This window comes from Nicotiana tomentosiformis, chromosome 5 (genome assembly GCF_000390325.3).
Source record: "Nicotiana tomentosiformis chromosome 5, ASM39032v3, whole genome shotgun sequence".
Lineage (NCBI taxonomy): Eukaryota > Viridiplantae > Streptophyta > Magnoliopsida > Solanales > Solanaceae > Nicotiana > Nicotiana tomentosiformis.
The window spans coordinates 33,364,595-33,436,683 of record NC_090816.1 but is presented as its reverse complement, the minus strand read 5'-3'; the positions used below and the strand labels follow the sequence as shown (position 1 = coordinate 33,436,683).

Here is a 72,089-nt window from a genome sequence, read left to right as displayed (position 1 = left end):
ATGTAAGTACTATACTCTATTTGTTTTCTGTCTATGATACTACTAAACTCTCATGTCTGAAGTTCTTTATGCTAATTCTGGACTATGCTTTGCTTTGAAACTTTACTTGAAGTAGTTTGTTATCCTATGATGGTCAATCCTGTCACCTTAGCTTCTAAAATGCAAGTATGAACCTGCCTTATGTATGCCCTATGAACTTGTCAATATACTTTGGTGAGAATTGTTGTTAGTTATAGCCTTGAAAATTTAGTGTGTAGACTTCAAACGTTGTTTAATTAATCCCATGTATAGTTTGTTACTCGTGTGATTAAGTTTGTAATTACTGGGTAAGTTAGTCCCCCCTCAAGCCCGGTATGGGTCCGTGCCTAAGTTTTAGTCATGCAACTAATACACTCTAATATTTTGGGGTGTGCCTAGATCTGGGTTTGCTATTTGTGTGCATAATGAGCTTATTGAAGGCCTCGATGTTACTGGGTTATTCTCACTTGGGCCTGTACTCGTTGTAGTTTGTAATATTTGAGCATGTATTCTTTGTTTTGGTCCTATAATGATTTGGAAACAAACAATTGTGGAGTTAGTGAAATTGGGGGAAATAGGTGTACTCTATTCTTGGATAAAACGGTAGAAAACATGCCTATATGTCTAAGTGCTTTATTTGCTATCATGTTTGATATGCTCTATTTCTGTACGCTGATATAAAGCATGCCTATAATAATCTAAGTGCTTCACTTGCTCACATGATCCACTTCTATATGCTATTAGATAGCATGCCTATAGGATTCAAAACATCATTGGTTATTTGACCGATTTGCTCTATTACTATGTGTTAGATATCATGCCTATAGGATCGCGTTAAATAATTGAGACTGGTTTCCATTGATACTCATCTAGATACCATGTCTATAGGGTTTCAATTAATAAATTAATCAGCCGCTCCTATTGCTTTTAGCACACTGCTCATCTATATATCATGTCCATAGGATCTTAATCAACTAATCAATTGCTTTGTTGCTTCGTTATATCGTCACACTTAGATAACATGCTTATAGGAATAAAGTATTATAAAAATCAATTTCAATTGTCAACTGTTAGAAATCATGCTTATATAATATTATTACTTGTCTTAGATAGCATGTCTATAAATCAAACATCGTTAATCGTGGGCTTTCGAACGATCTTATTGCCTTACTGCACGAACAATGTAGATGTCATGCCTATAGGTTTGTAATACCTTTAGTCTACAAATCCGTTAGCCTAAAGCTGCAATGCTGCATATATAATGCTGAAACTCAGAATCACCTAGAAACAATGCCTGTAGGACATAACGATTATAAGGCTTCCTAATCCTGAAATTGTCTACTGCCTAATCTACCGCGTGCATCTGCTGTTTATATGTGGGGGTTAACATGAGCCTTTTATTGCATTTATGTAAAGTCCTATATGTTTTGAATGTGCGCTAGTTTTATCATTTTTAAGTATCCTAAGTAGAGTCTCGAACCACCTAATAGTAGGTCCAAAGCCTCCTGGACCATAGGCATAGAGCTGGTAGTGCACGGGTAGGACACGACCTAGAATTGAATCAGAGCACTTTTAAGTAAACAACTTTAATATAGTAATAAGGTAGCAGGAGATGATAGTATGTACCCGCTGAATAATATGAGCAACCCCTACCTTGAGGGAGTTGCAAAGTATTATTTATATTGCACGGGGTGATCCTTTAAACTAAAAAATATAGGACCCCCCTTTCTTTTATATTTTTGTTGGTCACACTTAGTCATAAAATATAGACTAACCAAGTTGTACCTTGTAACCTCTAAAGACTTGTATTAATCACCCATATAATTTGATTTTTGCCTGATTTCCTTTACAGTTGTTCACAATATAACCTTTAAATTCCTTATCTTCCTTCACTTATATGTTCACTTAGGACAATTGTAATCCGATAATACCACATAGTTTAAAGTTCGACCGAGACCCATAACTGTGGACCTCGAAGAGTGCCTAACACCTTCTCTTTGAAGTAATTTGAGCCCTTACCCTATCTTTGGTGACGTAGACTAGTCAAACTGAGTTAGTCACAAATAGGTGCCCTAACGCACCTTAAAATCATTATGTGGCAACTCTTCTCTTTTAATACCCTTTTAAAAGAGTTGTCACGAGTTGAAACCTGCTTTTGCGAGAAAACGGGGCGCAACAGTATGACGACTCTGCTGGGATTTATACTTAGGCTCTTACCATGATGAAGTTGACCTATGTGGATTAATGGATTAATTGATAACATGTACATCTCTTCCCTTATTTTCCTTTATTTGTTTAGATCGCTATGACATGTACATTCTTTCCCTTATTTTTCTTTATTTGTTTAAATTGCGATGACATATCCCTTCCCCTTTATTTCTCTTTATTTGCTATGACATGCACATCCTCTCTCTGTTGCTTTCATCTTGTTTAAGACTGCTATATCATGTGTCTCCCATCCCTACCTTCCTATTTGCTTCATTTAATTACGTTCTCGCACATTTTCAAGAGTAAAACTGACTTCTCTCTTTTGTCTTTCCTTTTTTTTTTCTTTCTCCTGTTTATCTTTATCATATTATTTACTGTTTTTTATGTACTTTCATCAAGCAAATATGTGGAAACGTGTTACTATTTTTGCATAAAGCATGCTTTCAACATCATACTCTACTCGTGCTTATTATCAACATAGCGGTGCTTGATGAGCATCTGCGCTTTCCTAAAAACACTCTTTTAAACCGGAAAGGCTTAATTATGGTAGACTAGTCGATCAGCGGTGCAGTCAATGGTCATGTGCCTTTCCCTCTCAAGTTGTCCACTTGAGAGTACTAGTCTAGACTTTTCTAGAAACCATACTCTGACTTGGAATGTACATGCATCATGCTAAACATAGTACGGATTGAGACGTTGTTCACGTATCAACCCGCTTAGTTGAACCTGGTCCAAAGTCAAATGGGATTTCCATAATCCCAAAGTACACCATCATATTATGTGCATTACTTGGAGAAAATGTGCCAACATGTTGATCATTATTGCGTAAATAGTAGAATCTGGAGGGGGAAGGGCTAACTTTTATTTGTTTGCAAACTATTAAGCACGAAATCCCCAGGTTCGGTATGGTCCAGAATATCCCGCCTCTCCTAATTGACTGGTGGAACGACCTTGCACCCTATGACAGAAATCATGTGAGGAGGGTATTGGTTAACCTGCCATCCTTACTTAACATTCAACCTAACATGGGACTAATCGAGGCTGCTACCATGTTCTGGGATGAGAATAGAGCTGTTTTTCGATTTGGAAATATAGAAATGACCCCTCTCCTGGAGGAAATAGGGGGTTTTACCAAGTTACCATGGGATAATCCAGGGCTATTGGTGCTAGAAAATTGCACTCCACACCATTTTCTGAAAATATTGGGTTTCAAGAAGAACGATGAACTGGTCTGTCTAAATAGATCATACATCCCCATTTAATTCTTATATGAGCATTATGGGCATAGAAAATCATATCGCCTTCATCGTGAGGAGCTAGCCATTACCTCTCTGGGATGGGTGCATTGCCGGGTATATGTCTTCATAGTCTGTTTCTTGGGATTGTCGATATTTTCGATGCAAGGAAGAAGGATTAATACTCGCTTAGGCATGGTCGCCAGGACCTTAATAGAGGGTATTGAGGGGGGAAAGTACACTATTATCCCGATAATCTTAGTTGAGATGTACCGCGCTCTGGATCGGTACAAATATGGGTTTGGACACTTTGAGGGTTGTAATCTTTTGCTACAAGTTTGGCTACTGGAATACTTTCAGAGGGGTGATTATCGCCAAGAGCTTCTACGAAGGCCATTGAATGACTACATAGCCAGTCATCACCCAAAGAAGATGATATTCATTCCAGATAGGTTTGCAAAGCCTGGAAATGTTGTAGGCTGGGTGCGTTACTTCAGCAATCTGACAGACGACCAAGTGCATTAGATGCTTGAATGGTTTTCTAGTAGTGAGTTCATCATCAGGTCCAAAGTAACCACTAATTTAGTACTGATCAGACTGCGAGTCATCTACCCTTACGCTCCTATAAGGGTAATGAGGCAATCTAAAAGGAAACAAGTCATACCTTAGGTTTCTAACATGGTTCAGTGTAAAGAAGATTTCAAAGGAGATGTCATCTCATTCAAGTTCGAAGCCCAACATATGTGAAACCAAAAGATCATTGTAGAAGGAGAGACTATTGAGCCAGACAAGTATCACACCGGCCATATGTACTACTATCTCTCATGGTTGGACGACATAGCCGGGGACGTCAAACCGGGGGTCAATCTGAAAGATATGATCATAGATGAGGTAGCTGGGGCGTAGGTAAAATACAAGAGGCTACGAAAAAGGGTGTTCGAATCTGAAGCTAAACATCTAGAGCAGCATAAGGTGGATATGGAAGCGATCATCAGAAAATGGAAGAAAATTGCAAATAAGTCAACAGAGAGGTTGGAGCATCTAAAGCAAGGACTGATGGAACTAGAGGGCAAGATGAGAAAGAGGTTGTGGGATTGTCAAGGTGTGGACGATGATGAAGGAGGGAAGCTGGGAAAGGCTTACTTGATACTTGACATGCGCGATCTGGAGAATGTGATTGATGGAGTCAAAAGAGCCAAGCATGGAGAAGGTCCTTTGGGGACCAAGTAGACTAGGAGATAATGTTCTTTATTGCTTTCTAGATTAGATTAAATTTTGATGTAATAAGGCTTAATGTCATTAGTGACTTTATAATTAGTGTGGATTTACTGAAAGATTGATTTGGATTATTTTAGCATTAATGGAATGAGGCAAACGTTGGCATTAATCTTCTCCAAGTGTATGTGTCGCTTACGCCTACCTCGGGCACAATGAGGTCCCCAAATTAGGATGCGAATTATTGCATGCCCTTATGTGATGCATGCTTAAATATTGCAAACACTTTTTTACTTCTTCTTACTGACTTGGTTACCTTTTTATTTTTCTTTCTTTTGATTACTCCCATTCCTAAAGGTTGGTTCTTGCATTCTGGCATCATCAGTGTACCACACCATATCCAGAGGTCCTCCACCTCCTCCATCTAGCGACCCGAAAAGTAAAGGCAAAGGGAAGATGGATGATCTAAGTGGTAATCGAAAAGACAATGCAACCATGGAAGAGAATGTTGAAACCTCATATGGAAGGAGTATGCTATGATAGAATAAGTTGGTCCTATATTTGGAACAGAAAAGCTTGGAGCTGCAGGGTGAGCTTGAGCTGGTCCCATATCTCGCAAGCCTCTCCCTTACTCTAAATGTTCCTGACATCAACTAACAAAACACAACTACTCAGAACCAAACAGCACCTCAAAACACCCAAAACCAAAATCCACCACCCATAGCTCCACAAAATCCTCCAACAACGCACTAGTATCACAATCCCACACCTCCTCAAAACCTTAACCCACCACCAGTGCAACCCCCTAAACTATACCACCATCACCTAACCCAGTATCTATAAACCAACACTTATCAGACTCCTTAAAATGCACCACAACTTACCCCTAATCCCACATATACCCAAGTTCCATGAACTCATCAAGGCAACCCGATATACTTGGAAACCTTGACCCATACCCCGCAGCAAACCCTATACATACCTAAGGCAACCGAGAAGGACCTGTTCATTTGAAACATGGTAGAAGAACTCAAGAAACTAACAGGGAGAGTCCAGAGTGTTGAAGGCGAGAAAGGTGTTGAAGGTTTAAACTACGAAGATTTGTGTATCCATCCAGATGTAGAACTGCTGGAGGGTTACAAAACTCCCAAGTTAGAAATATTTGATGACACTGGTGATCCTAAGGTGCATCTGAGAACCTACTGTGATAAGCTTGTGGGAGTGGGTAAGAATGAACAAAGCCGTATGAAACTATTCATGCGAAGTCTTACAGGAGATGCAATATCTTTGTATATCAGCCAGAATCCAAATAAGTGGGCGAAATGGTTGAGCCTGGCATCGGATTTCATGGACAAATTTGGGTTCAATACACAGAACGCGCCAGACATTTTCTATATCCAAAACCTCAATAAGAAGCCGACAGAAACCTTCCACGAGTATGCTACTCGTTGGAGATCAAAGGCCATGAAGGTGAGGCCACCACTTGAAGAAGAACAAATGAACAAGATCTTTGTTAGAGCCCAGGATCCACAGTATTATGAAAGGTTGATGGTTATCGAGAATCACAAGTTCTCAGACATCATCAAGTTAGGAGAAAGGATAAAAGAAGGAATCAAGAGCGAGATGGTGACCAATTTCGAGGCACTGCAAGCCACAAACAAAGCCTTGGAATCAGGAGGTATCTCGAAGAAGAAAGAAGTGGGTGCCGTGATGGTAGCCCAAGGCCCTAAGTTTCCCCTTACATACCAAACCCCTCCACCCACATATCAACCCTCACCTCCAAAATACCAATACCCTACCACCACCTACCATACATATAATACCCAACCTGCTGACGAGCGCCAAACACACACTTAAATATGCTCGCTAGTCGAATATAGTATAATATAATATCATATTCACAGGGATTGGAGTTAAACAATATTATCGTAGTTTGAAGCTAGATTGCTATCCAAGATAATCAACAGTTTAGAATTATGTGATTAAAAACTACAATTAACTAAGAATCTAAAGCTAATTGAATAATGTCAATTGAAACAAAAGTAAGCAAGGAAGATATCAATGGGAGAAAATAGGGATTGATTGGACAGGTGCAAGATAAATGTGTGGTATTTAACTCTAATTAATTCACTTCTAATGTTCAAGTGCGTCTCTCGAATTCACTCAACTATTAATTCAAACATTTAGTAGAAACCCCTCTTTCGATTAAGTCTCAACCTCACAATATGAACCAATTTAAGCTCAAGTGAAGATATGCAAGAATTCGTAGTGGATTAGTCTTTAGGAGAACCTCTCTCGATTATCCTCCTAACTAGGGTTAAACAATAATTCAACTAGCCTTTTTCGATTACTAAGAAGAATTAATGAACTCAACCAATAAGATTATGCAACGATACCACAAGTTATACCTCACTCGATTACATGAAAGTGTGAATATAGATGCAATAATTAAATCATCCAAAACGATTCAATACATAAAAACTAGAGTTATAATCCACAAACATATATCAATACAACTAATCCATCAAACCCTAAAAGATAACTACTCCATAGATATGGAGTAATTCATCATCAATAAGTTTGAGTTAAAGGAAAGCATAAACGATCCAAACCTTTGTCTTGAGTGAGGATTGAATGATGAAATCCTTGTCCTCTTGCTTCTCCCACTTCTCCTTAGCCTCCTTAGGTCTTAGACGTGTCAAAAGTCCAAAAATAATGTTTTTCCATGTATATATACCAAGTAGGGTCGGGCCCAAGAGAAAACACTTTTTCCTAAGAGAAATAGGACACTTTCTGGCGTCGGACATGCACGGCCGCGCACCTGGGAGTGTGCTAGCGCATATGGCCGTGCACTTCGGCCAGTATACTGCCTATTTTGTGCACCCAGTGCGTGTTCGCGTACCTGGGTAGCCTCTAAACTTTGCCAATTTCTGATATAAATTTACACTGCTGCGTTGCACAGTGCCTCGCACTAGTATATGTTTTCAGCAGTTGATTCTTCCTTGAATTTTGACGTCCAGCAGTGATCCTCGACCCCCAAAAATGATCCCGGCTTATTCCTTTGGGCTTTTACTCAGACTTCAAAGCTCCAAATAACTCGAATTAGTCCCACAATATCTACATAACTCGAAATGACTCCCACAAGGCATGAAACACACAATAAGTGCAAAACACTAACAATTAAAGCTCAAACTCAATTAAAGTGCATTAAATTAGAGTGCAACAAGAGACTAAAACCTGAGATTATAGCCTACCATCAACACCCTGCACTTAACGATTGCTCGAGGACGAGCAATCAAACTACCCTTTATATAGACACAGCCTCATTACACAACTCTCATAACTCATCATATCAAGAATATTTAAAATTGACTAAGCACAATAGTGTAACATCTTCACCTAAAGATTTGACTCACAAGTACCACGCATTATTTATAACCTGCTCACTTATCCTAACGTAGAGGTCAACGACATTACCTCATCTTCATGAATCAAGTGAACTCACACAACAATGTAGAGTAGTTCCACACTCAATATACATTAAGAACAACTAGGAACTCAACGTAGAAAGCATTCACTAACTCTCAAAAAAATATTCATATCCCACAAAAGATGAACCATAGTCTTGCCCGTAGTGTATTACTCCACTAATTAAGTTCATTCGGTCAAGGATCAAGTAGGACTTTAATTGGTTGTAATGCAAGCTGCGGCGCAGGTAGGATACATTAGACATAAGAGTGACTACACCTCCCTAAGCACTTTAATACATACATTCCTTTTTTTTTTCGAAACCCCAAACTCATGTCAACCCAAAACTCAACCTTCACATCAATATACATTAACTCCCCACTTTATTAAGCACAATTACATCAAGATTTATGTAACGACCCGACCGATCATTTTGCTTTTTAGAACCCCGATTTATGTTCTTTTACTATTTTATGACTTGCGAGGATGGTTAGTTCGGTATTTGGAAGAGTTCAAGTTAAAATCAGAACACTTGGTTCCATGGTTTGGCTTTAACAAGCTAGGTTTGACTTTGGTCAACATTTTGAGTAAATAACCTCGGAATCGGGATTTGACGGTTCTAATAGGTTCGTATGATGATTTCAGACTTGGGCATATGTTCGGATCGGGTTTTGGATAACCCGGGGGTATTTCAGCACTTAATAGTGAAAGTATAGTCCTATATGGTGATTTAAGACTTGCACGCAAAATTTGGTGTCATTCCGAGTAGTTTAAGTATGTCTCGGCGCGTTTGGAGTACGTTTGAAGAATTTTTGATTTTCTAAGTTGAATCAATTTGGTTTGAGGTATGATTCTTAGTTATGATGTTGTTTCACACATTCTGAGGGTTCGAACGAGTCCGTTTTATGATTTCAAACTTGTTGGTATGTTCGGGCGGGGCCCCGGATGTTAATCGGACGAGGCTCGGACCAAGTTTGGACTTGGAAACAAAAACTGAAGCTTCCATCTTCTGGTGCATTCGCACCTGCGCTTGGACAGCCACAGGTGCGAGCCACTAGCCGCAAAAGCGAACCAAGAAGGTTAGCCCAGTGAGCACAGGCGCAAAGTTTTGGGCACATCTGCGAGTGCGCAGGTGCAGAGGCAGCGACCGCAGGCGCGATGAAGGTCGCAGGTGCGGAGGTCAGTTTGCACCCGCGGACGCACCGAATCGAACCACTGGTCCGCAGGTGCGGAAATTGGGTCAGTTGGGGAGGACCGTACCTGGGAGGAATTTTTTGCAGAATTGGAAGCGCAGGTGCGGCAGCAGTTTCAAGGGCGCAAAAAACCTATTGGGCAGAATGTTTAAAAGAACGGGGGCTCAGCCATTTTAGCACATGTTTCTTCATTCTTGGGCGATTTTGGAGCTTCTTGAGAGGAGTATTCACCTAGCAACTTGGAGGTAAGTTAATTCTACCTATTGTGAGTTAAATACATATATTATGGATAGATTATAACCTGTAAATTGTGAAAATCAAGGGTTTCGATAAAAAACCTAGGTTTTGATAAAAATGAGATTTTAACCACAAAAATTAGTTATGAAATGGGATGAAAATTTTATATTTGAGTTCTTAAGATTATGGGTGATAATTTCCTTCGAAAATTTCTGGAATCCGGACACGTGGGCCCAGGGGTGAATTTTAGGAATTCTTCAATTGGGGTTGGGTAATCATTTTAATAATTAGGACATGAACGTTTGAGCATGTATTGACTATTGTATATAACATTTGACTAGTTTCAAGTCGTTTGACACCAAATTGAGGGTTTAAGCACAATCTTGGACCGGAAAGTAGGCTTTGAGACGAGGTAAATCTCTTTTCTAATCTTGTAAGAGGAAATTAACCCCATAGGTGAATTTAATTAAGATTTTTTTCAAAAAGATTATAGTTAAATTACTTGTTTTGGAAAGAATTTAGGCATATTATGAAAACTTGAAAAATCTATGTTCAACCGCGTCGCAAGTATATTCCCCCCCCCCTCCCCCTCCCCCGTGTAAATTTCCACTACTCTCATGGGAGCGGGCCGTTCGCCTCGGCAGGTTAATAGATGCATCTATGATTCGTGACGTTCGACCCTCGGCAGTGCACACGATATATGTACATATATTTTGGATCGGGTCGTACTTCCTCGGCATAATTCGTGCGTAATAATGCTGGGAGCCCAATTATATTTGATATTATTTCATTGGCTTGAGAGGTTAAATGGTTAAATGAGAGAAATTGATTTGATACTTACTATCGGTGACAGGATTGTTTATTTATTTATTGCTTCTGAGTTCTATTGTCACTTATATATACCATGTTTAATTATATTTCTATATACTTCATTGTTGGCCTATAGTAAGTGTCGAAGTCGAGCCCTCGTTACTACTTCTTCGAGGTTAGACTAGATACTTACTGGTACACGTTGTTTATGTACTCACGCTGCACTTCTGCACTAAATATGCAGGATTTGAGTTAGGTGCATCTGGATATCAGTCTGGCATGCATCCTTGACTACTACGAGACTTTGCGGTGAGCTACCTTCCGAGCCTGTTCTGCAGCAGCCGAAGTCTTTCTTTTGCTTTATTTTCTGTCTATTTCATCTCAGACAATAGTGTAGTACTCTTTTGTATATTCTACCAGTAGCTCATACACTTGTGACACCAGGTCTTGGATATTTATGCTAGTAGACACATGATGATTTTGGGTTATTTTACTAATCTCACTTGCTTTCAAAATTTTGATCTCTTATTTTTATTAAATTCTTACTTCTCGTTTATGCACGAGTTCAAAATCAACTACTTCAATTCTTTATAAAAAGGATCATAGAGTTAGTTCATTGTTAGCTTGCCTAGAGGTAACGTTGGCCGCCATCACGGCCTATAGAAGAAATTGGGTCGTGACAATTTACCACTTATCAATGAATAATTGTCATACTATATTTTTTTCTTTCTCAATTTAAATGGATGTTACTTTTTTCAAAACAGTGCACCTTTCTCTTTATTTTACTAGTTCCACTCAAAAACTAACCCAATCACCCCCCACTTCAACTTTTGCAAAGTTCATAACAATTTCAAGTGCTCATGAGAGGTCAAGATTCAAATAGATAGTCAATTCAAACAAATAGGTAAGCCTCGTAATGTGGTTGCCAAAGAAACATGATTACATGCTCAAAGGGGTTAATTGCGATACATAACAATTAGGTGGGTAAAAGCATATAACTGGCTCAATAACAAAATATCTATATCACTTCCAAGACTGCATAAAACTACTATTTCACTTTGCAAACACACGGGACAAGTTCTAGACATCAAATGCAATGAACAGAATGACATAAACCTCACACACACATTGCACATAAATCACTCCGGATTACACTATCAAGACACTATAGTCAAAGCAGTTAAGAAAAATTATGATCATACAATTTAAGGTACTTACACAAGAGTCAAAACTAACCCTAAGCGTCACAACTAAAACGCTCACTATTCTCAAGGTATAACATAGTCAAGAGATATGGATTCCAATTCAAATCATAGCAGAAGGTTTTCTAATCCTAACAAAAATAAAAACTAACTACACCTGGTTCAATCAAAACCATTGAAAAAGAACCGCGGCACAAAGAAAAACCAAAGAGAAATTTTTACACTACCTAACAAAATAAAATATTTTTGTCTTTTTCTTTCGACTTTTATCCCTCAATTATTTGACTTACTTGCATTGTTATGTTGTTAATGGCTTCATTATCTTGTGTAAATCTATCTTCCTCCTTATTTATGAACTTATACACAAGCTCTTCTAAACTACCATTCTCCCCTTGAGGTGGTTGACTTGCGTCGCTTTCATTCCAATTATAATAAGGGTATTCATCCCAACTAGAGTCAAGATTGTGCCCATATGAATCCTCATACCTGTACGGACTAGAAATAGAGTGAGACTATTCAAAATATGATCCATAGGAAGAATATATACCTGCTTGACAGTCAACCCATAGATGATTTCCACCGCATTTAAAAACACATAGCAGACCGCTGATAATATTCAGCTGCTAACTCTTCAACCGTTTTCCTGGGCTGGTTGTACTCCATCTCCACTGCAATTAGAGTTCAATATCTACAGTATCTACTCCAAATTATTAGGAACTACAAAACAAATCTTGAAAAGAAGTTAACTTATAAAGAAAAAGAAATAAGAAATAAAAAGAAACACAAAAAAACTGTAACTAATAAAAAAAATAAAAAAGAAAAAAAATTCCTAAATTAGCACTACAAACTATTTCAAACAAACAACAAAAATATGTATGTATGTATAGGCTACAGTAACGCTCTGTTTTCTCTCTAGGTATGGCGATTTAGCCTCCCATGGCAGCCACCATCTCTCCCCGGCCTATGAGTGTGGGAGAGCCAATTAAAACCCTTAACGAAGATTCCTCAAATCCTAGTAACAACTTCACATATGCTGATCATACAAGAATCCAACAAATAATTGCACCTCTCACAAAATTCCAACTGAAACCTACGGTTGTTATACATGGAGTTCCAACCCTATAATTTACTATGGAAGAAAGTGAACAATTTGCCAAGGAGGAAGGCTTGCACCAGGAAATAGTAGTCAAGCTATCGTTTGATGCACCAGATCTGCAGGTTTTATGAAGTTTATTGCCGAAGATGCTTGGTATTAAAGGTAATTGTGTTTAGGTTTACTTTCTCCACGACAAATTCTGTTTTGTTGTGATCAATATTAAGACGGCAGTTTGGATTTCACTTCCAAATCTGTCACCTGACTTGTTTGCGAGCAAGTCGTTAATGTCCATCACATCTGCAGTTGGTAGGCCAATCACAATTGACAATTCCACACAAATTAGATCACGTCCTAGCACATCAAGAGTGAAGGTAATTGTTGATTTATTGGACAAACTTCCAGAATTTGTGAGGCTTCAATATGTAGATGTTACAACTGGAAAGGTCATGGAGGAATTCCAAACAATTGTGTATGATAATTTACCTGCATATTGCTGCCACTGTAAGCATCAGGGTCATGAAGAAAGTTAGTATGTGTGTTAAAAGGAAAATCGATAGCAGCAGCTAAAGATGTTGATGATCTAGTGGAAGATAATCAACCTATTGAAAAGTTACAAGTGGGTGCTAGGGATTTTTTGAATACCAAAAAAGTTGGGCAACAACTGATTGAGGAAGCTGAACGTGGTAAAAACACTGGGGAGCATAAATTATTAAAGGGACAGTCACATGGAGGTCAGCAAAGTGTTACTGTGATCGAAGAGATTAAGGGGAATTTGGTTCTGGATAATACTGGGCAAAAGGATGGTAACAAAGATATTACTGAAGGTGATAATGTTCATGTGAAAGCTAAGGAAAATACTAATGTGATCACTAATCGATTGGAGGATGCATCTGGTGTTGTTAGAAATTTGAAGATCACACCATGTGCTACTTTCGATCCTAATACTCCTGTGGTTACTAATATTGTGAAAGCATCAGAGGCGACTCATGATCAACATCAGCTGGTGTTGTTGCAGTCTAAGGAAGTTGCATCAATCACTACTGATGTAGTAGTTGGTGTTTTGAATCCTGCAGCACCTGGGAACAGTAATGCAATAAGTGTTACTACTCTTAAATCTAAAGGGACTAGAGGTGATGAATTAATGCTCGTGAATGGTCAAGATAAACCTACACATGATTTTCCTGCTTCTATAGCCTTAGCAGGAATTTACAATGCAGTAAATCCAGTTGTACAAGCTAGGCATATGCGTGACAGTCAACACAAAGCTGGACAAACTCATACAACAACTTGATATGTTGGTGTTAATGAAGGGATTAAGGATGACCGGAATGAGAGGAAAGCAACAAGACAAATTCCTATGGCTAAAGGTGTTGGACATGTACTTGATACATCAAAGAAAATAACTACAATAGATGTGCAAAAATTACCAAATGAAACTAAGCACATTGTGCAATCTCTTAGGTTTGTGCAAAAAGTAACAGATGTGCACGAGAAGAAAATTGGGGTGCAAGTTCGACCTATTTCAGCACCTGCTGAAACAATTGAAAAATCAGCTGCCCTTCAGGCCAACGTTGGTGTACAAATAGTTCTTCTGAATGTTGTAACTGATAATTTTGAGGGACATGAACATGATTCAACTTCATCTAATGAAGATTGACTTAATAAGATCACAACTGGAAATGACTGGACTATGGTAAGGAAGTCTTCTACTAGGCAGAACACACTTACAGGTGCGAAGATACAGCAGCAAAAGATGAGGGGCTCAGGTGATCGATGATATGCTCTACAAACTGTCGCTAATCCAAATGGATTTGAAATCCTAGCAGATAAGAAGGGTGTTGATATAAACTCATCAAACCTAAATGATCCTAAACTGTTGCAGCAAATAATCCCAGCTACTACCATTGACAACAACAGACGATGCAGTGTGTTTTCTTCTAAGGAATTGAGTGTTCAACGTAATACTTCGGAGAACAATTTAGTTGAGATTTTAAAGGGTGATCAAGTAATGTTTTCTAGCATGCCTAATCTGCATTTTTCCAGTACACAAGTAGAAAATGTTATTAAGGAAACACAGGTTGCTATGATGTTGAATGCAAACCCAATGATCAAGCAACCTTTGGTCACTTTGAATACATCGGCACAAGAAGTTCCTTCCAAAATTTTGTAGTTGCTTGGTGAGTATAATGGTAGTTCTGGAATCCTCTGCTCTCTACTAGAAATGACAATGAAGTAATCAGGGAGAGAAGTCAAGTCCTTTGGGAGGTGATCACTGAAAAAACAAGACGACAAGAGAATCAAATTATAGATCAAATTCTGTCAAGGCTTAAAACATGGGCTGACCAAGTTGAATATGATGATTTCAATGATTTCAATGTTATTGATGATGAAGAATGTGATTAGGAATCAATGCATTTAGTTGGGTCACCAAATATACCAATCAATAGGATATCTCCAAGTTCAAGTGTTAAAAGTAGGGTCAACTCTACCGCTCCAGTTTTTGTTCCCAAAAATGCCTCATTTGGTGCTGCAAATGTGCAGGGTCAGAATGCCAAACAGACTACTGTTATAACATCAATTAAGGAGCCTCAAATTTCATATCATGACAGACAACTTATTGATGCTTTGGAGACCCCAAAGCTGAACATAGAGGAACTGTTGGCTGGTTCAAAATTACTTGCACACGGGCAGAAAATTCCAGGTAATCAACTCATCAATAATGTTCAATTACAGGATCCTATTGGCATTGTTGAAATAACACATGAACAAATGAAACAATGTGACTCAAAGATGGCTGAAAATCGGCAGAAAAAATTGAGTACGAACAAAAATGCTCAATTGAAGTATTCCACAATAAAACCTAATGCCATGGTTGTGAAGAGGCATGAACCATTAGATATGGTTGCACGGAATGTTCCTACTCAACAACTAGAGAACAACCTACGTGTTGAAATTTGGGAGGAAGGCGAGGAAGAAGATTTGCTTGATTATTGCCGAGTTAAGGCTACTAGATGTGGAGATTTATCTCCTACGCATAGTGAAAAAAAGAATAAGACACACACAAGGGAGAATAGGTGGGATGGAAAAGTGAATGAAGGAGTAACACTTAAGATACTCCCAATGAGAGATGCAAAGCAAAAAGGGGCAGCCTCGACCACATCTACAAGGTCCAATCGATCGAAGACGAAATGAAGCATTTTGAAGATTTATTGAAGATAGTTGAAAAGGATTTTAAGGAGATACAAATTGAAGTACTCACAAGTATCATGAATGAAGGGCAAGAATCTAATTTCTACCTTATTTTATTTTATCATTTTCTAAGTATTATCATGTGTAATATCATCATAGAGTGTGTTATAAACTCTATGATGATCATACAATTCTTAGTTCTTTCTAGTTCTTAATTTCTACATTCTTGCTAAAAGATGAGGTTGTTCATGCCTCAATAGGATTTGTAAGGTAAGGTCTAGCTTAGTATGTTTTTGCTATTTGTCTTATGCCTTTGGGAAATATCCTAACGGCTATGAGATCATTCGCCCTCGTGATACTTTGTCGGCAGACACATCCTCGGCATGAGGCTGCCATCATAAGGCGATGGAGGCGCAGAATGATGATTATATAGCCAAGGCATAGAGGCAACACGATTGTAGCTTTTTTCCCGCTTACTTGTACTCTTCCTTTGTGGTTTTTATTTTATTATTAATAAAATACCCACTAGGTAACCTGTCTAGTGGTATAATTTGCTAAAACAACTAATTCAAACACTATTAATTCCAATCCCCAGCAATTATTAGTTTCTCAAATTAATTCACTTCTAAAGTTCAAGTGAGTTTCTCGAATTCACTCAATTATTAGTTCAAACATTTAGTAAAAACTCCTCACTCGATTAAGTCTCAACCTCACAATATGAACCAATTTAAGCTCTATGAAGATATGCAAGAATTTGTAATGGATTGGTCTTTAGGAGAATTTCTCTCGATCATCCTCCTAACTAGGGTTAAACAATAACTCACCTAGCCTCGTTCGATTACTAAAAAGAATTAATGAACTCAACCAACAAGATAATGCAACGATATCACAAGTTATGCCTCTCTCTCGATGACATGAACGTGTGAATATAGATGCAATAATTAAATCATCCAAAACGAATCAATACATAAAAACTAGAGTTATAATACATAAACAAATATCAATACACCTAATCCATCAAACCCTAAAATAGAACTACTCCATAGATATAGAGTAATTCATCACAAATATGTTTAAGTTAAAGGAAAGCATAAACGATCCAAACGTTGTCTTGAGTGAGGATTGAATGATAAAATCCTTGTGCTCTTGCTTCTCCCATTTCTCCTTAGCCTCCTTAGGTCATAGATGTGTCACTAGTCCAAAAAATAATGTTTTTCCATGTATATATACCAAGTAGGGTCGGGCCCAAATGAAAACACCTTTTCCTACGTGAAATTGGACACTTTCCAGCATTGGACGTGCGTGGCCGCGCACCTAGGAGTGTGCTCGCACATATGGCCGCGCACTTTGGCCAGTATACTGCCTATTTTGCGCGCCCAATGTGCGCTTGTGCACTGGGTAGCCTCTAAACTTTGCCAATTTTCTGACATAAATTTACAGTGTTGCATTGCACAGTACGTCCACAGTGCCTCACACTAGTGTATTTTTTCAACAGTAGATTCTTCCTTGAATTTTGACGTCCAGCAGTGATCCTCAACTCCCGAACACGATCCCGGCTTATTTCTTTGGACTTTTACTCAGACTTCAAAGCTCTAAATAACTCGAATTAGTCCCACAATATCTACATAACTCGGAATCACTCCTACAAGACATGAAACATAGAATAAGTCCAAAACACTAATAATTAAAGCTCAAACTCAATTAAAGTGCGGTACATTAGAGTGCAATAAGCGACTAAAATCTGAGATTATAACCTACCATCACCTGCGTATTATCATTCACCTCCGCCCTCCCACCAAAGCCACTCAAATCCATGACCAAACTTTGACCGCTGAGCTCCCTAACAATACATCCCAATCGTTGAACCCATAGCCCAATTGTATGAGAGACTAAAGGTCGCTGGTTACGTCACCCCCATTCCTGTTGTTGCTATTGAGAACCCTTCCCAGTGTGTTAACCCCAACAAAACTTGTGCCTATTATTCAGGCATGAAGGGTCATACCATTGAATAATGCCACATGTTGAAGGACAAGATTCAGACATTGATAGACACCAAGGTTATACAAGCAAAGGAAGCCACGCCAAATATCCATAATAACCCTCTTCCAGATCATAAGGGCGAGTGAGTGAATGTGATAAAAACTAATCAGGAGGGATCCATTAGACTTATTCGAGAAGGGGATGCTTCTAAAACATCTCCTGTCACCCTCTCGCCAATTGTGGTGCAAACCCAGGCACCGTTTGAGGTCGAGGTAGCTACGCCTTTTGCTGTGATGGTAGCTCAAACACCGTCTTATAAGTCTCATGTCGTCCCATGGGATTACGTTGTGGAGGCAAGAAGAAAAGGAAAAGCCAATATGGAAGAGACAGGTGTTGCGCAAGGTATGACCAGAACTGGCAGAGTTTATACACCTAAGAATCTTGAAGGAACAAGCAAAGAAACTACATCTAAGCCGCTTGTCATTAATACAGGCACTGACGATCTTGGGAGCAAGGTACAGGGGAGGGGGTACTATGTTGTTGATCATCTGAATAAGACTCCTGCCCAGATATCCATTTTTGTCGTTGTTGCAAAATTTAGTCGCTCACAAGAATGCTTTGATAAAAGTATTAAGTGAAGCTTATGTACTTGCCGGTATCAATAGTGGGGAGATGGCTAACATGGTACAGGTACTGGAGAATCATAAAATTACTTTCCACGAAGATGAGCTACTGCCGTAAGGGTTGAGTCACAACAAAGTGTTGTACATCACTGTGCAATTTGAACACAAGTTGATTGTGATAGATGGAAGTTCGAGCCTGAACATATGCCTACTGACTACTTTGAAAAGACTGGGAAAAGGCATGTATGAGATACAAATAGGAAGCATGAATGTGAAAGCATTCGATGGATATCAGAGAGCCACTATTGTTGAAATCAACCTTGATCTACAGATGGGCCCGACCTGGTTTGATGTCGAATTCCAAGTGCTAGACATATCCGCCAGCTAAAACTTAGTATTGGGACGACCATGGATACACGCGGCTGGGGCAGTCACTTCTACTCTACACAGGGTTGTGAAGTTCGGGTGGAATCATCAAGAGGTAATTATTCACAGGGATGGAAGCAACCCTATATACACCAACCAGGTCGAGCCAGTTATCGAGAACGGGAGGAAATTGGGAGGAGAAACATACCACCGCATTGAGCAGGTAAATTCAATTGAGAAGGATCGATGGTGGAGTAACAAGATAAAAAGCATACTTATGTGGTTATGGTATAAACTAGGCAAGGGTCTTGGCCGAAAGCTTCAAGGGATCACATAACACATACGACCACAATATCATGGCACAACCTTTGGTCTCGGATATGAATATACTGTGCAACAATACTAGGATTGGACATCGCCATGGCGCGCCGATTACTATCCATTAGAACGACCCATACCACCGCTGCACCAAACATTCTGCCAGACTGATGTGATTTGGGGATCTGAGGAAGACGAGATTTTGGTTGTTATGAGGAAGCTATTTCTGGATGAAGAAGATATGGACTGCAGTGCAATTGTGTAGGAAGGGGGAGGAGGAAGACCTTACCATTCAGACAGTGGGAGAAGGATCCGTTCTCAAGAACTGGAATGTTGTACCATCCCTGGCTCGCCGAGTACCTGGGTAGCCTGGGTAGAATTAGCATGATTTATTTTAAATTGTTTTTGGAATTTAAAACATTTTTAGTGCTTTGTTTTGAAATAATTACTCGATCCATCTAGTCATACTTGCTGAAAGTTTAAGTTTTATTAGATGCATTATTGCTTTTCGTTTAATTCTTTTCAGCGTAACTATTACATATCCTGATGAACCTATGACTGTGCCATGTAATGAGACAACGTAACATAAGGAAAGTGATTCAAAAGATTTGGAAGATGATATAATACCTGAGGAAATTGTCAAAGAAGTAGATAATTTTGAGAACAAACCGAAGTCCAATTTAGAAGAAATTGAGGAGATTCTGAAACGGTCAAGGAAACTCGCATAAGCATTTATCTATCATCGTCAGCAAAGGAAGAGTACATCTAATTTCTAAAAGAATATGAGGATATTTTTTCATGGTCCTATGACGACATGATCGGGTTAAGCACGTCCATAATAGCTTATAAGCTACCTACTAACCCCGTGTGTCCGCCAGTAAAACAAAAGCTCGGGAAATTCAAGCCAGATATGAGTGTGAAGATAAAGGAGGAGGTTACTAAGAAAATCAAAGCCAAGGTCCTTCGAGTGGTCGAGTACCCATCCTGGCTAGCCAACATTGTGCCGGTTCCAAAGAATGATGGGAAAGTTATAGTGTGCGTTGACTATCGAGATCTGAATAGAGCAAGTCCTAAGGATGATTTCCCGATGCCCAACATACATATACTAATCAACAACTAAGTCAAGCATGAACTCCAATCCTTTGTGGACTGCTTCGCAGGATATCACCAGAATTGGATGTACGAAGAGAATGCCGAAAAGACAGCCTTTATAACACCGTGGGGATATGTTATTACAAAATGATGCCATTTGGTTTGAACAACGATGTGGATACCTACATGATGTCCATGACGGCTCTTTTCCACGACATGATACACAATTAAATAGAGGTGTACGTGGATGATGTTATCATCAAATCTAATAGAAGTTCGGATCACATAGCAGACCTGAGGAAGTTTTTCGACCGGCTTCGGAAATATAATTTGAAGTTGAATCCTACAAAATATGCTATTGGAGTCCCTATGTCATGACCCAATTTTCCCTTTGTGTAACGTCGTGACGGCACCTAGTCTCTACAACTAGGTAAGCCTAACATTAATTGAAACAACATTATTTAATTAACATCTAACAAAATAAATAGAAATCTCTTACAATTCCCAAAACCGATAGTACAAGTCATAAGCTCTATAGAGTATTTGCTAGAAACCTTCTAAATACAACTGTCCAGAAATAAGAATAAACAGTGCAAAACAAAAACTTGAAGGTGACTCCGAAACCTGCGAACGCAGCGGCAGGTTTACCTTGAGTCTCCGCAGCGACAGTCCACATAGCTAGCTAACGAACAAATACATGGGTCTGCACAAAAACAAAAATTGTGCAGAAGAGTAGCATGATCACACCACAGCGGTGCCCAGTAAGTATCAAGACTAACCTCGATGAAGTAGTGACGAGGACTAGTCAAGACACCCACTTGTCTAATAAACTGAACAAGCATAAGTATAGGGATGGCACAACATGACATCTATCTAAGGACCCCGCGATATGGCTAACGACATAGCAACTGCAATAAGGAAGGAAAAACAGGAAGTAACAGCGGAACACCAGAATAAGACACACAAGAATGAACGAAAACACAACCCAAATCCAAAAATAACAATACAGTAAAGGCAAGTAGTAACTCAGCAGCTTCAATAGTTCTCACATTAGGTCTCATCCAACAACCCCAATAAATTAGTCAAATCCTTCAAGTGTAAACTTTCACCCGTAAGTTTTTAAATTGAGGTCTTTAGAATATAATCCTTTCCAATAAGATATTATTTTTGAAATATACTTCCTTCAAATAAATATCTTTGAAACATAGTTCTTTCAAGATAAAACTTTTCAAATATAAACTTTTCAAATAATTAGCCTTCAAACATAGTTCTTTCAAGATAAATACTTTTCAAGTATAACCCTTTCAAATAAATATCTTCAAACATAGTTCCTTCAAGATAAATACTTTTCAAATATAAACTTTTCAAGTAATATCCTTCGAGTATAAGTCACCCTGTGACACCTAAGCATGGAAGATTAGCAACTCCGAACACAGATATAACCACAGGGGAAATCTACCGGGATACCGTCCCGTAGTCCCAAATTAATTATGCAGTACGGGGGAGGGGGGGATCTCCCGGAATACGTCCGTAGTCCCAAAATAAATATACAGTGTTAGGGGATCTCCCGGAATACGTCTGTAGTCCCAAAGTAAATATGCAAAATGGGGGGATCTCGCAGAATACGTCCATAGTCCCAATTTAAACATGCAGTGTTGGGGGATCTCCCTGAATAGGTCCGTAGTCCCAAAATAAATATGCAGTGCTGGGGGATCTCCCGGAATATGTCTGTAGTCCAAAAATAAAAATGCAGTGCTAAGGGATCTACCGGAATACGTCCGTAGTCCCAATTTAAATATGCAGCGCAAACAACAGATATAACAACGATAACATGACAGAAATCTCGTACATAACCACAACGAGTACAAAAGCAACAATGACAGAAGTGCAAAGTACGACGAGCAAATCAACTCAAGAATTTAAATCACAAGAACGGTAGAACTCATTCACAAGGAATAACCACAGTAAAGAATGCTAGGCACAAGGAGAACAGCTTAATAAGGGAAAACAAAACAAAAATGTGTCAACGATTCCACAATATTCAAAGTCAACAATAAGAAGCTAACACGAGTCAAATAATTCTAAATAATGGCAAGTCAACTAAGATATAGGTTATCTAAACTCTTTTTGAGGTTGAGCAATTACGAGGAATATTCAACAATTCAAGTAAGGATAAGCATCGGAAAATAATCATAACTCCAATTAAGACTAAACAATTATAGGATGAGAAAATAATGATTTCAATTAAGATAAGCAGTTATGAAAAATATAGCACAACGATAGAAGAGGCAAAATCTTTGGTTAAGTCAAATAAGGGTCAAATAGACAGTAAGAGTGAATCCTAAAGTAATTATCTCTAATCAAAGCATGTAGAGGTGAAACTAGCAAATAGGAATTCAAACGTATCAAAAACAACATCATACACGGTGAATATAAGGACATAAGAACCCTAAAAGGACAACTTTCCACAAATATGTCCGAGCACTTACTCGTCACCTCGCGTACACAGACTACAATCAACATAGATGACTCAAATCCTAAAGGGTAGTTTTCCCCACACAAGGTTAGACAAGACACTTACCTCGAGTCAAGCTCAATCAATCCGTAAGAATGTCCTTTCCACGAATATCCGGCTCTGAATGGCCCAAATCTAGCCAAAAGAAATTACGTATCATAAATACAACAATAATAAACTCATCCAATTAAGGAAATCAACATTTAACGAAAATTCCAAAATTTAACTCAAAAATCGCCTATGGGGCCCATTTCTCGGAATCGGGTAAAAGTCGCAAAATACAAAAGCTCATTCACTCATGAATCTAACCATATCAAATTTACTAAAATCCGAATTTAAACGATGAATTCAAGCATAGATTAGTGGAATATAACCATAAGGGAGTTAAGAATCATTAACCAACAACTTCCTCTGAAAATCTCTCCAAATTCCGCCTTCTACCGAGCTCTCAATCAAATTTGTGAAGTGAACTTCAAACCCTCGAATCTGCCCCTTTTCTACCCAGTTATTCTGCATTTGTGGACCTTGGGTCGCACCTGCAATGCCGCACCTGCGGAAATGACTTAAGAGGGCAGGGTCCGCTTCTGCGGAAAAAGGGCCGCACGTGCGTGTGCGCGCCTGCGGACTATTATCCGCTTCTACGATATCCTCCGCGCCTGCGGGTCCTTCTGCGGGCATCGCAGATGCGGCATTTCCCTTCGCACCTGCGACCCCTGACCACACATCCCATATCTGCTTCTACGCTTGCCTCTCCGCACGTGCGATCACACACCCCAAAAATGACAGATGCCTGAAGACTTCAGCAGCAACACAAATCCAACTTTTGATCCGTTAAGCACTCGAAACTCACCCGAGGCCCTCGAGACCTCAACAAAACCTACCAACCAATCCTATAACACCATACGAACTTAGTCGAGCCTTCAAACCACATCGAACAACACCAAAAATCATGAATCACCCTCCAATTCAAACTTAAGGAACTTGAAACTTCAAATTCCTACAACCGATGTCGAAACCTATCAAACCACGTCCGAATGATCTCAAATTTTGTACACAAGTTATATTCAACATTTTGGACCTACTCCAACTTCTGGAATCGCATTCCGACCCCGATTTCAAAAAGTCCACTACCGGTCAAAATCTCCAAAAATTCGACTTCCACCATTTCAAGCCTAAATGAGCTACAGACCTCCAAAACACAATCCAGACATGTCCCTAAGTCCAAAATCACCCAACGGAGCTAACGGAACCTACGAAATTCTATTCTGGGGTCGTCTTCAGACAGTTCCGACTACAGTCAAAATCCTAAGACTTAAGCTTCCGTTTTAGGGACTAAGTGTCCCAAATCACTCTGAATTATCCAGTAACTGAATTCAGCCATGCACGCAAGTCAAGGCACATAATACGAAGCTGCTCAGGGCCTTATGCCACCGGACGAGATTTAAATTCTCAATACGACTGGCCGGGAGGTTACTCCCTGTCGGGAAGTTGTTGGGTTTTATCATCAATTGCCGTGGTATTGAGCTAGACCCCGTCAAAAAATCAAAAATATTCAGAACTTGACACCGCCAAAGAACAAGAAGGATATGATGAGTTTTCTAGGGAGCCTCAATTATATCGGCCATTTTATAGCATAATCAACGGTGATATGTGATCCAATCTTCAATATGTTGAGGAAAGATGTTGCGACAAGCTGGGCCGAAGAATGTCAAAAGGCTTTTGAAAAAATCAAGGAATACTTATCTAGGTCGCCCGTGTTGGTCCCACCAGAGCGAAGAAGACATTTGATGTTGTATCTGTCTGTGTTGGGCTGAGCTTTTGGTTGCGTCCTGGGGCAACACGATGAAACTGAGAGTAAAGAGCAGGCAATATATTATCTAAGTAAGAAGTTCACACCTTACGAGTCTTGGTACTCTTTGCTAGAGTGCACATATTGTGCTTTGACATGGATAGCCCAGAAGTTGAGACATTATTTCTGTGCGTACACTACATATTTCATATCAAGGATGGATCCACTAAAATACATCTTCCAGAAACCCATGCCTACGAGTAAGTTAGCAAAGTAGAAGATATTGCTAAGTGAGTTCGACATCATCTATGTGACTCAGAAGGCAGTTAAGGGGCAAGCATTGGCCGATCACCTGGCAGATAATCCCCTAGACGGAGAGTACGAACCATTGAAGACGTATTTTCTCGATGAGGAAGTGTCGTTTATAGGTGAAGATATTTCCGCAACATATGATGGTTGGAGGATTTTTTTTTGCAGAGCAGCCACCTCAAAGGAGTGGGCATTAGAGCTATTTTGGTATCAGAAATCGGTCAACATTATTCGTTATCCGCAAAGCTCAGGTTCTCGTGCACTAATAATATGGCAAAATATGAGGCTTGAATCTTGGGACTCAGATTGGCCATCGACATGACTGTTCAAGAGTTGTTGGGGATCGGAGATTTAGATCTACTAGTACATCAACTACTTGGAGAGTGGGCTACTAAGAACACTAAACTATTGCCATACTTACATTGTGTACAAGATTTTATCAAGAGGTTCACAAAGATAGAATTCAAACATGTTCTGAGGATTCAGAACGAGTTCGCAGATGCGCTGGCTACCTTGTCTTCCATGATACAGCATCCAGACAAGAATTTCATTGATTCTATCCCGATAAAGATTCGCAATCAGCCAGCTTATTGTGCTCATGTCGAAGAAGCGTTTGATGGAAAGCCATGGTTTTCACGATATCAAGGAGTATTTGGAGAAAGGAGATTACCGAGAGAATGCTACACATAGTCAGAAGCGCATGCTCCGAAGATTGGCCAACCATTTCTTTCAGAGTAGAGGAATTCTGTATAGAAGGACTCCTGACTTGGGGTTGCTGCGATGTGTCGATGCCAAGGAGGCATCCAGATTACTCAAAGAAATACATGCCAGAACCTGCGGATCTCACATGAATGGGTTCATTCTGGCCAAGAAGATATTAAGGGCGGGGTATTTCTGGATGACTATGGAGACAGATTGCATCAAGTATGTATAGAAGTGCCACCAGTGCTAGGTACATGCTGATATGATACGAGCGCCACCCAACGAACTCAATGCAATGAGTTCACCCTGCCTTTCTCTGCCTAGGGCATGGATGTCATTGGACCAATTGAACCCACTGCTTCAAGCTGACATAGGTTCATTTTGGTGGCTACAGTTCGTACTTCAACTGCGGCAACACCTTATTTGCTGGTCTACGGTACTGAAGTCATTATACCTGCTGAGGTAGAGATTACTTCCCTAAGAATCATACGAAAGGCCGGGCTTAGCGATGCGGAATGGGTATGGAACTGTATGAGTAACTGGATCTTATTGATAATAAGAGAAGGAACGTAGTGAGTTACGATCAACTCTACCAGAATAGAATGGCAAGGGCTTTCAACAAAAATGTTAGATCAAGGCAATTCAGACTAGGGTGGTTGGTGCTGAAACGGATCTTCCCACATCAGGACGAAGCAAAAAGGAAATTCTCACCTAATTGGCAAGGCCCTTACATGGTTCACCGAGTATTGACAGGAGGAGCGCTCATACTTGAAGAAATCGATGGAGAAATATGGCCAAAACCTATCAATTTAGATGCAGTCACGAGATATTATGCTTAAGATTATGTTTGCAGTTTCTCTTTGATGTAACCTGAATTACGCTTGACCTGATTCACGTTTAAGAGGGGATATGTAGGCAGCCATGTGTGTTCGGTCACATCATAATAAAATTTTCATTCTCTTTTACAGTCAGGAACTGGGGCCAGATGTCGAATGTTGTCAATCTCATTACGTCAAAGATCACCAAGAATTGCATTGCCGGAAGTATGTATTTAAACTGGGGCACAATTTTGAGGAGGGTCCTCAAAATTCTAAGTTGAGAAGGTTGCAATGTCTCTAGACGTGTCGGTCTCCAATTCAAAAAATTATTTGTTTTATGCATCATCATATATTTTAAGCAATTGCATTTTTTTCAAATGATTTATCACAAATGCATATTTTCGAAAATTTCATTTTCTGTAACAGCCAGATGCTACCCAGGGTGACTCAAACAAGGTATCAAGACAAGGAGAAAAGGCGCATGAGGAATCAAAGGCACAAACCGACCTCCCCTCCCCTCCCCTCCCCCCCTCCCACACACACACAAAATTCATGATATTTCTTTGGATGCAGGAACAATGGACATAACAAGTGCCCGCAAATATATACCTACAATAAGATCACCATCGTCACACTGACAGAAGTGGCCAAGCACAAACACGTCAAGCTAAGGACCACTTTTCCCTCTCACATTTAATCGTTGCTTTTCCTGCATAGGGCTAAGCACTGCCCTCATTACATTGCATAGGGGCTAAGCACTACCCTCATCATTACATAAGGCTAACTGCTACCTTTCAATGCATGAGACTAAACATTGTCTCCATTATATTGCATGAGGCTAAGCAATGCCTCCATTATTGCATAAGGCTAAACGCTGCCTTTCTCTGTATGAGACTAAACATTATCTCCATTATATTGCATGAGACTAAGCACTACCTCCATTATTACATAAGGCTAAACTCTGCCTTTCTTTTCATGAGACTAAGCATTGTCTCCATTATTTGCATGCGGCTAAGCACTACCTCAATTATTGTATAAGGCTAATCGATGCATTCTTTTGCATAAGACTAAGCACTGTCTCCATTATATTGCAAGAGGCTAAGCACTGCCTCCATTATTGCATAAGGCTAATCGATGCATTCTTTTGCATGAGACTAAGAATTGTCTCCATTATATTGTAAGAGGCTAAGCACTGCCTCCATTATTGCATAAGGCTAAATGTTTCCTTCCTTTGCATGAGACTAAGCATTGTCTCCATTACATTGCATGAGGCTAAGCACTGCCTCCATTTTTTCATAAGGCTAAACATTGCCTTCTTTTGCATCAGACTAAGCACTGTCTCCATTATATTGTATGAGTCTAAGCACTGCCTCCATTATTGCATAATACTAAGCACTTCCTTCCCTTACATAGGGCTAAGCACTGCCCTCATTACATTGCATGAGACAAAGCATTGTCTCCATCATTTGCATAAGGCCAAGCATTGCCTTGTCTCATTCTCGCATACGACTAAGCATCACCTATTCCATTTGTCATGAAATCAATATCAATGTATCAGTGCATTTCACGGGCTAAAACATCGCCACATTGTCCGAAAGCATCATAGTCTGAAGGCATCATCCCCATAGCCCGAAAACATCATTCCATGGCCTAAGGATCTCTCAAAACTGCACATCATTATTCAAAGTTGTCATAGTCCAGAGGCACCATCCTCATGGTCAGAGGACACCATTCTATGTCCTGTGAATCCCTTGTCATACGCTTCATGGCCCAGGACGTCATGGTCTAAGGACATCATCCTCATTGTCCAAAGACAACTCTCATGGTCCGAAGGGAATCTGTATCATGTTTAAATTTCCGCAATAATCCTATATATTCGCGTGCATCGTGTTTTAAGTTTTGCAGGTAACTCGGGAGGTAACTGTTCTACAAACATGAGCAATTCTCGCTCCGATTTCTGTTGACAACATTCACATCCCTTGATTACGTCAAATGTAACTGATAACCAGCAATTGATCATTTCTATCACGTAACCGCTTAAACACTTGTCTTGTACATCCATAACGTTCAAATTAGCATTTATAGCCCCACCTGAAATTATCTGTTACTTATGACACTATCCTATCCAGAAAATTCTTTGAAATGCATGACCTTCTTACAATAACTCCACTGGCTCTGTTCACCGTTGAATCCAGAACTACACACGGCCTGATTCCCGTAACACGAGGGATATGTAGGCAACTCAGGAACCAGGGTTTGGCCCCCCATTTTTTCAAAAAACAAAATCATCCTCACTCACTTCGGACAAAATTGGTCATCATTTTCTTTATCCGACAACTCTTTCATCATTTCTGATAAAGAGGGAAAGTTGTTGGTAACCAATTTTGCCCTCATATAAACTTTCAAAATATTATTTTTGCATCACCACCAATTTACAAGAGTCATATAAGTATTTTCTATAATTTTCCGTAATTGTTTAAGGCTTTAACAATGATTTTCTCGCATTTAAATTGTTCAAATATTTATTAGTTATCCCCTTCAAATTATTTTATGATAAATTAATTATCCAAATTTATTATTTACACCCACATATATGTTTTATGACATTTTTACTTCAATTCATATGATTGCATTTATAATTTTGATCTATTTACACATTTTTTGCAATAATAGCTTATACTTTACAATTAATCCCTCTCCTAATCCCATTGATAATGGGATTCCACCATTATATGCTTACCATATATAAGTTTCTCCGCTATTGGTCACGCGTTTATGGTATTACTTAGGTACTTGCCCAATTTTTGCAAGTACCATCTCTAGATCGAACGGGAATCCACCTCAATCTTGGAGATTTGGACAATATTTCGTCCATATACATGAAGAAAGGCCAGATTCTTCATACCAATTGGCCGATTTTAAGCATCGAACCCTAACTAGGGTTTGGTGTTTGATTTACTTCCTTTCTGGTTACCTTACTGATTGCATGTGTATTTTCCTTATTTCTTTGTTTATGTTTGCTTAATTTTCTTTCCTTTTTTACTTGTTTGATTTAACTACTATATAAACCCCTTCCACCGCTCCCCCTCTAAGTCTTAATGACTACTACAATGATTACCACTTAAAACTACTGCTATTGCTTTCTCACTCTCACTCATTATACTATTTTTTTATTTTGAGACCTTGGCCAGCTGAAAGCCAAGGCCATCAGAATTTGATTGTTGCCCTTTCACAGTGCGAGAACTGCCCGGGGTCCAAAAGACTGACTTTGTATGCTAAACACTGTTCAAGGTCTGTCCCAAAGGTGAAAGGACAACCTGAAAATCTTATAGGCATGTGAATTAATTTGATCCAAAAATATAGTAAAATAAGAACATAAATTATATTATTAAAATAACTTAAAGAAAAATACACGTCTTGTTATGGACTTAGCTTCTCGAGAAGCGTTGGTAAGAACAATCATGTGCAAAAGATAGAAAGTAGATTGATAGAATAATAATAGATTTAGCTTGTGTGTACAGAATGTTTCGTGTCCAACTATGGATTGGAGTATTACTAGGATTGTTTCTTCTTATTTGTTTGTTTGTTCCTCTATAACTAGTAAGTGTCTTTGGCCCTAGAAATTTCATTCTCCTACTTTTACGTTCATGGTCTGTACATCTATGAAACATAAACTTTTTTGAACCAATATGCTACTGTATTACCCTTCTATTTCATGGCACTGAACTTTTCTGTCCTCTGAACTTGCCTAATTTCTGCCCCCGATGTATGCATGTTGTATGTGTTCAGCATGAATGATTCTCACTACCTCGAGCGTGTCTAGCCTAGTGTGTTTTTATGTGTCTGAATGTTTATACCCGTTGCTCGTCCTGAGATGATATCCCTACCTTATTTTGCATTCTTGTGATAGACTAGTTCATTTGTTCTAGTTCTCGTTGGATCATTCGTGTATAACTTAATATTCTACTAAAGTCATTTCTCAACTATGTTAGCCAAAATGTATTTCCATGCTAATTGTGAACTTTAATGTGTGTTCCATGCCTTGTTTTATCCTATGTTTTTTAGTCCCACCTATGGCTTACAAGGCAAACAATGAAATATCAAGCCTTTTCTCCTGTGTGTAGTCTAATAATCCATGTTCTTAAGGTATCCTTGTATACTATAAGTTCTGGTGTTGTTTAAGCTTTTGTGTTATGACTGGTATTTAGCATGTTCGAGTCTCTTCGTGCTCAATTAATGTGTGTTTGTAGACTACATCCACCAACATGTTTGGTTATGCCATTTTCATTAGGTTCTCATGCTAGAAATCTTCATGTGAGGATTTTACTCTATTGGTTTCCTATCTATGATTCTATAAAACTTTCATGTCGGAAGTTCTTTATGCTAATTCTGGACTATGCTTTTCTTTGAAACTTTACTTGAAGTAGTTTGTTATCGTATGATGGTCAATCCTATCACCTTAGCTTCTAAAATGCAAGCATGAACCTACCTTATGTATGCCTTATGAACTTGTCAATATGCTTTGGGGAGAACTGCTGTTAGTTATAGCCTTGAGAATTCAGTGTGTAGACTTCAAAAGTTATTTAATTAATCCCATGTATAGTTTGTTACTCGTTTGTTGGCATTGCTGGGTAAGTCAATCCCCCCCTCAATAATGGTATGGGCCCGTGTCTAAGTTTTAGTCATGCAACTAATACACTCTAATGTTTTGGGGTGTTCCTAGATCTGGGTTTGCTATTTGTGCGAAGAATGAGCTTATCGAAGGCCTCGACATTGCTACATTATTCTCCCTTGGGCCTGCTCTATTTATTGGGCATGTACTCGTTTTAGTTTGTAATATTTGAGCATGTATTCTTTGTTTTGGGCTTGTAATGATTTGTAAACAAACAATTGGGGAGTTAGTGAAATTGGGAGAAACGGGTGTACTCTGTTCTTGCATAAAAGGATAGATAACATGCTTAAACGGTCTAAGTGCTTTATTTGTTATCATGTTTGATATGCTCTATTTCTGTACACTGATAGAAAGCGTGCCTATAAGAATTTAAGTGCTTCACTTCTTTACATGCTCCACTTCTATACGCTATTAGATAGCATGCAGGATTCTAACATCATTGGTTATTTGCCCAATTTGCTCTATTGCTATGTGTTAGTTATCATGCATATAGGATCGCGTTAAGTAATTGATACTGTCTTCCATTGATACTCATCTAGATACCATGTATATAGGGTTTCAACTAATAAATCAATCAGTCGCTCCTATTGCTTTTAGCACACTGCTCATCTATATATCATGATATAGGATCTTAATCAACTAATCAATTACTTTGTTGCTTCATTGTATCGCCACACTTAGATGACATGCTTATAGGGATAAAGTATTAATAAAAATCAATTTCAATTGTCAACCGTTAAAAATCTTGCCTATAGGATATTATTACTCATCTTAGACAGCATGTCTATAAATTAAACGTCGTTAATCTTGAGCTTTCGAACAGCCTTATTGCCTCACTGCACACACAATGTAGATGTCATGCCTATAGGTTTGTAATACCTTTAGTATGCAAATCTGTTAGCCTAAAGTTACAATGCTACCTGTATAATGCTGGAAATCAGAATCACCTAGAAACCATGCCTATAGTACTTAACGACTATAAGGCTTCATATTCCTGAAATTGTCTACTGCCTAATCTGCCGCGTGCAACCGCTGTTTATGTGTGGGGGTTAACTTGAGCCTTTTATTGCAGTTATGTGAAGTCCTATATGTTTTGAATGTGCGCTAGTTTTATCATTTTTTAGCATCTTAAGTAGAGTCTAGAACCACCTAATAGTAGGTCCAAAGCCTCCTGGACCATAGGCATGGGGCGAATAGTGCACGCATAGGACACGACCTAGACTTGAATTAAAGAGCATTTAAGTAAACAACTTTAACATAGTAATTGGGTAAAAGGAGATGATAGTATGTGTTCGCTGAATAATATGAGCAACCCCTACCTTGAGGGAGTTGCGGAGTATTATTTATGTTGCACAGAATGATCCTTTAGGCTAAAAAACTTAGCCCTCCCCCCCCCCCTTTCTTTTATATATTAATTGTTAACACTTAGTCATAAAATATAGACTAATCAAGTTGTACCTTGTAACCTCCAAAGACTTGTATTAGTCACCCATATAGTTTGATTTTTTCCTAATTTCCTTTACAGTTGTTCACAATAGAACCTTTAAATTCCTTGTCTTTCTTCACCTATATGATCACTTAGGACAATTGTAATCTGATAATACCACATAGTTTAAACTTCGACCGGGACCCATAGTTATGGACCTCAAAGAGTGCCTAACACCTTCTCTTTGAGGTAATTTGAGCCCTTACCCGATCTTTGTTGACGTAGACTAGTCAAACTGAATTCACAAATAGGTTCCCTAACGTACCTTAAAATCATTAAGTGGAGACTCTTATCTTTTAATAACCATTTAAAAGAGTTGTCACTCATCGAAACCCACTTTCGTAAGAAAACGGGGCGCGACAATGTCAATCCAAGATAGTGTGACACGGGGATAGCCAATCCATACCCAAAATAACCTCAAAATCCACCATATCCAACAACAGAAGATCAATCATGGTATCATAGCCCCCAATAGTGACCATACAAGAGCGATAGACACGGTCCACCATATAAAATCCCCAACGGGTATAGACACATAGACAGGAGTTTTTAAAGAATCACGAGACATATCCAAATATGAAGCAAAATAGCATGACACATACAAATAAGTAGAACCCAGATCAAATAAAATTTATTCATCTCTATGACAGGCCGGAATAATACATGTGATGATTGCATCAGACGACTGCGCCTTAAGTCTAGTTGGAAATGCATAGCTAAGGGGTTGAGCCCTGCCAATATGACCTCTACCTGTCGAACAACCTCTCACCGACTGACCTCCACCTCTAGATGCCTGACCACCACCTTGGCTACTTGACCTCCACCACAAGCTTTAGCTGAACGGGTGGTGGAGCAACCGGTGCCGAAATCATGACACGAGCACTCTGTTGTGGCTTGCTGCTCCTCAATCTAGTCCTGATATGTCATGCATCTTCGCACTCAAAGAAACTTGTCGATTGGCATAACTACTGCTACTAAGACTGAAAATGTCCCTGATAACCCGAATGACCACTATAGTAACTCTATAGCGGTGGTGCACTGATAGGAGCTAAAGGTGAACTGAATACTAACTTCTCAAAATGACACCCATACACACCGTGACCACCTGAAGCACTATGAGACACTTGAAGTGCTAACTGAACCAGCCTGATAGGATTGTTTCTACCAAATGAACCCCTGCCTCCAGACGAGGAACCCACTAAAAGCACCACTACTCTGGAGTATGGGTAGCGAGAGTCTAGGCTCCTCCCCCAGCCTGAAAGACGGCTGGTGCCACAGGGAACACACTGGCCTGGGCCACACTCTCCATAAGACCAACCAAGCGGACTAAGGTGTCCTGAAGCATTAGGGTAGCAATAAACCTCTCTGGGACCTGAGCTGGTCCAACCGGTGTGGTCGGAACAAGGATCTCCTCATCATGTTCGATCTGAGGCTCGACAATAGGTGTTGTTGTGCGTGTTGTTGGCTGAGCTCTACCTCTGCCTCTAGCTCTACCTCGACCCTGGCCCCTACCCTTGGTAGTGGCTGCAACCTGGGGCTCCGGCTCCTGATCAGTTGTGGAAGTTGTACGTGTCCTCACCATCTGCGAGAAATTAAGAGAAAAATGGTTCAAACTCAGCGATAGAATAAAGTCGCATGATAGAGAAGGAAAAAAGTGAAATTTCCTAAAGCGTTATAGCCTCTAGAAAAAAAGTATATACGTCTACGTACTGATCCTCAAGATTCTACTAAGTTTGCTCATGACTCGTGAGACCTAGGCAACCTAGTGCTCTGATACCAACTTATCACAACCCAAAAATATAACCACGGGGCCGTGATGGAGCCTAACATTCGCTTACCAGGCAAGCCAACATTAGCTAAGGAATTAACTAGTTTAAAAATTTAAAAGCAAAATATTAAGAATTAAACACTGAAATATTCTAAAATACATATAATAAATCCATAGCAATGTTGTCTATGATAATCCCAGAAATTCGGAGTCTCAAGTATATGAGCGATTAGAATGCTACAAAATAAAGTCTGAAATAAAATACAACTGTCCGAAACAAAATAGATAGTAAACAAGATAAGAAGGGGACTTCAGGGTATTTGAGCGATGTGCAGCTCTACCTCAAGTCTCCTGGATAGGTCAGGCCCGAGCAATCTTTACTATGCGCCGCTAGGACCCATATTGGGATATGTACAAAAAGTGCAGAAGTGTAGTATGAGTACAACTGAGCTCATGTACTCCGTAAGTATCGAGTCTAACCTCGACGAAATAGTGACGAGGCTATGACAAGACACTCACTATAAATATATATAGATAATAAATAGATGACAACAGAAATATAGAGAAAAGAGGTGAACTCACAACAACAGGACCAGAAGGTCAACTAACAGAAGGCCCCAGAATAACATCATCTCATGGAATCAAAGCATGTAACAAGATATAACATGGAATAAATGATAACATATTGATTAATAACCCCACCTCGTATACTTGAACCTATGACAGTACATATACACTCGTCATCTTGCATATATACCATTCCACAAATAATTCATGTAGAAAATAGATCAAACAAGTCCTAATTCCCTCAAGTTAAAGTTAACCGCGAGACTTACCTCTCTCTGGAACACAATCAACTATTAACTACGACTTTTTCCTTTCAAACAAGCCTCCAAACTAATTGAATCTAGCCAAATAGTGTTCAAACAATTCAAAATAAGCTTTCAAAAACTACCCACGAATAAAAAAGGTACAATCTTGACCATTATTGAAAAGGTCAACAAAAGTCAATCCAGGCCAATGTGGTCGAAATCTCAGATTCGGACCACCGATTACCCATTCACACCCAAGCCCGCATACTGGTTTTGTTTCGAAATCCGACCTCAATTCGAGGTCTAAATCTCAATTTTAAAAAATTCCTAAATTCTACCCAAAATCCCTAATTTCTACTTTGAAACTCATAGATTTGGTGATTAAATTCATGGATAAGTAATTGAAATTGATCAAAAACTAGTTAAAGTTGCTTACCAATGATGTTGTAAAGAAAATCCTCTTTACAAATTGCCCCTAGAGAGTTTAGGGTTGTAAAATAATGTAAAATTATCTAAGTCCCAAAATTTTCCACTGTTACCTATTTACAGGTATCGTAATTGTGAACTTCGCAATTGCGGTGTCAGCAAATGCAAACCACTGATCGCAAATGCGATCAGTGCCACAATTCCCAGCTTTCGCAAATGCGACATTCCTTCACATTTTTGAAGGACCCCTTCATCACAAATACGGCCAAATCTTTGCATATGCGATGCTGCTTGCCTAGTTCAGTTGTCACAAATGCGACTCCAAGATCGCAAATGCAGCCTCCCACCAGTTCGCAAATGCGATAACTTCTTCGAAGAAGCGAAGTCTTTAGTCTCCCACTCCATGTCGCATTTGCGAGCCTAACATCGCAAATACAAGACTTGCAATTGAATTCTGGTCCTCACAAATGCAAGCAAGACCTGCAAACTCACAACAGCAGCTCCTTTGCTTCAGCAGTTCCAAAATCAAGCAAAATACATCTGAAACTCACCCGAGCCCCTCGGGCTCCAATCCGAACATGCACATAAGTGTATTAATATCATGCAAACTCGCTTTCTCATTCAAATCATCAAAACAACATCAAATATCAAGAATCGATCATCAAAACTCAAGAATTTCAAGTTTTAAACCAAATTTTTCAATCTTTCACATATGCGCCAAAACACCCTCGGGTCACTAGAGACCCTAACCAAGCATGCGTACAAGTCCAAAAATATCATAGGAATATACTAAAAGCGTCAAAATACCGATCCGAGGTTATTTATCAAAAAATATTGACTATTGTCAACTCTAACCTCATTTTAAGTCAAAAATTATATTTTCTTCAAAATTTTACACATAAACTTTTCCGAAAAATGACACAGACCGTGCACGCAAGTCATAAATCATCAAATAAATCTATGAGAGGACTCGAAATGTGAAAAAATAAAAGTCGTCATAAGGAATTAATGCCAAGAAATTAGTGCAAACTCTTTAGACACTTGACTTTCCAGAGACTCCGAATGGTCACTTCTGGATAATATTATCTGATCTCTATGAGATAATTCAGGATGTACTTTCTCTGTCTTCAAATGAAGCCTAATGGTGAAACTTATAGGAATAATCTCTAGTAGCCATTTTCTTGAATCACGCCTCTTTAATGAACATTTATTTGATCCTTTCATTATGTATGAAGATCTATAACTTCTGTGTTAATGGTGAATTCCGCAATTGCTAAATTAATACTGACTCTCGGATTTCTCAGAAAATGCTGGTATATTGGCCTTCTTATCCGGAGACTCTAAATTGTTGCGTCTGGGTACTTAATTTTTTATTCAAAGATACCTTATTCATACATTCACATACTTTCCGAAAAATCCATCATTTTTCAAAAATTCGGGTGGTTACTTCTGGATTAACACCGTCTGACCGTGATGTAGAGATAATTACTTCTTCCAGTTTGACCTAGAGTTGATTAGACAATATCTGCCACGTGTTGATGGTTGATATGTCCATGTCTCAAAATCATTTTTTATCAATACAACACAAATGAAGATATCTTTTTGTTTGAGGTAAAATCTCTCTTAGAGTCTCAATATCGAATAAATTTAGAATTTGGTAGTAATTGCCACATTTACCTAGTATTTAATATAGTTTTATCTTTTAATTAATTTAATAAGTGTAGGCACATTAGTCTTTATGTTTACGGTTTAGTATAGTTTTCTCTTTTAATTCAATAAGCGTAAATAACTTGTTTGGATTGTTGTTACATGACGTTTCATAATGTATCCTCTACGTTTGTGTAGGCACACGAGTCTCCTCTGCGTTTGTGTTATCTTCTTCATAGTAATAAGAAATTACAGTTGCCATTTGAAGAAATGGAAGCTATAGTTCTACCAAAGAAATCAGACCAAAATAGTGAAATAAAAGGAAGGGAAAAAACAAAATTAAGGTGACTCTGACTAGGGACTTTATTATTGCCTCGATATCCTTGTTCATGGCCACATGCATCAACAGTCTCAGTTCTTGACTTTTAACGCAAAATCCAACAGAAACATGGAGGTGACCGCCCAGCCCCACCCCAACCTAGATTTACAAATTACAACAAAGAAAATAAACTTTGCATTATTGACCCTATTATTTATGAGAATTAATTGGGGTCTTCTGAAAAGAAGAAATTAGTTTCTTGAAAATTTACAATTAAAAGTTGTTAGTTTGTGGTGAAGTTTCTATCAACTACTGCCATGTTCCAATTTCTTAAAACAGAATTGTCTTTTGACTTGCAAATAGTCATTATTGGATTGATCTCTACATTTATTTTGCTACTTGATTGTATTAAACATTTGATCTCACTGAATTAATTTGAAAGAAAACAAGTAGCAAAGCAGTTTTAATAGTATTGATGTGGACATGCCAAAAGAATATTAGATAATTAAGCTGTCCGGCTGCTAACTGTGGTAGCAGGTATATTATTACTTATTAGTTCCTGTTTACTGATAGAACTTGGACCTCCCAAATAGATATAGCTCCAGGAGCAGGTGGCTTTATCTACTTTTCAATAATGGCAGCCATTAAAAGCAAAAAATAATTAGCGGGACAAAGAAAAGCACAAACACAAAGATTTCGTTTTTATCATGTTTTTGCGAAATACAAATATATAGTAGTATCGAGTTAATATATTCATCCAGAACTCATGTCGTCTAAATTCTGGATTAGTTGTGCATGCTCTCTAAATTCTGGTGCAGTCACTGATTCTTCGGCCTTGTTGGATATATGACTAAGGGTGGAGCTAGCCTTTAAGTTACGGGTGCGACGGAGCCCAGTTACGTTAGTCCAAACCATGTATATGACTAAAGAAATTCATTGAATACAACGTACAAATTATTAATTTAGAATCCAATAATTTAATAAGACTAGAATCCAGAACATATAAGCTTTAAATTTTAACTCCACCTCTAATATGACATACAGTCATGAATTAATTCCTACGTTTTTTTTTAACTAAATCAAATAAGAGTATTTATGTATAGAAAAGGAAAGGTCGGTCCATATGATTATGAAATATGAATCTTACTGAATGGGTACAAAAGGAGACAGACTGTAACTAATTAATCAAACAAACATGTAGAAAAGGATGAGCAGTACTAATATGCGCACATGTTAGTCAGCTTTGGTAAGCCTAGCTTAGTGCTTATAAAAAAACTCAGATGTTCTTGGAATTGATGTGTGTCAAGAAATTCAACAAAGGAAAAAAAAAAAAAAATCTCCTTTTGAGGATTAGAAACAAAATGGCTACATTAGGCTATTTGTGTCCTTTAATATTGATGTGTATTCTAGGGCTCCTAGGATCAAACGATGCTCAATTGCAACCAAACTTTTATGCAAAGAGCTGTCCAAAAGCAGAGAAGACTATTCAAGACTATGTCCAGAATCACATTCCAAATGCTCCATCTCTTGCTGCTGCCTTAATTAGAATGCATTTCCATGATTGCTTTGTCAGGGTAATTATTAATTACTATATATGTCTTGTTATGTTTCACTTGAATATATCATTTGACAATTGCATAGTAGTTATGCTTATTTTGATCTTTTCTCCTTTTTTGGGTGGCGTTAATTTGCGATTTTGCAGGGTTGTGATGCTTCAGTGCTCCTGAATTCAACATCAAGTACAGGAAGCCAGACCGAAAAAGTGGCAATCCCTAATCAAACACTGAGAGGCTTTGATTTCATTGATGCTGTGAAGAAAGTAGTTGAAGCTGAATGTCCTGGAGTAGTCTCTTGTGCTGATATCGTTGCATTGGTTACTAGAGACTCTGTTGTGGTCACTGTAAGCCAAGAACTTGACCTATCTAATTCCCAACCTCTTCCTAACCATTTAGGATATTTACACAAATATACATTTTATATAGATTAATACTTCTAACCATTCATTTTCAATTAATTATTATGACCATCTTCTTCTTGGGCATGATAGGGAGGCCCTTATTGGAATGTGCCAACTGGGAGAAGAGATGGAAGAATCTCTGACGCTTCTGAAACCACAGATATTCCAGCTCCATTCAATAACTTATCTAGTCTCCAGTCTTCTTTTGCTAAGAAGGGCCTTGACCTCAAAGACTTGGTTCTATTATCAGGTAAGCCAAAACTAATTCAAATACTTATCACTTCTTCTCGTTATCCCCTGACTGTCTGCCAAGTGAGGTAATTAATTAAGTGTATCGATGCTGCTTATGCAAAATCCTGTGTCGCCACTATATAGGTGTTAACAAATTTTCATGGACAATATATAATTCTTTCAGGTGCTCACACCATTGGAATCTCTCATTGCTCATCATTTTCAACACGTTTATATAATTTCACTGGAACTTTTGGTACTCAAGATCCATCTCTAGACAGTGAATATGCAGCTAACCTTAAGGCCAAAAAATGTAAATCACTCAATGATAACACAACAAAAGTTGAGATGGACCCGGGGAGTATCAGGACATTTGATCTTAGCTATTACAAGCTTCTACTCAAAAGGAGAGGACTCTTTCAATCTGATGCTGCCTTGACAACAAGTACTACAACAAAGTCATACGTCAACCAACTCGTCGAGGGATCACTCAAAGAGTTCTATACTGAATTTGCTCAGGCAATGGAGAAAATGGGAAGAATTGAAGTTAAGACAGGCTCTGCTGGTGAAATTAGGAAGCACTGTGCGGCTGTGAATAGTTAAGAGTAGTCTTTGTTTCATTGTTTTTTTTTTTGGTTCTACGGCTTACGATATTGTACGAACCTTTTGTGAAGATGATTTGGGCCAATATGTATCATGTTCCTTTTTGTATTTTTTTTTCATCATATTCCTTTTGTATTTATTAATTCTGTTCAATTTTGTAACTTGATGGTTGTTAAATAAACTATATATGATGTCAAGAGCTCTTGTAGAAACTGAAAATGATGGTATCATTCCTAACTGGAGTTTGTTTAGCCTTTTAAACATCCACTTTTTGCATAATTAAGGGAAAAAAGAACAGAAGAAATGAAAAAAGAATAATGAAAACCTACTTTTTTTCGGACATCGTGAATTTCCAGTGTGTATTCCTTTTTCTTTTTCCTTTTTTCTCTCTTTTTATAAGTCAATTGAGGAGTTTCAATAAGCAACGATGATTATTCTTGCTTGTTATGAAGTACGTATTGTATGGTCAAAATTCGCCTTTAGAATATTCAGAGCGAGATAGCATTACGGGAAGAATCCTCAAGTCAAGTACGTTCAATAGGGAAAGGATATTAAAGAAAATATTAAAGAAATAACATTACGGAAGAATCCTCAAGCTATCACTTGTTAAGACGGTCCGAGAAGCTGCACGACCCGCGGTCGAAGAGTCGATGAAAGTCGTAGTCAAGATGTCAACAAGGATTGAGTACGTTCAATAGGGCAGAAACGACTAGTTTTCAAGATAAGATATTAAAGAGAATATTTCCTTGGATATTCTCCACACTTGTACTTTTAGGGTTTCTTGGAAGTATATGTCCCCTATAAATAGAAGAAAAAACAATGATAGGGGGGATATTGATTTTTTGTAAGAAAAGCACTTTGATAAAAAGATTCGGTCTTCACTCGATACAAAGATCTACTTTTCACTGAAATTCTTATTTACACTTTACCTCCAGATCCGAGAAATCCTCGATTATTCAAAGATTTGTTTTTCAATCATTGTTAGGCGGAAGGTTCATTTATTGATTGAATCATTCCCCTTATCTACTTAAATGCTATTTATTAATGCATATCGAATATTATATGCTACACCACTGTTCTTGGTTTTTCAGATTATTTATCACGTGGTTCCTTTACTGTCCGCATAAACACCTGTTAATTGCTTTTTCTAATATTAAAATCTAAGAATATTATTATTAACTAGTATTAACCTTTGTTTATATAAATTTAATTATTTGAACCAAGATTTATATTTTTGGTTAAATAATTTGGCGTCGTCTGTAGGGATTCCTTAGTTAAAATTTTTAGTTTCCTCTTGGTGTACAACTAACACGAGACACAAACGTCACAAAACCCAAGATCTCATTTCTTTGTGCATAAAAAACTCTACATGGCAGGTAACCGAGAAGAAAGAACGAGAATAACAAGTGACATCCCAGCCAACCTCATGAACGTCATCAATGAAAGCTGTGAAACAGTGGGTGAGGACACTACGCCCAGTGCATCCTCCAGGCGAGATGGGTTACCACCCCCACACTGTAGCATAATGAAACCCCGTGGCAAAGGAATCTCCACGTCTGTAGAGGAAGTGGCAGCCCCAGCTGTACAAAAACTCCTCGAGGCATAGCTGACCAACACGCTAACGAGCATCCTTAGCAAGTCCGCTCCAGGCGTGACTGCAGAAACCGCAAGGACTTGCATGATACAACAAATAGACGAACAATGCAACCCACATCTCCCTTCAACGATAGGTATTACTCAAAATGTCATTGACAATGCAGGTGACAGTGCCCTCATGGCCATCCAAAAAGGATGGAAGAAATGGAAAATGAAAACAAGGCGCTCCGAGATCAAATGAAAGAACACCAAGAAAGGGTCGAGAAGATACCGAGCGCTCCTAAGTTGTTGTCGAAGAGGGACGTCGGCCGGTTCGTCGAGCAGCTCTACAATGATGATGCAAAATTGCATGCCATACCAAAAACCTTCAAAATACCGCCCTACCTCAGGATATACGATGGCACGACTAAACCTAATGATCATGTAACTCATTACGTCACCGCCATAAAAGGCAACGACCTCACCAAAGAACAGGTGTCTTCCATTTTGCTGAAGAAGTTCGGCGAAACCCTCACAAGAGGGGCGCTAACCTGGTATTCACAACTACCAGCACGCTCCATAGAAACTTTTCAAGAAATGGCCGACAAGTTCGTAACAACCCACACTGGAGCCAAGAAGGCCGAGGCGAGAGTGAACGACATATTTTCTATTAAACAGTCTCTGGGAGATGTACTGAGGGATTTCCTCGTCCGGTTCAACCAAGTAAGGATGACGTTGCCATATGTATCCAAAGGGATAGCGGTCATAATTTTTCAGAACGGGCTGAGTAGTGATGGTTTAAGAGAAACTAAAAAATTGTTGAGTTGGTTGATGAAGTACCACTTGGGATAAAATCCACAATGCTTATTGTGTCGAGGTCCGTGCAGATGAGGATGACCTCAACGGACCAACCCACTGATTTACCTCGGTACAAGCCGAATCAAGAAAGGATAGAAGAGACAATGCCAAAAGAGATCATCCAGTTCTATGACTTAACAGGGAATGACACCAACCATATATTAGGACGGTTGTCGCGCCCCCCCCTCCCCCCGCTATGAAGAAGGTCCATCCAGACCAAGGATGGGAACTTATCGGAATGACAGAGGTATGCCCCCTATTATCTACTCACATTTTTTGTGTGTCACCTACAGAGATAGTCTACGCTCTGGAGAAGCTTGTGCCAAAAGTGAAGTGGCCGATAAATATGAGATTGAACCCAAACACCAGAAAGTCCTACGCCCTCTGTGAGTTCCACCAGGAACGAGGGCACAAAACCGAAGATTGCATCGCCCTGAGGTAAAAAGTCGTGAACATGTTACGACATGGACACCTTAAAGAGCTGCTAAGTGATAAGGGGAGAGCCAATTTTGTGGGAGGACGCAAACACCAAGGACCACCTAAGCCACTCTCGCCAGCTCGTACCATCAACATAATCATCGGCAACGGCGATGACGCCTCTATCAACAGTGTGAAGTTCACCACTACCCACAAACTCAAGCAATCTATCACTCGTGAACGGTACGACAAACTCAAACAAAGTATCATCTTTGACAAGTCGGACGCAGACAGTTTGGCTTTTCCTCATAATGACGCCCACGTTATTACTTTGCGAATTTTAGATATTTTGTTAAACGCATTATGATAGATGATGGGAGCAGAGTGTGTGTTATCCATCCCCGAGTACTTAGCCAACTGAAACTCAAGGATAAGATAGTACCTCGCTTCATCACGCTAACTAGTTTTAACAATGCAGTTGAACAGACGTTCGGAGAAGTTACACTCCCCGCTTTGGCTGGCGGCGTGACTTTGGAAATAACATTCCACATCATGGACCAAGACACTGCGTACAACGCCATAATGGGAGGGCTGTGGATACATCCCATGAAGGTCGTCCCCTCCAGCTTATACCAAGTCATCAAATTCCCAACTCCACGGGGAATATTCAGCATATGAGGTGTTGCACCCTATTTTGTACTAGTCAAGACATGATTCAACTTGTAGTTTCTCTGTTGTTAATAAAAGAGAGTCAGCGCCTAATATTTAAAGATATACTAAGGTACCTATTACTAAGTTATGTTCATTACAGGTCTACAAAATGGTGAGATTATGGGTAAGGGTTTTTGTTCTTCTAAGGGGAAGGTGTTAGGCACCCCTTAAAATCTACCGGAGATAGCTCCATAGGACCTAAACTAATTTTAAGGACTCAGTTATTTACACTATGCTTTGATTATCACTAAGGCAGGGCTTGCTATATACTAAAGGAAATGTATGTGTAAGGCTTAAGAAGGGTATGGGATTATAAAAGAGTTATTGGAGGCTATGAGAGTTTTGAAAGTGATATATATTTTAAAGCTTAAGTTATTATGTTAAGAAAAGTGATTATCTTTGAAGAATTGATGCTTGAGTAATCTTAAGAATTGTTTGTAAGAAATATGGTTTTTAAATGTACCTTGATTTTCAAAAAATCTGAAGAAGCGAGTCTTTGGAAATTCATTTGAGACTGTCCGTTATTGCCTTTTTTTTATAAAAATCTGACTTTGTTCCTTGTTAGTGACTCTTTCATAATTTTTTTGAAAAAAATCTGTCGTTTTGATTAAAGACCTGAGATTTAAAACCTTAAAGAAGAGTGAGTATATAAGATGAACAAGTTGAAATTAACATGAGGCGAAGATCAATTACTAGCTATTTTCTTTTAAGTCCTATATTAATTAGGGTTTGCCAAAGTTTTATGTAATACTAGAGCATAAAAGAAAAACACATAATCTAATATATGAGTGTTAAATAGAAGAGGGCATCATATGATAAAACAACAAGGGCAGTAAGCGAACAATATGAAGGCTGTAAACTAAGCTATGAAAATGATGAACAATAACAAAAGAAGTAGGGAGAGAGGATAGGATTCTAATGATTGAGCTTCAGTAAGGTAGGCCCAGCGATTTGAGAGGTGCGACTATAGAAATATTGGACTTCTTCAAAGGTGCAGCAAGGCTGGTTTGGGCATGAGTTCCTTAAGAACTCAGCAAGCCCAAATGTACACATGCCCAAAAGAGTAAAAAAAAAAGTTATTATAATATATTCCATATTCTTAGCATTTTCAAATGCACATGACAGGTATATAAATAAATAATTGAAACAAGGAAATGATCAATATGGTGGGAAATTATATTAATGTGGTTGCTTTACGTAGCAAATAATCCACATTGAAAACTTTTCATTGTCATTGAACATTTAACACCTAAATAACTAAATATGTCAATGAAATAAGAGCTAAGGAGGAAGCGCCACTCAAGGTCAATGCCCCCTTTGGATCCCCCGACACTTCAAAGTTCCCAAGGGACTCAAGACCCAGGGGCAATGAACCCCACTCCCAAATACCCTTAAACACTAACAACATATTTTCTTTACAGGTTTGAATGCCAATGAGGCCCTTCCAAGGCAAATTAAATGCTAAATCTTTACCTACCACAAAATATACTTTCCTTCCTAACATAAGAACATACAATCTATACTGAATTACCAAACAAACATGTATTCACATGAATTCTAAAGATCTAATTCTGAAACTCATGCTGGTGAACATTAGAAATATCATAAACATGTTACAAAAGGCTAAGTCTATAGTAAGGAAATACTCCAAGAAAAGGTAAAGCTATAAAACAATAATTCATCATATATAGAGGTTTCATAGGTGTTTATGACATGATCAACTTTCTCAGGAAGTCCGGACTGCAACAGGGAACTCTTAAGCATCAAGATCCTAATGGCATTAACTTCAAGCAAATCATCAAGCTCAAATAGTATCAGCAAAAACCCTTATGAGACTTTAGGGATTAGACTTGGTTTTTTAAATTATCAAGAGAACATAGACTAGGATAATTCTAGATAGAATGTATAACCATGAATTAAGTAAGAACATACAGTAATTAATTAGCTACTTGAACATCTCAGGTCAGTAATAACCTTATGCAGACAGAGGAATCCTTACATGTTTTGAGAGTTGGATAAAGCAAAGTTACAGACAGTGGATAGGTATTACATCAGGATAGGTTTTAGCTCAAAACTTAATTCTAAGTTAGCACTTAGATACAAAGATGATCATATTTTTTTTTACAAGTTATAACTTAACTAGGGCATAGTAGCTAGGTTCTTTTGCATGATTATCTTGAAGATAAGAGACATGAGACATCAAATAAGCATGCTGCTGAGGCTGTTGACTAATCAAAAAAGCAGTTAAGTTCAGTTTATCTAATTACCAGTCTCTATAACTGAGAGGAAAGGACAGAATCCTAATCATATTATGAAGAATGATGACACAACCTTAACATGTGTGTACAATAGGATTATAAAGAGAGGAAAAGAGAGGTTTAGTTCAAATAAGATCATGTCAATAGAAGAAACAAGCAACTAAGCAAAATGAAAGACCATAGCAGCAACAGTCTAACAGCCTTAAACAAAGGAGATGGTATATGAACACTTAGAATTTCTGCCCAAGGTTTAAAGGGATAGAGAATATAAACTGAAACATCTTAAGATTCATTTCAATCATAGTTATCAGAATATAGTTCAATTTCAGAAACTCATAAGCTACAAAGATGCAACGGGCAAAGAACAAAAATGCAATAGACAAAGATAAGGGTTATTGCATGCCAACAAAGCTTATAAGGTTCATGTAAACATGAATATATAACAACTTAGATATGTAGACTGTTGGAACTCAGGAAATAAGATCAGCAAGAATCAATTATGGTTTAATCAACCATCATTTAAAGACTCATAGCAGGACAACTAATCACAAGCAGTCGTTAAACTACCAGAGCATAAGTATTAACATATTAAACACCATAGGACAACTATAATATAGAGAACCTAACTCAGCAAACTTGTATCATTCAAAGAAATGAACAAAAGAGAAAAGTGAGAGAGGTGCTGACCTTTTTTAGGGCAGCAGACCAAACGAGAGATCGTTTCAATTTCTTAAGATCCCAGAACACTTAAGTTTAGACCGGCGATAGTACTCAGCAAATATAAAAAGGAAAATAGTCAGAAACTTTAGGCTAAACTTCTTAGTGTTTTTTTTTGTGTGTATCTCTTTAATGTTAGATAGTTGACTCGTGATTTTTCTCTTGTTAGGTGGTATAGATGAGAACATTAAAGGCTTTTATTTATAGTGCCATTAAGGCTCTAAAGGTTCAAAGAATTCGAATCGGATAGCAGAGAGTGACTCATTGTCACACCCCAAACTCGAGGAGCGCGACCGGCGCTCAACCGAGTGAACCCGGTCAAGAAAGCATGTTAGATACTTTCTACCCAAACTCACTTATGAATAAAGAGAATATATATTTTGGTTAATTAAGCAGTAAGTAGACTATGTATACAATACCAATTCATTACCACTAGTTACTTCATTTTAAAGTTTCAAAATACACACCCCTTCATAGTTTGAAGTAGAAGATGTAACACACATACAACATTACTATCCTGACTTTCCCAATACCAATACACAACCCATACCATGTATACGGAGCCTCTAATAGATATAAAAGAGTACAATGATAGTATCGGCAACAAGGCTCCGGCTATACCTCAAAACACAATGCATATGGAACAAAAGATGCACAACCCCGGAATAAAGTGGGGCTCACCAAGTTAGCTGGAAAAAGAGTGTACTGCTATCACTGGTCAATGCCTCCGATTATGGAACCACCTGTATCCATTAAAGATGCGGCGCCCGAAAAAAAGGGGACATTAGTACATGTCGAATGGTACTAGTATGAAAACCAAAACATATATTCAAAGACTTTGGAAATACAACATGAATATGATAAATTATGGTAACAATAATAGGGCTTAAATAGCCATAAAATTCAAAACATATTTATTAAGAACTTCCAATAACATTTATAAATTTCAAGTCGGGGATCCTCTACAACTACCTTTACACGGACCGGCCTTGCCACCTCACCCCAATGTATGCGGGTGGAGGTGCAATCACAATAACAGAACTCCTACTCAAAGCGGCCCCGCCGCGTCACCCCAATATATACGGGTGGAGGTGTATTCACAATACCACAACTCTACACAAAGCGGCCATGCCGCCTCACCCTAATATATACGGGTGAAGGTTTAATCCTAGTACCATAACTCTACACAAAGAGGCCATGCCGCCTCACCCCTAGTGTATGTGGGTGGAGTTGTAATCCCAATCACAATATCTACACAATTTGGCATCATATCTTTCATTTGAAACACGACTTGAAGTTATAACATTTAGATATGCAATCCATACTTTAAACACATTCTCAAAATAGTAACACAACATAACAATAACATTTGGAACATGTTCTGAACATATATCTTTTGTCACAAAGCTTATTCGGAATAGTCGATTTATGAAGAACAACTTGGAACTTACAAGGATAAGGTGGGGTTCAATTCTAAGAGAAGAGTTTAGCAAACATACCTCAAATTCGTCCCTTAATAATACTACAATGATCCACTACACTAAGCAACCTCAATCTACAATAACAACATCCAATGGGGCCAATATTAGTAACAAATTCCTTAATTTAGGCCATTTAGGTATTTTATCAACCACTCAGTAGACATGAATATTATCACCTTTTAACCATAGAATTAGTTCATCCAACTACTATCATTTACCAACAATTTATCCTACCATCATTCTTAAACAATTCATAACTTCCAACATCACATACATGACCATCCATCCACACCCAACCAACAACTTTCCATCAAATAATCATCTTTCAATCTCTACAATGGTTATGTATTTAAATTGGAAACTTATGGCTTCCAATAACCATACCATAAGTTCCAATACTTAATTCATACTCATATTCCCATAATATATCCATACATGTAAATCTAAGGGTGTAGGATTACCTTTTGGAAGAAATATTGCAAAACTATTCTTTGAGTTCTTAAAGAAATTTCTTGAAGATCTATGTATTTTATGGAGGATTGAGTTAGTTTTAGGGTGGAATTAATGGAAAGAAATACCAAATTAGTAGGAATTACTCACCTTGAAAATGGGGGAAGTTGGAGGTCTTGAGAGAGTGTAGGAAAACCCCAAAATTCGGCCAAGAGAAGTGGGGAAAAATGAACCCCGAAATGAGTATATAATGTTTCGGGCCCCACAGGTGGCGTGGGGCGCTTCCTGTGGCGATGGTTCCAGAACCTCACGATTACAAGCACCAGGGATAGTGCCCCATGCTACCCTAGGCTCTGGCGATGGGAAATCATTTCTATTTCGCCCGGAAATGGGCATAACTCTCTCATACAATGTCCAAATTCGATAATTATTTCTGCTATGGCTCCGTAATTTCCATACGGATCTTTCTAATGCTTTAATCAAAAATTAATTTGGAGCTAATTTGGATATTGTGATACCACTTATACTCAAAGAAAAGACGTCGAAACATCCTAGAAATATCCAAATTAAATTTTGGGCATACGCCCGAGTCCAAAATCATCATCCGGACCTAACAGTGTCATCAAAACTCCGTTCCGAGGTTGGATACAAAAAAAACTCAAAATTGGTCATAATACATAATATGAAGCTACTCAAGACTTCAAATAGTTGAAAGGAGCGTAAATATTCAAAATGAAAAGTCGGGTCGTTACATTCTCCCCCACTTAAGATTATTCATCCTCGAATGAGGGATAGAATTTGTCATTAGCATCCAATGTGGACCAACTACTAATTCACACACACCAGCAGTTTCAAAATTTGGCTAACTCCCTAAATTTCCAAATATTTCGCCAGAGTCTCCCTGTAACTGGGCCTATCTACCTGTCAGAGAATCCCATAAACCAATCCTAACAACATATACATAATATGATGACGCAATATCACATGAAAACAGCACTAATCGTGGCCTCATAAGCAGTATATATTACTAGAAAAGGAACACCCTTAGCATAAGCTGTATAAATGATACATAATTCAAAGGGAACAATTTCATAGAACAATTACATAGCTATTCAAACAAATAAGGTTACTTCTTCTTCATTTCTTCCTCGGCCTCCCAGGTGGCCTCTTGAACCTGTTGGTTTCGCCATAACACTTTCACGGAGGCAATTTATTTATTTCTCAACTTTTGGACTTGCCGATCAATAATAGAAACTAGAATCTCTTCATAAGTCAATTCCTCATTAACCTCAATAGTCTCTATCGGAACAATGAGTGTCAGGTCTCCAACTACTTTCTTTAGCATAGACACATGAAATACAAGGTGCACTAATGACATCTCATGTGGTAGCTCAAGCTTGTACGCCACCTCACAAATTCTCTGAATGATTTTGTACGGTCCGACATACCTCGGACTCAATTTCCCTTTCTTACCAAAACGCATTACACCCTTCATGGGGGAAACCTTCAAGAATACCCAATCATTTTCTTTGAACTCCAAATCCCTGCGACGAACATTCGAATAGGACATCTGACAACTCTAAGTAGTTTTCAACCACTCCTTAATGATCTTAAACTTATCCATAGCCTGATGCACGAGATACAATCCTATCAACTCTGCTTCCCTAATATCGAACCACCCAATGGGAGATCTACATCTCCTACCATATAAAGCCTCGAACGGTGTCATCTGAATGCTAGCATTATAACTATTATTGTAGGAAAATTCTATGAGTGGCAAATGATCATCCCAGCTACCTTTGAAGTCTATAACACAAGCGCACAACATATCCTCAAACGTCTGAATAGTCCGCTTTGCCTGCCCGTCGGTCTGTGGATGAAAGGTTGTACTAAGATTCACCTAAGTACCCCAAACCTTGCTGAAATTTCTTCCAAACATTAGCTGTGAGTTGTGCCCCCCGATCAAAAATGATAGAAATGGGAGTGCCATGCAACCTGACTATTTCTTTGATATACAATCGAGCATATTGTTTCGCTATGTCAATATCCTTAACCGGCAATAAGTGTGCTAATTTTGCGAGTTGATCCACAATCACCCAAATCGAGTCAAACTTACGAGGAGTGTGAGGTAGTCCTACCACAAAGTCCATATTAATCATTTCCCACCTCCACATTGGAATTTTTTTGTTATGTGCCAATCCACCTGGCCTTTGGTGTTTGGCCTTCACTTGCTGACAATTTGGACATCTCGCCAAAAAGTCTGCTGCATTCCTCTTCATATCATTCCACCAATAGACTTCCTTAAGATCATGATACATTTTTGTGGAGCCTGGGTGCATGGAATACCTAGAAGTGTCAGCCTCAGTCATGATTCTCTACCGGAGACCATCTACATTTGGAACACAAAGACGCCCTTGGTACCTTAGTGTACCATCACCCATGCCAAAAAAAGGCTATGGTCTTATATTTACAAATCCCCTCTTTCAATTGTGCCAAAAATGGATCGTTGTATTGCTTTTCCTTAACTTCCACAACAAGTAATGATTTAGCCCTATTTTGTACAATCACTTGTCCTTCACTAGAATCCGTAAGACGAACTCCCAAACTATCCAACCGATAAAGCTCCTTGGCTAACGACATTTGATATGCCTCCAAGTGTGCTAAACTACCCATAGATTTTTGGCTAAGAGCATCCGCCACAACATTAGCCTTCCCCGGATGATATAGAATATCAATGTTGTAGTCCTTGAGTAACTCAAGCCGTCTTCTCTACCTCAGATTCAATTCCTTCTACTTGAAAATATATTGAAGGCTCATATGGTCCGTGAATATATCCACATGGACCCCATATAAATAATGACGCCAATTTTATAATGCAAATACCACCGTCGCAAGTTCTAAGTCATGCGTGGGATAGTTCTTCTCATGATTTTTGAGCTGCCTAGAAGCATAAGCGATCACCTTTCCATGTTGCATCAATACACACCCAAGTCCGATTCTATAAGCATCACAATATACTACAAACTCATTTGTATCTTCTGGTAGGGTCAACACCGGTGCCGTAGTTAATCTTGATTTCAACTCTTGGAAGCTCCTTTCACAAGCATCAGACCATTGGAAATTAATTGCATTCTGCATCATTTTAGTCAACGGAGAGGTATGAGTAGAGAACCCCTCCACAAATTTCCTGTAATATCCAGCTAAGCCCAAGAAACTACGAATCTCTATTGTAGTTATAGGTCTAGGCCAATTCTTCACAGTTTGAATCTTCTGAGGATCAACCTCAATCCCTTCACTAGAGAGACATGACCCAAGAATGTGACAGATTCAAGCCAAAATTCACACTTTCAAAATTTTGCATATAACTTGTGCTGATATAGGGTTTGCAGAACTACCCTGAGATGATCAGCGTGGTCCTCTCGACTTCGTGAATATGCAGGTATATAATCAATGAATACTATCACAAAGGAGTCAAGAAAAGGCTTGAAGACTCGATTCATAAGATCCATGAATGTCGTCGGGGCATTTGTTAGTCCACAAGACATCACCAAAAATTCAAAGTGCGGGTTCTAAAAGCTATTTTCGGACTATCCTGCTCCCTGATCTTTAATTGGTGATACCCAGATCATAAATCAATTTTGGAGAAGTACTTAGCACCCTGCAATTGGTCAAATAAATCATATATCCTTGGTAGTGGGTACTTATTCTTGATTGTGACCTTATTGAGCTGCCGATAGTCGCTACACATTCTTAGTGACCCATATTTCTTTCTTACAAAGAGGACCGGTGTGCCCACGACAACACAGTCGGCCGAATGAAACCCTTCTCTAACAAATCCTTCAATTGTTCCTTTAGTTCTTTCAATTTTGTCGGTGCCATCCTGTAGGGTGGAATAGATATAGGTTGCGTGCATGGCATCACATCAATCCCAAAATCAATTTCCATGTCTGGTGGGATCCCATAGAGCTCTTTCGGAAAGACCTCCAAAATTTCATTTACAACAGGCACGGACTCAAGTGTAGGTGCCTCAGCATCGGTGTCCATAACCAGGACCAAATGGTAGATACACCCCTTTTTAATCATCTTCGTGGCCTTAAGGTAAGAAATAAACCTACCCTTCGGCACCACATCATCCCCCTTCCATTCAATCACTGACTCATTTGGAAATTCAAGCCTAATGGTTTTGGTTCGACAATCAATCTTAGCAAAACATGAATAAATCCAATCCATATCCATTATTACATCAAAATCAACCATCCTCAATTCAACAAGATCGGCCACGGTGTCCCGACCACGCACCATGACAACACAATCCCTATAAACCCGTATAGCCACAATAGACTCACCAACCAGAGTAGATACAGAGAACAGCTCATTAAGTTGTTCCGGTTCTATCCCAAATTCCATAGCAACATAAGGAGGACATATGACAAAGTGGAACCGAGATCAATAAGAGTATATACATCATGGGATTGGACAGTCAATATACCTGTGACGACATCTGGAGAAGCCTCTGAATCCCGACGCCTCCGCATAGCATAAAATTTGTTGCGGCCTCTCAAACTCTGTGCACCACCCCTAGCTGCACCATGCCCTGTGGGTGCTAGGGTGCTTCGAGCTGGAGGTGTTGTGGATGTAGTAGCTGCAGAACTTGCTGGCTGCGCCGCACCTCTGCCCATGATCTGGCGGGACGAGCGGCAATCCCTCTGAATGTGACCCCTCACACCGCACCTGTAGCATATAGGTAGGTCCATGAAGTAGGCCCCAAAGTGAATCCTCCCACACTTAGGGCATGGGAGCCTATGCTGCTGCTGTTGGAAGCTTCCTCCAGGCCGACCCTACTGGTGGGGTCCCCTGTTGACTTGACTGGGCCCAGATGACTGTGCACTCATCGAAGACTGAGCGAATGATTGAGATGGCCCTGATGACCCTCCCTTGAATGCCTACCTACCACCACCACCACCAGAAGAACCACGAAAATTGCCCGCGGACTGGGCCTTGCTGCCACTCTCATGCTCCATTCTATTCTTCAATTTGCGAGTCTCTTTGGCTTGAGAAAATGCGACCATCTTACCATAGTTCATATCAGAATTCAAGACAGCTATAAAGGCCTCATTAATAACCAAGGGGCTAAGGCCCTGCAAAAACTGATGCACTCTAGCCTCCACAGTGGGCAACATATGAATAAAATATTGGACAGGCGCGTGAACTCCATATGGTACTCCCACAAATTCATGTTATCCTGCTTCAAGATCTCAAACTCAGCGGCGCGGGCCACCTTTAATCTCGGCAGATAAGAAATGATCCATAAAGTCATTGGTGAACTCACTCCATCTCGCCAGAGGGTTTTCCTCCTCAAGGGACTCCTCCCACATTTCAAACAAAGAATAGGCAATCTCTTTCAAGCGGTGGGAGGCCAACTCCACTCCCTCTATCTCAATAATGCGCATAACTCGGAGAGTCTTGTGCATCTCATCAATGAAGTCTTGGGGGTCCTCTTCAGGATCAGTACCTATGAACACTGGAGGATCCAACTGTAGAAACTTATTCACCCCGGAACTAGCAAAATCCCCTGGCTAAATGGAAGGAGTGGGTGTAATATTTGATCTCTGGGCCTGGGAGGCCACTATCTGAGCCAACATCGGTATGGATCCCCTAAGATCACCATTAGAAACACCGGAAGCGGAAGCTGGAGGTGGAGGTGGAACTAGAATACCAGTTGGAGGGATCGTTGCACCCTCAGTAGGTGTAGGGACAGGTGTGGTCTGATCAATTGTAGTAGAATCAGGCAGTGTAGTAATTGGGGGAATACCCTCACCCCTCGGGTGCTCACCCATATCATCAAATATAGAATCAACTACCATTCTTGGGGTGACATTGGCTCTTTGACCATTTCTTTCCTTCTTCTTAGGCACTATGTACTGAAAGTTAGAGCAAAGCACAAGTTAAAGGATGAACAATCTTACAATCAGCTTTATCGCACGATTGAGAACATGAAAGAAGGGTATTATTCCTTGATGCCCAAGTAGCATCCTAATTATAGATGTGGTCGACAACACACTAATAAGAAGGACTCTACTAGACATGGCTCCGAGAAAACCAAAGACACATTAAAACCTTAGGCTATGATACAAAGTTTGTCACGTCCCAAAATCGGGGAGCATGATCGGCACTCAACCGAGTGAACCCGATCAAGCAAGCATGTTAGATACTTTCTACCCAAACTCACTTATAAATAAAGAGAATACATATTTTAGTTAATTAGGCATTAAAGAGATTATGCATACAATACCAATTCATTACCACTAGTTACTTCATTTAAAAGTCTTAAAATACACACGCCTTCATAGTTTGAAGAGGAAGATGTAACACACATACAACATTACTATCCTGACTTTCCCAATACTAATACACAACCCACACCATGTCTACGGAACCTCTAATAGATATAAAAGAGTACAATGATAGTGCCGATAATAAGGCTCCGGCTATACCTCAAAACATAATACATATGGAACAAAAGATGCACAACCCCGGAATAAAGTGGGGCTCACCAAGTCAGCTAGAAAAAGAGTGTATCGCTATCACTGGTCAATGCCTTCTATTGTGGAACCACCAGCATCCACTAAAGATGCAGCGCCCCCGGCAAAAATGGACGTTAGTACATGTCGAATAGTACTAGTATGAAAACCAATACATCTATTCAAAGACTTTGGAAATACAACATGAATATGATGAATTATGGTAACAATAATAGGGCTTAAATAGTCGTAAAATTCAAAATGGATTTATTAAGAACTTCCAATAACATTTATAAATTTCAAGTAGGGGATCCTCTACAAATACCTTTACATAGATCGGCCTTGCCGCCTCACCCCAATGTATGCAGGTGGAGGTGCAATCACATTACCAGAAATCTTACGCAAAGCGACTCCGCCGCCTCACCTCCAATATATATGGGTAGAGGTGTATTCACAATACCACAACTCTACACAAAGCGGCCCTGCCGCCTCACCCCAGTGTATGTGGGCAGAGTTGTAATCCCAATCACAATATCTACACAATTTGGCATCATAGCTTTCATTTGAAACAAGACTTGAAGTTATAACATTTAGATATGCAATCCATACTTTGAACACATTCTCAAAATAGTAACACAACAAAACAATAACATTTGGAACATGTTCTAAACATATATCTTTTGTCACAAAGCTTATTCGGAATAGTCGATTTATGAAGAACAACTTGGAACTTACAAGGCTAAGGTGGGATTCAATTCTAAGAGAAGAGTTTAGCCAACATACATCAAATTTGTCCCTTAATGATACTACAATGATCCACTACACTAAGCAACCTCAATCTACAATAACAACATCCAATGGGACCAATATTAGTAACAAATTCCATAATTTAGGCCATTTAGGTATTTTATCAACAACTCAGTAGGCATGAAATCTACACCTCTTAATCATAGAATTAGTTCATCCAACTACTATCATTTACCAAAAATTTATTCCACCATCATTCTTAAACAATTCATAACTTCCAACATCGCATATATGACATCCATCCACACCCAACCAATATAATTCCATCAAATAATCACCTTTCAATCTCTACAATGGTTATGTATTTAAATTAGGAACTTATGTATTCCAATCACCATACCATAAGTTTCAATACTTAATTCATACTCATATTCCCATAATATATCCATATATGTAAGTCTAAGGGTGTAAGATTACCTTTTGGAAGAAATATTGCAAAATCCTTCTTTGAATTCTTAAAAATATTTCTTGAAGATATATGTATTTTATGGAGGATTGCAAAACCCTAATATATGCGGGTGGAGGTATAATCCCAATACCAAAACTCTACACAAAGCTTCACTGTCGCCTTACCCCAATGAATGCGGGTGGAGGTGTAATCTCAATCACCATCTCTATACAATTTGGCATCATAGCTTTCATTTGAAACATGACTTGAAGTTATAACATTTAGAAATGCAATCCATACTTTGAACATATTCTCAAAATAGTAACAAAACAAAACAATAATGTTTGGAACATGTTCTGAACATATATCTTTTGTCACAAAGCTTATTCGGAATAGTCGATTTATGAAGAACAACTTGGAACTTACAAGGATAAGGTTGGGTTCAATTCTAAGAGAAGAGTTTAGCTAACATACCTCGAATTCGTCCCTTAATGATACTACAATGATCCACTATACTAAGAAACTTCAATCTACAATAACAACATCCAATGGGACCAATATTAGTGACAAATTCTATAATTTAGGTCATTTAGGCATTTTATCAACCACCTAGTAGGCATGAATTTCTGCAACTCTTAACCACAAAATTAGTTCATCCAACTACTATCATTTACCAACAATTAATCTCACCATCATTCTTAAATAATTCATAACTTCCAATATCACATACATGACCATCCATCCACACCCAACCAACAAAATTCCATCAAATAATCACATTCAATCTCTACAATTGTTGTGTATTTAAATTGGGAACTTATGGCTTCCAATCATCATACCATAAGTTCCAGTACTTAATTCATACTCATATCCCCATAATATATCCATACATATAAGTCTAAGGGTGTAGGATTACCTTTTGGAAGAAATCTTGCAAAACTGTTCTTTGAGTTCTTGAAGAAATTTCTTGAAGATCTATGTATTTTATGGAGGATTGAGTTAGTTTTCGGGCGGAATTGATGGAATGAAACACCAAATTAGTAGGTATTACTCACCTTAAAGATGTGGGGAGTTGGAGGTCTTGAGAGAGTGGAGTAAAATTCCATAATTCGGCCAAGAGAAATGGGGAAAAATGAACCTCGAAATGAGTATATAATGTTTCGGGTGCCACAGGTGGCGTGGGGCGTTGCATGTGGAGATAGTTCCATAACCTCAAAATTTCTAGCTCCAGGGATAGTGCTCCACGCTACCCAAGGTGCTGGCGATGGGAAATCGTTTTTATTTTGCCCGAAATGGGCATAACTCTCTCATATGATATCTGAATTCAACAATTCTTTTTGCTATGGCTCCATAATTTCTATACGGATCTAATGATTTAATATAAACTGAATTTTGAGCTAATTTGGTTTATGTTATACCACTTATACTCGAAGAAACGACGTCGAAATATCCTAGAAATATCCAAATTAAAATTTGGGTGTACGCCCGAGTCCAAAATCACCATCCGGACCAAACGGAATCATCTAAACTTCATTCCGAGTTTGAATATAAAAACAAACTCAAACTTGGTCACAATACATCATATGAAGCTACTCATGACTTTAAATAGTTGAAAGGAGTGTAAATATTCAAAACGACAAGTTGGGTCGTTACACTCATGGCAATAATGATAGGAAATCCAATGAAAATCAAAACACAGAGGGGAAGTTCAGTATTGAGTTTACTTGAGTGAAGGGTAATTGGGTGTTAAAACTTCGAACCAACGGAAAACCCTTAAACCTAGAGGTCACTGCGTTTGACCTCTGGGTAGAGGATTCCGTGATGATTTTCTGAAGAAGGCTTCATGCATGCTCTAATTTGACAAGGCAGAAGAGTATTCAAGCGAACTGAAGTTATACCTAGAAACTAAGGTTTTCAAACTTGAATGGTTTTGAATTTTGTGATTGAAAAAAGAATTTGCAGTAGGATTCACGGGGTTCAGGAGACAACAGGTGATTTCATGCTTCGATTTAAAAGATCATAACAGAGCTCAGGCGATTTGATCTTTCATCTTTGAGTCTAAGGTTTTAGAATTAAGGCATTTGAATTTAGTGATGAAAATGGAAAGACAACAGCAAGATTCGGGGGTGTATAGAGGCAAATCAAGTATTTGTGGTTTGATTTTGTTGACCTTGCACGGATTTGTACAAGGTCTTGTGACTGATAGAGGCTGGAGAGATGAGAGACAGAAGAGAGAAAAGGGAAAAGGGAGGCGGCTGTGAAAATAAAAATGAATTAGGGTTGCTAGTGTATTAAGGGATGTCTGTAGGTCTAAGAGTGAGATATAGGATATGGGTTGTTAGATCTAATAATCAACGGCCCTGATAATTTGGGCATTAAAGAAATAAAAATGTAAAAGGTTATGGCTGTTGGATGGTTGTATTTAGACGGCTGAGATTGAGTCTGGGGGACGAGTATTTAAATTAAAAGAAATTAGAGAATAAGCATGAACCATTGATCAGATATATAAATGGCTCAGATGTGGGTGTGTTTGTTCTGTGAGTTGAGTGTGAAGGTGATGTGGCGTGTTGCGATTGGTGCAGATGGGGTAGCATGGATTGCCAAGAGATGGAGGTTGTTAGGGTTGGGTAATTCCGGATTTGGCCTTGTATTTTGGCTAAATATCATTTAAAAAGTAGCCATTTTGCATTGGATTCAAGAATTGCAATTGTGGTCTTTGGTCTTTAGTCCCTTTTGAAATTAAGTTAAATAAACTTAATAATTTTCAATAAAATATAATAAAAATTATAATTGTTAAATACTACTAATTATTGTAATTAATTGATTATTTGTAAAAATACTTTAGTAGGACATTAATTTTGAATTATGAAAATAGTAAACTAAGTAACTATTTTAAGAAGTAATTTATTGAATTAATAATAGAACTTATGTATAGAACTTGTTTTAATAATCCTAAAATAGTAAATAAAATTTGTAATTACACATACTAATACCAAATGTTTAATTTTGAAACTAATACTGAATTAATTTGTAGAAACAGGTATTCATTACTGGAAAATTCTTTAAAAATATTTACTGCAAATTATTAAGTATTAATTAATTAATTTTAAAAGGGAGGGTAAAAATTGGCCATTAACAGCTGCCTGTCTTTGACCGGAGACAATGAAAGAGTTTTCAGGCAAAATATTTGAACCAAAGCTAATTTTGTCCCGACTTTTAGGCAGGTATTGCAGGATATAGAGATGGTGAATTTGTGGGATTGCATTAAGGAAGAATCTAGAAAGATTTGGGGGCATCGTGCCAAATTTTGGCTTTGAATTGCTTACGTACCTCGGACTTAACGAGGATCGAGCCTCGTGTAAATCTGGAGTAGGGATTTTGGGAAAGCAGCACTCGCAGGAATTTCCCCAGTATCGTATTGCGATGATACGGCGAGACGGAAGACAGGTCACTCATGGTAGCTTGAATTTTGCGGCCTGATTTGAATGATTCTGAGCACGATGGTCATCCTGAGCTGGGATCTTAGGCCTGCTACTGGGTTGGCTTTCCCCATAGCGTTGTAGTTTGGTCTACTTCTAAGAGAAAGTTCCATATCGTGGTGTTTGTTCTTGCAAAACAAATGAAATACACGCATATCAAAATATTGTAATGTAGAATATATTTAGACGCGATGTAAATGATACAGGAATGCTGATGCTTGGCTGCCGGCAAGCTGTTATTTGGGATTGGGATGATGGGATACTTGATCCTGACTCAATTTGTTAGGGAGATCTTGATTTGTGAAGTATGTCTCCGCTTGTTGGGAGAACTTTGCACTGAAATTTAAAGTATCCTCCGCTCGGGAGTGATTTATTAAAATAGTAATCATGCCTAAAGTTGCACGAACAAAACGTTACAAAATTCAAAGTAATAGAAAAATTATCATGCCCAAGAGATACTCTTGATTGCGAATCTATGTTGCGGCCATGGATTGGCAGAACATTGGTGACGAGGTTTGCGATTGTCTATTCCGGCGTTCGTGATTGACAGAACGGTGCTGCGGATTACTTTTGTTGGCAAAGTTTGCATTTTGCTATATACAAGGCTCCAGTTTGTGAAACTGACATTCGATTTGTACAAGGCACTCCGATTGATTGAGCTTACGGTTTGCTATTTACAGGACTTTGATTGGCGAAGCTGACGTTCGATTTGTACAGGGTACCCCGATTGATTGAGAAGGAGATTTGCTATATACAGGGCTTCCATTGATGAAGTCGATGATCCGTTTTGTACAAGATGCTCTTATTAGTTGACCAGGCGATTTGCTATGTACAAATTTCCGTGTCAGCTATCTGATTTCGAGGCACCTGCAGAGGATTCAGTAGTTAGCTTTAGCTGTACTCGAAAATTTTAAGTAAAAAGGAGGATCAAGTGGAGGATCCGTCATTTTCCCCAGTGTGGTCTCAGCGATTCCTTATTCCCTGTTGACCTTCCACTCAAAAAAAACTTCTTAGTTGTTGGGTGGGGGGGGGGAAGTTGGTTTATGTCGACCACTTTGTTGGTTTTCCCCAGCCTCTGATATGATTGCGCCACGAAGTTCGGTAGATGGAACAAATTACTATACATACACACACACACACACACACACACACACACACGTAGGGTTCGGTTTCTCTCCCCCTTTCTCTTGTAATAGAAAAACCAAATATCACTTTTGTATGTTGCTCAGGAGCTATCAAAACCCTTACTCTATTTTTCTTCAAGCATAGTATCTCTCTGAGTTGATAGGCTTCGTGCTGACTCTTTCACCCATTTCTGGTAGGATCAGAGCTCTACCATACAGTGCTCGGTGAACCACGTAAGGATCTTGCCAGTTCGGTGCAAACTTTCTTTTGGCTTCTTCTTAATGGGGAAAGATTTTCTTCAGAACCAACTACCATGGAGTGAATTGGCAAGGCTTCACTCTTTTGTTAAATTCACTAGCCATCCCGTTCTGATATAGCTAGCCATGACATACTACATCCATTCTTTTCTCGTCAATGAGCAAGAGTTGTTTTTACCTGACTTATATCCACTCTTCGTCGTCCAATTTTACCTCTTGAATGACACTTAAGGACGGTATCTCAACTTATGCGGGTATCACCGCCTCAGTGCCATATACCAACATGTACGACGTTGCCCCAGTCGATGTTCTCATGGTAGTCCGATAACCTAATAAAGTGAAGGGTATCTTCTCATGCCATTGTCTGTGATTGTTCACTATCTTTCACAGAATCCTCTTGATATTCTTGTTGGCTGGCTCGACTGTCCAATTCATTTGCGGTATGTAGGTTGTGCAATTGCGGTGGACGATTTTGAACTTCTCGCAGATTTCTCTTATGAGGTCGCTATTGAGGTTAGCGGCATTGTCAGTGATGATGGACTCCGGTATTCCAAATCTACAGACGATGTTGTTTTGGACAAAATCTGCCACTACCTTCTTTGTGACGGTCTTGTAAGTAGATACCTTGACCCATTTGGAGAAATAGTCGATAGCTACTAGAATGAAACGATGTTCGTTTGATGTTGTAGGCTCTATGGGTCAAATCACATCCATGCCCCAGGAAACAAATGGCCAAGGTGAACCCATTACATTTAACTTATTTGTTGGAACCCGGATGAAATCTCTGTTAATCTGGCACTGGTGACACTTCTGCACGTAGCGTATACTGTCACTTCTCATCATTATCCAAAAGTATCCAGCTCTCAAAATCTTCTTGGCTAATGTGAACTCGTTCATATGGGGTCTGCACATCCTTGCATATATTTCTTCCGACAATCTGGTTACTTTGATTGCGTCTACATATCCCAACAAATCTAAGTCTGGGGTCCTCCTATACAAGACTTCCCCGTTGAGGAAAAAGTGGTTTGCTAACCTCCTGAGGGCTCGCTTTTGGCCATTAGTAGCATTTTCTGAGTACTCCTGGGTCGCACGGAATTTCTTGATGTCGTGATACCATGGTTTACTATCTGGTTCTTCATTTACATGGAAGTAATAGGCATGTTAATCCCTGATCCCTACCTCTATAGGGTCGATATAGTTCTTGTCTGGATGCTAAATCATAGATGATAAGGTTACAAGGGTGTCGACGAACTCGTTCTGAATTCTAGGGACGTGCCTGAACTCAATCTTTGTGAACTTCTTGCACAACTCCATCACGCAGTGTAGGTATGGCAGTATCTTGACATTCTTGGCAGACCATTCTCGTTGGACATGGTGTATCAGCAAATTGGAATCTCCTATGACCAAAAGTTCTTTGATGTTCATGTCGGTTGCCATCCTGATTCCAAGGATGCACGCCTCGTATTCGGTCATATTATTAGTACAAGGGAATCTTATCTTTGCCGATGTTGGACTTTTGTTGTCCAGATTCCGAAATCAGGACTGCCCCAATCCCGAATCCTTTGAAGTTTTCCTTTCCATCGTAAAACATTCTCCACCCAGGGTATGATTCTGCAATATCCTCCCCAGGAAATAGTACTTCTTCATCGGGAAAATACGTGGTAAGTGGTTTGAATCTCCATCCACTGGATTCTCGGCAAGGTGGTCGGGTAAAGCTTGCCCTTTGATAGCTTTTTGAGTTATGTACACAATGTCAAATTCGCTGAGGAGAATTTGCCATTTAGCCAACTTTCCAGTAGGCATTGGCTTTTGACAAATATATTTGAGCTGATCGAGTCGAGATATCAGATGCATAGTGTATGACGACATGTAATGCCTTGGCTTCTGAGTAATCCAAGTCAGAGCACAACAAGTGCGTTCAATCAGGGTATACTTGGCCTCATATGGTGTGAACTTCTTGCTTAAGTAGTAGATGGGCTGCTCCTTTCTCCCAGTTCCGTCATGCTGCCCCAACACACAGCCAAAGGCATTGTCCAAAACTAACAAATAGAGCAACAATGGTTTCCCTGGTTTGGGGGGAACCAACACTGGCGGGTTTGAAAGATACTCTTTGATTCTTTCGAAGGCTTTTTGGCACCCCTCCGTCCATTTTGTGGCAGCATCCTTTTTTAGCAGCTTGAAAATGGGTTCACAGATTACCATGGACTGGGCTTTGAAATGACTAATGTAATTCAGTCTGCCCAGGAAACTCATGACATCTTTCTTGCTCTTTGGTGGAGGTAAATCCTGGATGGCCTTGACTTTTGTTGGATCCAGTTCAATCCCCTTCCTGCTTACGATGAAACCTAATAATTTCCCATTGGGGACTCCGAATGCACACTTTTCTGGGTTTAATTTCAAAATGTACCTTCACAGGCATTCGAAAAATTTCCTCAAGTCGTCCAAGTGCTCTGAACTCTTTCTGACTTTATGATGACATCATCCATATACACTTCAATCTCGTTATGAATCATGTCGTGAAAGAGGGTCGTCATGGCCCTCATGTAGGTGGCGTCGGCGTGATTGTGACTGAACGGCATAACTCTATAACAGTAGACTCCCCAAGGCATGGTGAAAGTTGTCTTCTTTGCGTCTTCCTCGTGCATTAAGATTTGGTGATTGTTGCAACCAAACACACTCACGCAAGTATACGCGGTCGTTAAGTAATAGAGTAGTGAATAAAGTATCGTTACCATGAAGACTTATGATTAACTTTTGACTAATTCAAACTCAAATAGCTTATCGATTCAAGCGATTACTTATAAAATAGATAATTGTCTAATTTACTACCTAAAGACTATCAAGTAAAGACTTACGAGAAATCAACACAACACTTAAATAGTTTTAAATGACAATCAATGGAAGATAATATTCCAGGATCACGGGTTATCTAACAATCATGTTGCATTCTTAGCTTAAAATAACTAATTGATTTATCTGGATTGTTGGTTGACAGGGTTGATATTACTCATAAGAATCTATCGAACCCTTACTCGATTATTCAAGCTAACTTAATACCTATATGTCTATGGAATTAAGATTAACAAGCACGCATTTACAATTCCTGTATTGCAACCGAGCAAGGCAATTAGGTATATGTCTATCCCAATTGCGAATATGTTCCCCGATGCCCGGGTTTAAGAACTTTCTCTATTTAATTCTATATGCAATCTAGAGTTCCCACTTTCGAGTTCAACTCTAGATTCGTAGATAGTATTTCACTGTTAGCTACTCGGCAAAATAATTAAAAACAGAATTAAATAAATAACCCAATATGATAAAATCAACTTCGTCAAATTAAACTTCAAACATCAACATTCATGTATACCCATGACCCTAGAACAATAGGGTTCTTAGCCACTCATGTTCATGCAATCATCAAATAACTCACAAGAGTGCATAATAATCAATAAAAGAAGGAAAAATAAGAATTCAAGATGAATTTCGTGGTTCCCCAGCTTTGTCGTGGCTTTTTCCCTCTTCCCAATATGTTAGATCCCCTAAAAGAGGCGTTTTTGGCTTATATATTGCGTATAAAAGTCGTGGGCCAAAGTTCTCTTATTCCTAATCCGATTTGGCTACAGGGATTGATGTTGGGGTGGATGCGTCGCACCCACCTCGTCCTCCACTTCTCAGCTTCGCATGCTAGGGTGGATGCGTCGCATCCACCCTTTGTTTCTCCTTCTCAGCTTTGCCCAGGTGCAAATGCTATGGCGGATGCTATGGGCCGACTTCACTGCTAAGGGTGCACAAAATCTGATTTTTTCTCTAGATTGGATGCGACGCATCCAACCCCTCTTCCTCTACCTAGAGCACCTTTTCTTCATATTTTTGCACTCCAAACACCCTAATTCATCACACACAACTCTATTAGTCATAAAACTAATAATTAAACCATGTTGGGCATTTTAAAGATCAAATAGCATCAAAAAACGGTTAAAACATGGGTAAAGTAACATCAACACATATCAAAATATGCCCAACATCACCACCCCATACTTAAACCTTTATTCGTCCTCGAACAAACCATCATTATAGTAGATGAAACAAAATTAAGCTCTTATCATTCAAAGTATACTACACCTATGACCATGGTCATTTGCCATAATTAGGCTCTAGAATATGCATCATATGCACTTTCCTTTACTTGTGTCATTCTTTTAAAAATATTCAAACAAAGACAACATGCTCACAACAATCCTAACCTCAAAAACCGACTCAATGTCACAATGCACTCATGGCTTGAACACCCAACATCATAGAGAAGTCTAATAACGTTACCTATCCCTCGTGAAACCATGTGCCCTCACAACAAGAACAAGAGAGCGAGTTCAATCCACACATTCAAATCTCATGATCAAATATATTTTAATGACTCACATATATCAAAGAAAATCGCTCACTCTCACAGAGAAGTCACATGCATGCAATTGGTACCATAGGCTTGCCCTTAATGTAAATCTCTACTAATGTAAGCTCGCTCGATCTAAAATAAATTAGAAATTTTTTATGGTTGTAATGTGGGCTAAGGGAAGGGTAGGATATATTTTAGGAATAGTGACTCAACCTCCTAAGCACTTTAACACATCATCAAATAACTTAAGCGCAAATTCTTCAACACCACTTCAATTTCACAAATAATATCACCCCCAACAATATTTCCTCTTTCTTTAAGCACTACTTTAATTCATACCCACTAGCAAGAACAAGACAATAATTTATTCATCTATATTTTTCTTTCTTTCTTTCTTTCTTTCTTTCTTTTTTTGATTTCCGCTAGTGTTGTATTATTTTACAAAACAAGTGCACCTTTCTTCCTTTCATTGGTTCCACTCAAAAGTCACCCCACACTTAGTCCCTTCTTACTTCTTTTAGCGCTCATCTAACAATTAAAGTGCTTTAAGAGGTAAAAGGATCAAAACAATGTCAATTAAGAATAAAAAGGGTGGGTACCAAATAAAAGTCAATAGGCTCAAAATGGTTAACTAGGGATAGATTTTATTTGTGATAAGCAATAAGCTCAAAAAGATCAAAGAAAGCCTAAAATCAATTCTCAAACCGAGCATCACCTAAAATTTCGCTTCAACTCACATACCGGGCAAGTTCTAGACACAAGTACAATGACATGGACTACACAAAAAATCTCACCACACATGGTACATGACTCACTAAGGGACGGTCACATTCCGACTCTCAAACAATGTAAGTATTCACGGAGCAACCAGATATTAAGCATTAAGCACAAGGTGAACATATGTCATGTAAATGAGACATACGCGCCACAAAATATGCTATCCAATTTAACAAGGCATCATCAATAATTTCAAATCATACAGAAGATACTACGCATGCCAAAGCATAAATATGCTACTATCAAACAAGTCAAGGGCGCCTAGGTTCATCATTCCTGCTCCTTTTATTCCCTAAATTCCTAATCTACTCGGAAAGAAAAAAGCTATCCGGTTCAAACTACATCCCATGGAAAATAACCGAGGCACAAAGAAAAACCACAGGGGATTATTACTACCTAAAGAAAGCTAAAAGACATATTTTAGATTTTTTTTTAGATTTTAATCCCTCAAAAAAACTATCTAGGAGATCAATCGTCGGGAAAAGTTCAATTTTTCTACATTTTTCATTTTTTTGTTTTCCACAAAAGCTACTACACTTAAGAATGAGTACTACAACTAAGCTAAAATAGCACAGAAACTCATCCAAACGATCTCCTCACCCCACACTTAAAATTTTGCAATGTCCTCAATGCATACTATAAATAATAAGAGGGTAAACGAGACTCCCTGGTAAGTCAAAGGCCGAAGCAATAGCGGCTCACGAGGTACTCAGACTTCCCCCAGGCATCGTCCTTTGTGTGGGCACCCCACACTTACTCCTCACCATCTAGCTGACTTTTGCACTCTTCTAATGGCTTTGCTTCCTATGCTCATAATCCTACAAAACAAAAATAAATACTACAAAATAATAAAAATAAAATAAAATAAAAAGAAAACAAAAATAAAAGAAAGCAGTAAAGCTGGGTTGCCTCCCACCAAGCGCCTGATTTAACGTCGCGGCACGACGCAATACGTTCTTCACGCCTCCACCAAATCCATCGAGGTCTTGTGACGTGCAATGTCACCACCCCAATAGTGTTTTACTCTCTGGCCATTTACCAAGAATGTTGCATTGGAACTCGTATCACGTAATTCCACCGACCCATGAGATTTCACACTAACCACTTCAAACGGACCCGACCATCGAGATTTAAGCTTTCCGGGAAAAAGCTTTAGCCTCGAATTAAATAAGAGAACTTCTTGACCTAGCTCAAACTCACGATGTTGGATGTGCTTATCGTGCCACCTCTTTGTCTTTTCTTTATACAATTTGGCATTTCCATTGAGTTGTAGTAATTTTTTCTCACCGGCCAAGTCTATCTCCATATTTAGCTTTTTAATCGCCCAATAGGCTTTGAGTTCAAGCTCAACGAGCAAGTGGCATGCTTTCCCATAAACCAACCTGTACGGAGAAGTACCTATGGGGGTCTTGTAGGCAGTGCGATATGCCCATAATGCGTCATCCAGCTTTCCGGCCCAGTCCTTTCTATTTCCACTTACTATTTTCTCCAAAATCTGCTTTACCTCTCTGTTGGAAACTTCTACTTGACCACTCGTTTGGGGATGATAGGCAGTGGAAACCTTATGCTTAACTCAATACTTTGCAAGAACATTATTCAGCAATTTGTTACAAAAGTGAGTTCCCCCGTCGCTTATCAACACTCTTGGAGTCCCAAAACGTGTGAAGATGTGCTTCTTTACAAAGCTTACCACTACCTTTGCGTCATTAGTAGGAAGAGCAATGGCCTCCACCCACTTAGAAACATAGTCGACTGCCACCAAGATGTACCTGTGTCCATTAGAATATGGGAACGGCCCCATGAAATCAATCCCCCAAACATCAAAAAGCTCTACTGCCAGAATATTTTGCAAGGGCATCTCGTGCTTCCTTGTGATAGTTCCGGTTCTTTGGCATCTGTCACAATTTTTAACAAAGACATGTGCATCCTTAAACAATTTTGGCCAATAGAAGCCTGATTGTAGCATTTTTTGGGCGGTTCTATCCCCGCCGTGATGACCTCCATATGGCGAAGCATGGCAGTCATGCAGTAAAGCATTCATCTCTTCCTCAGGAACACACCTTCGCACCAACTGATTTGCGCACTGCCTATTTAAGAATGGCTCATCCCACATGTAGAGTCTCACATCATGTAAGAATCTTTTTCTATTGTCAGATGTCAATTCTAGTGGCGTCACCCCACTTGCAATAAAATTCACATAATCTGCATACCATGAGGCTTCACCTGAGGTGACTGCTAATAACTGCTCATCAGAAAATGTTTCTTTGAGTGACCCTCCTTCAGCTACATGGTTCCGACTTTCTAATCTAGACAAGTGATCATCCACTTGATTTTCTGTCCCTTTTCGATCTCGGATCTCTAAGTCAAATTCTTGCAAGAGGAGGACCCAACGAATCAGTCTCGGCTTGGCGTCTTTCTTTTCAAACAAATATCTTATACCTAAATGATCTGTGTAAACGATGACTTTGGTTCCCACTAGATAGGATCTAAACTTATCAAACGCCCACACCACTGCAAGCAACTCCTTTTCAGTAACTGTATAATTCATCTGAGTTGGATTCATAGTTTTGCTCACATAATAAATGGAGTGAAAGATTTTATCCCTCCTTTGCCCCAAAATAGCTCTGATTGCTATGTCACTTGCATCGCACATCAACTCAAATAATTGCGCCCAATCTGGGCCAATGATAATTGGTGCAGTCACCAACCTTCCTTTCAGCTCCTCAAATGCTCTCAGATAGGCATCATCAAACTTAAAGGGCACATCTTTCTCAAGAAGCCTGCACAAAGGAGAAGAAATTTTCGAAAAATCTTTAATGAAACGACGATAAAAACCTACATGGCCCAAGAAACTGCGAATGCCTTTGACGGATGTCGGTGGGGGCAATTTTTCAATCGCCTCCACCTTCGCTTTGTCCACCTGCAAGCCACTTTTGGACACCTTGTGCCCCAAAACTATACCTTCACGTACCATGAAATGGCAGTTTTCCCAATTTAGCAACAAGTTCGTCTCTTCACACCTAGCAAGCACTTTATCAAGGTTCATTAACAATTATCAAAAGAACATCCAAACACAGAAAAATCATCCATGAACACTTCTACAAATCTTTCAACCATGTCAGTAAAAATAGCCACCATGCACCTTTGAAAAGTCGCAGGTGCATTACAAAGACCAAAGGGCATTCTCTTGAACGCATACGTGCCATAAGGACACGTAAATGTTGTTTTCTCTTGGTCCTATAAGGCTATAGCAATCTGATTATACCCCGAATAACCATAGAGGAAACAGTAATATTCCTGGCTAGCTAACCTATCAAGCATTTGGTCAATAAAGGGGAGGAGAAAGTGGTATTTCCGAGTGGCATTGTTCAATTTCCTATAATCTATGCAAATTCTTCATCCAGTGACAGTTCTTGTAGGAATTAAGTCATTATTTACATTAACTACAACAGTCATCCCCCTTTCTTCGGCACATATTGAACGGGGCTTACCCATTTGCTATCAGAGATCGGAAATACAATACCTGCATCAAGCCACTTAATCACTTCTTTTCTTACCACCTCTTTCATGATTGGATTTAGTCAGCATTGTTGCTCTACACTTGGCTTGTGTCCGTCCTCCATGAGAATTTTATGCATGCAGAAAGCTGGACTAATGCCTTTAATGTCAGACATTGTCCACCCAATTGCTCGCTTGTGCTCACGTAGCACCCTCAATAGCTTTTCTTCCTGCAATTTAGACAAGTGAGAAGAAACAATAACAGGTAAAGTGTCAGAACTACCCAAATAAGCATATTAAAGGTGAAGGGGTAGGGGTTTAAGCTCCAATTTTGGAGCTTCTTCAATTGACAGCTTTGGAGGGGGGCCACTTGGCCTATTCAGGGGCTCAAACGGGTGTATTCCTTGCATGTAAGCACATGATGCATATAGGATATGCATCATCTCCTCAACCTCATCATCAATCATCAAGCTATCAAACAACATGATTGCTTTTTCTATAGAGTCGTCTAGATATACACTTGTGTCAAGAAGTTGCTCATCCACCTCCACAACAGATATCATAGAGAGCTCCTCATAGTGGCGGGGAAGTTGGATTGCTTTGTAGACATTAAAGACTGCTTCCTTGTTGTCCACCCTCATAATCATTTTCCCCTCTCTCACTTTAATTATTGTATCACCAGTAGCCAAGAGAGGTCATCCCAATATGATTAGAACTTGTTCATCAGCCTCAAAATCTAGAATAATGAAGTTAGCTGGGAAGATAAATTTCCCAATTTGCAGCAGCACATCTTCAATCACTCCTTCAGGGTAGGCTATGGACCTATCAGCTAATTGCAACATCACAGTGGTTGGTCTTGGAGCTCCCAGACCCAATTGCTTAAACAAGGACAATGGCATCAGATTTATGCTCGCTCCCAAATCACAAAGAGCACGACCCATATCAATATTACCAATTCACACTGGAATGGTGAAGCTACTAGGATCCTTAAGCTTTTGAGGAAGCTTGTTTTGGACCCTTGAAGTGCACTCCTCAGTAAGTGCAACTGTCTCGAACTCAGTCAATTTCCTCTTGTGAGCCAATATATCTTTTATGTACTTAGCATACTTTGTAATTTCATGAAGTACATCCACTAATGGAATATTTAATTGAACCTGACTCAACATAGAGAGAAATTTGTTGAACATGCGATCGTCATTCTTTTTCTGCAATCTCTGGGGGAAAGGTGGTGGTGGCCTTGCAGCCCCCATTCGCTCTGAACTTGCATCATTTTTCTTTGACTCGTGTATTGCCTTAGGGGTCAGCTCCCCCTCAGGTATAGGTTTGTTCTTTCTCTTCTTTGGCACTTCCTCTAGTTCTCTCCTATTTCTGAGTGTAACTGCATTAACTTGAGGGTTCTTCTCTGTATCACTGGGAAGAGAGTCTGTAGGTCTAGTATTTTGATTTGCTGCCAACTGCCCCATTTGCCTCTCAAGATTTCTGAAACTGGTCCTGAGTTGTTGATTGTCAAGTAACAACTTTTTTAGCAAGTCATTCGTACTCTCTTCTATTTGTTGGGGTGGTTTCTGAGGCTGATTTAAATTTCCTTGAGGCCTATACTGATTCTGATTCTGTTGATTTCCGCCCCATGAGAAGTTAGGATGATTCCTCCAATTTGGATTGTAAGTGTTCCCATATTGTGCATGCTGATTCATTGGACCTCTGTTTTGTTGCCCCACATAGTATATAGATTCATGATTCGTAGGGCACATGTCACTCATATGACTGTCACCACATATTTCGCAGCAAATAGACATTTGTTGTACATGTTGCATCTGTTGTGTTTGTTGCATTGTCATTCTGTTCATCTGATTTGCCAGCTTTGCAATATCTGCTCTCATGGCTGAGAAGTTATCAAGCTCAATCACCCCAGCTACCTTCTGTTTAATTACTCTTCTTGCATCCCCATCTCCTTGCCAATTATGGTCATTAGCAGTGAAGTTATTTAGCAAGAGTTGTATTTCACTATACGGCCTCGCCATGCAACTACCCCCACAAGCTGAATCAAGATTCATCTTTGATGCCTCATCTAGC

The 72,089-nt window shown here is 39.0% G+C and overlaps 2 protein-coding genes across 2 annotated transcripts; both read left to right on the top strand.

Annotated features, from left to right (window-relative positions):
- The first annotated feature begins 25,181 nt into the window (after positions 1 to 25,181).
- LOC138892136 (uncharacterized) lies at positions 25,182 to 25,553 on the top strand. The gene has a single exon (XM_070175832.1). It carries the CDS (start codon positions 25,182 to 25,184, stop codon positions 25,551 to 25,553), a length of 372 nt encoding a protein of 123 aa, XP_070031933.1.
- A 13,159-nt stretch (positions 25,554 to 38,712) lies between these two features.
- Positions 38,713 to 40,541, top strand: LOC104108143 (peroxidase 3-like). The gene is made up of 4 exons (XM_009617128.4): positions 38,713 to 39,087; positions 39,216 to 39,413; positions 39,561 to 39,720; positions 39,886 to 40,541. The coding sequence occupies exons 1-4, from the start codon at positions 38,794 to 38,796 to the stop codon at positions 40,302 to 40,304; spliced, it is 1,071 nt and encodes a 356-aa protein (XP_009615423.1). The 5' UTR covers positions 38,713 to 38,793; the 3' UTR covers positions 40,305 to 40,541.
- The last annotated feature ends 31,548 nt before the right edge of the window (positions 40,542 to 72,089 follow it).

Bases quoted from the DNA above. Each gene is read 5' to 3' on its own strand.
- LOC138892136 (XM_070175832.1), top strand. From the start codon at position 25,182: ATGACTGTTCAAGAGTTGTTGGGGATCGGAGATTTAGATCTACTAGTA.
- LOC104108143 (XM_009617128.4), top strand. From the start codon at position 38,794: ATGTTCTTGGAATTGATGTGTGTCAAGAAATTCAACAAAGGAAAAAAA. The intron at 39,088-39,215 runs GTAATTATTAAT...GCGATTTTGCAG, and splicing joins TCCATGATTGCTTTGTCAGG to GGTTGTGATGCTTCAGTGCT. The intron at 39,414-39,560 runs GTAAGCCAAGAA...TGGGCATGATAG, and splicing joins GAGACTCTGTTGTGGTCACT to GGAGGCCCTTATTGGAATGT.